This window comes from Loxodonta africana, chromosome 6, assembly GCF_030014295.1.
Source record: "Loxodonta africana isolate mLoxAfr1 chromosome 6, mLoxAfr1.hap2, whole genome shotgun sequence".
NCBI lineage: Eukaryota > Metazoa > Chordata > Mammalia > Proboscidea > Elephantidae > Loxodonta > Loxodonta africana.
In genome coordinates, this window is record NC_087347.1 from 42,329,716 (window position 1) to 42,401,804 (window position 72,089).

The window sequence follows — 72,089 nt, forward strand, 5'->3', positions numbered from 1 at the left end:
TATTCTTGTAAGTTTTCAAAAGTAAAAAATAACGGGAAGAAAAAAATGAGAAGGAGCTCTATGGAACTCACATAAAGTATTAAGATTTCCAGAAATTAGAAGTAATGTCAGCACATTCTAATGGGAAATGAAAGACAGATGAGGAACTTGCTCTTTAAATATATTAAGAAAGGGTTCTTGGTAATGAAGGTTCTATTTATGGACTTTGATGAAATGTCCTCTGGAACTTTTGGGTGTCGAGCAGGAATTATTTTTAGGTAAAGTACATTTTGCAATTTCACTGCCTGGACTGCATTTTCGGTCAATATTCAGACCATCAAATGGATTACATAGCCTATGGATAACACAGCCTAGGGAGTCCACACACAGGAAGGAAGGAGACTTAACCATTATTTGAGAATGCGATGCTATGGCTTGTGCTAACACCAATGTTAGGGAGAGCACCCAACCATATCGAAAGTGTAACACACCTGAGCAGCAATATCCTGTTTTTTAAAAATTACATTAACAGAGGTCGGTTAATTACCACTCTTCAGATATCAGATCTGGTTACACCCTTCTGAGGCTGACAGCATTCTTCTAACCAAAGAATGTACCTGGAAACCCTCCAAAGAGGGTCATGTGACCCCCATCCTACCTGACAACTCATCTTCTCACCTCCTGCCAGACCAAAAAAAGTGAGATGTGGTTCTCATTCTCAAGGCCACAGAAGTGTCACCTTGTTTGCCTGACCTCCGTCAGAACTGTGGCAAGGCATAGAAAGATTGGAAGTAAAATATCTGAAATTGGGTTGCAAATTAAGAGACCCAAGTAAAAATGCTCAGTGTTTGCTTACAGTCCAGGCCATTGCAAGAAACTGAATTATTACCACCTCAGCAGGGTTAGCTTCTCAAGATCCTTCAATGCAGAGTGCCTTCTTACCACCACCATAACACCAAGGCTCACAAGGAGTGATGCAGACCCTAGGAAAGGGAAGAGAGGATGGTAAGGGGATCAGGAACCTTGACTGATGGTTTTCCAAGCCAGATTATTACATTAAAATATATATAATATATATTTTAACCAAAGAGAAGAAGTGTTTTATTTTTGTTTATTTGTTTTTTGTTGTTGTTTTACAAAAAATAAATGCTGTGGGATTTGGAGACATGATAGTATAAACAGTTTAGCGACAAAATAAAGTATCCTCTGAGTCCTGACTACTTAAAACACTTAAACTGAAGAGGCCAAAGACATTATTATATTTAGGCCTCACAACAACATTGGTTGGTAGATGTAATCAATTCCTCTATCTTTTATAAAAGAGAAGAAAGTGGGACTTAAACAAATAAAACAACCTGCCTAGCGGTAATTAAGAAGCCTGCCTGGGATTTAAGCCTGACCTTCTGATTTCAGAGGGTTTATCCTTTCTAGTTTATAATGAAACATTTCTTCTAAACTGAGAAAGGTGAGGGGAAAGGAAGAAAAAATATATATAGGAAAAATTTTAAAGGCGTTTGTTTCTTTTAACCTTTTTTTCTTTCCATTTTTTGTACAATATCTTTTTAAATCTAGCTGTATACTTGGAAACAGCTAATATGCATATATATAGCACTCAACTACTAACCAAAATATTGGTGATTTGCACCCACCCAGAGGCACCTCAGAAGACAGGCCTGGTGATCTGCTTCCAAAAGGCCACATCCTTGAAAATGCTATGGAGCTTTTCTACTCTACACACGTGGGGTCACTATGAGTCAAAATCAATTCAACAGCAACTGGTTTGGTTAGGTTTGGTTTGAATAATATGCATATACAGTCATGCATTGCTTAACGTCCCCAACACATTTTGTGAAGTAGAACGTCATGTGATTTGGACGTTATGTGAACATGCCTAAATCACAAGCAACAGCATTCACTGATTTTCCACCTGCACGTTGTTTAATAAACTTTGCTTTCACTTCCGAATTGATCCTTTTCCTTTGCCTCTTGTTGCTTCTATCACTAACACTGGTTTTGCTGTGTTTAGAAGCCATGATGTACTTCACAGTAATATTTTCAAAAGAAAATTAATGAGAAATAATGCTACAACACTCGAGAGACATGCAATACGTGAGATTGGATGTTATTGCCTACAAGTTGAAACATACACTGTTATACAGTAAACTTTTTATTTGTAAGTACAGAAAGTTCATAATGAAATGATAGAAAGTACAGTACATTCATAAGCCAGTAACATAGGTGTTTATTAAGACTATCAAGACATATATTATAGGTAATATATGCACTGTATACATGAAGCTGAAGAAAATTAAAACAAGTTCATGAGAGCCAAAGTACAACCCTGAGTATATTCCACCTGATTTTAGAGACTATCTCAAGAACAAATTTGACGTATTGAACACCAGTGACCAAAGACCACACGAGTTGTTGGATGACATAAAAGACATCATACATGAAGAAAGCAAAAGGCCATTGAAAAGTCAAGAAAGAAAGAAAAGACCAAAATGGATGCTAGAAGAGACTCAAACTTGCTCTTGAACGTACGGTAGTTAAAGTGAATTAAAGAAATGATGAAATAAAACAGCTGAGCAGAAAATTTCAAAGGGAAGCTCGAGAAGGCAAAGTAAAGTATTATAACAAAATGTGCAAAGACCTGGAGTTAGAGAACCAAAAGGGAAGAACACATTCAGATTTCTCAAACTGAAAGAAGTGAAGAAAAAATTCAAGCCTAGAGTTGCAATTTTGAAGGATTCTATAGACTCGACAGCACACAACAGCAACAGCAAATGGACAAAATATTGAACGACAGAGGAAGCACCAAAAGAAGATGGAATACACAGAGTCACTGTACCAAAAAAAAAAAATGGTTGATGTTCAACCATTTCAGGAGGTAGCATATGATCAGGAACCAATGATATTGAAGGAAGAAGTCCAAGTTGCACTGAAGACATTGGAGAAAAAAAAGTCTCCAGGAATTGATGGAATACCAATTAAGACATTTCAACAAATGGATGCAGCACTGGAGGTGCTCATTCGTCTATGCCAAGAAACTTGGAAGAGAGCTACCTGGACAACCAACTTAAAGAGAGCCATATTTGTGCCCATTCCAAAGAAAGGTGATCCAACGGAATGTGAAAATTATCAAACAGTATCATTAATATCACACACAAGTAAAATTTTGCAGAAGGTCATTCAAAAGCAGCTTCAGCAATACATCGGCAGGGAACCGGCAGAAATTCAAGCTGGGTTCTGAAGATGACATGGTACAAAGGATATCATTGCTGATGTCAAATGGATCTTGGTTGAAAGCAGAAAATATCAGAGAACATAGTTGTGTTTTATTAGCTATGTGTGTTTTATTGACTATGCAAAGGCATTCAACTGTATGGATCATAACAAATTGTGGGTAACATTGGAAAAAAATGGGAATTCTGCAACACTTAATTGCACTCATGCAGAACCTGTACATACACCAAGAGGCAGTAGTTAGAAAAGAGCAAGGGGATACTGCGTAGTTTAAAATCAGGAAAGATGTATGTCAGGGTTGTATCCTTTCACTATACTTATTCAGTCTGTATGCTGAGCAAATAATTCGAGAAGCTGAACTATGTGAAGAAGAACGCAGCATCAAGGTTGGAGGAAGACTCATTAACAACCTGCATTATGCAGACGACACAACCTTGCATGCTGAAAGTGAAGAAGACTTGAAGCACTTACTGATGAAGATCAGAGACTACAGCCTTCAGTATGGATTGCATCTCAACATAAAGAAAACAAAATTCCTCACAACTGGACCAATAAGCAACATCATGATAAATGGAGAAAATATTGAGGTTGTCAAGAGTTGCAATTAACTTGGATCCACAATCAACACCCATGGAAGCAGCAGACAAGAAACCTAATGACATATTGCATTGGGCAAATCTGCTGCAAAAGATCTCTTAACTTTAAAGTGTTGAAAAGCAAAGATGTCACTTTGAGGACCAAGGTGCACCTGACCCAAGCCACGATATTTTCAATTGGATAATATGCGTGTGAAAGTTAGGCAATGAATAAGGAAAACCGAAGAAGGATTGATGACTTTGAATTACAGTGTTGGTGAAGAAAATTGAATATACCATGGACCGCCAAAAGAACAAACAAATCTGTCTTGGAAGAAGTACAGCCAGAATTCTCCTTGTAAGTGAGGATGGTGAGACTTCATCTTATGTACTTTGAACATGTTATCAGGAGGGATCAGGACAGCATGCGTAATAAAGTAGAGGGTCCGTGAAAAAGAGGAAGGCCCTCAATGAGATGAATTGACACTGCGGCTGCAACAATGGACTCAAACAGCAAAAAATGTGAGGATGGCACAGGACCAAGCAATGTTTCCTTCTGTTGTACACTGGGTTGCTGAGTCAGAACCAACTCCATGGCATCTAACAACAAATATAGTGTACCACTATATGCCTGGCAGCACAATCGATTTGTATACAAGAGACATAAGATATACCTGTCGTGTGCGGGAAGCTGTTGTGTTCTCTAGGACCAGTTACATCCACTATGTCCCGTTCTCCGATCGGGGTTTCCGTTATATATACTCTATTATAAACTTATGGGACCACTAACGCTTATGGGATGGGAAGTTGCCTGAATGGACGTTATGTGGTGTATGACCGTATGTATAAGCAGTTAAAAAAAAAAATTGCCTTGGAGTCAATTCCGACTCATAGCGACCCTATGGGACAGAGTAGAATTTCCCCACAGGGTCTCCAAGGAATATCTGGTGGATTTGAACTGCCAGCCTCTGGTTAGCAGCCAAACTCTTTACCACTATGCCACCAGGGTTTCCATAGAAGTAGTTACAGAGTAGTAATGATGTAACTTTCTATAAATAACCCCTAAAATAGCTGCTTGTCTATCAAGTTTTCTTTTTTCTCTCTTTTCAGGGTAAAAATTACAGAGGAAATAAAAATGTAGCTTTACTTTTGCTTTACTAAATAAATGAGCTCTATCAAAGTTGACTTTATAGGAAATTTCTCTTAAATAAATCTAAATCCCATTGGTTTTTACAACAGCTGGGAGGAATATTACCATTAGAAAAGACATGTATGTGGTAGAGGTTGAGTTAATAACCCTTAGCAGAGAAAGATTCTTGGGGTACCTCTGCTTTGGACAGACTCAGTCTAGGGTGTTCTGTGCCTGGAGCCACTTCCAGCTCTAAAAGGGTCAAGATAAGGTGTCTGATTCTTGACCAGTAAGTTTCAGTTGATGGACAAGGGGGATGGGATCCTCTGCCATCAGGACAAACTAATGCTAGTTGAAAAGCATGGCCAACTAGGCACTTAGAGTTAACTGGGTACTTGGAGGATCAGACTAAGGCTGCTCAGGAAAAGGAAACTAAACGAGGTATCTGTTCGTGATTATGTGAGATGAGGGGATGGCATTTCACAGTCAACATCCCCATGTTTCAGAACGCGAAGGATTTCAGGTAGGTCAATTACAGTGACGGATTCACTCTCTCTTTCTCTCTCTCTCTACATATATATGTTGTTGTCAAGTGCCATCAAGTCGGTTCCAACTCAAAGTGACCCTATGTATAACAAAACAAAACCCTGCCCAGTCCTGTGCCATTCTCACAATCATTGCTTTGCTCTAGACCATTGTTGCAGCCACTTTGTCAATTCATCTCATTGAGGATCTTCCTCTTTTTCACTGACCCTCTACTTTACAGAGCACGATGTCCTTCTCCAGGGACTAGTCTCTCCTGATAACACGCCCAAAGTACATGAGACAAAGTCTCGCCATCCTTGTTTCTAAGGAGCATTGTGGATGTACTTCTTCCAAGATAGATTTGTTCATTCTTCTGGCAGTCTGTGGTGTATTCAATATTCTTTGCCAACACCGTAATTCAAAGGCACCAATTCTTCTTCAGTCTTCCTTATTCATTGTCCAGCTTTTGCATGCATATGAGGCGATTGAAAATATCACGGCTTGCGTCAGGCGCATCTTGATCCTCAAAGTGACATCATTGCTTTTCACTTTAAAAAGATCTTGTGCAGAAGATTTGCCCAATGGCAATGCGTTGTTTGATTCCTTGACCGCTGCTTCCATGGGTGTCGATTACAGATCCAAGTAAGATGAAATCCTTGACAACTTCAATTTTTTCTCTGTTTTTCAAGATGTTACTTATTGGTCAGGGTGTAAGGATTTTGTTTTCTTTATGTTGAGGTGTAAGCCATACTGAAGCCTGTGGTCTCTGATCTTCATCAATAAGCACTTTGGGTCCTCTTCTCTTTCTGCAAGCAAGGTTATGTCATCGGCGTATTGCTGATTGTTAATGAGCCTTCCTCCAATCCTGAAGCCGCCTTCTTCTTCATATAGTCCAGGTTCTTGGATTATTTGCTCAGCATACAAATTGAATAAGTATGGAGAAAGGATACAACCCTGATGCACACCTTTGCTGACTTTAAACCATGCAGTATCTCCTAGGTCTGTTCCAACAACTGATTCTTGATCTGCGTACCGGTTCCTCGTAAGCACAATTTAGTATTCTGGAATCCCCATTTTTTGAAATGTTATCCATAATTTGTTATGATCCACACAATCCAATGCCTTTACATAGCCAATAAAACATAGGTAAACATCTTTCTGGTATTTTCCACTTTCAGCCAGGATTCATTTGACATTAGCAATGATATTCCTCCTTGCATGTCCTCTTCTGAACCCAACTTGAGTTTCTGCCCATTCCTTGTTGATATACTGCTGTAGCCACTTTTGAATGATCTTCAGCAAAATTTTACTTGCGTGTGATATTAATGATACTTCTCAATAATTTCCACATTTGATTTGATCACCTTTCTTGGGAATAGGCATAAATATGGATCTCTTCCAGTCAGATGGCCAGGTAGCGGTCTTCCAAATTTCTTGACACAGACAAGTGAGCACTTCCAGTGCTGCATCTGTTTGCTGAAATATCTCAATCGGTATTATGTCAATTCCTGGAGCCTTGTTTTTCACCAAAGCCCTCATTGCAGCTTGGAGCTCTTCTTCAGTATCATCAGTTCTTGATCTTATGCTACCTCCTGAAATGGATGAATGTCAGCCAGTTCTTTTTGGTACAGTGACTCTGTGTATTCCTTTCATCTTCTTTTGATGCTTCCTGTGTCATTTAATATTTTTCCTGTAGAATCCTTCAGAATTGGAATTCGGGCCTTGATTTTTTTCTTCAGTTTTTTTCAGCTTGAGAAATGCCGAGCATATTCTTCCCTTTCAGTTTTCTAAGTCTTTGCACATTTTGTTATAATACTTTACTTTGTCTTCTCAGGTCACCCTTTGAAATCTTCCATTCAGCTCTTTTACTTCATCATTTCTTCCTTTTGCTTTAGCTATTCGATGTTCAAAAGCAAGTTTCAGAGTCTCTTCTGATATCTATTTTGGTCTTTCCTTTCTTTTCAATGACCTCTTGCTTTCTTCATGTGTGATATCCTTGATGTCATTCCACATCTTGTCTGGTCTTTGGTCATTAGTGTTCACCATGTCAAATCTATCTTTGAGATGGTCTCTAAATTCAGGTGTGATATACTCAAGGTCATACTTTGGCTCTTATGGACTCGTTCTAATTTTCTTCAGGTTCATTTTGAAATTGCATATGAGGAATTGATGGTCTGTTCTGCAGTCAGCCCCTGGTCTTGTTCTGACTGATGATATTGAGCTTTTTCACTCTTTCAACAGATATAGTTGATTTGATTCCTTTGTATTCCATCCAGCAAAGTGCATGTGTATAATTGCCATTTGTGTTGTTGAAAAAAGGTATTACAATGAAGAAGTTGTTGGTCTTGTAAAATTCTGTCATGTGATCTCTAACATAGTTTCTATCACCAAGGCCATATTTTCCAACTACCAATCTTTCTTCTTTGATTCCAACTTCTGCATTCCAATCACCAGTAATTATCAATGCATCCTGATTGCATGTTTGATCAATTTCAGACTGCAGAAATTGGTAAAAATCTTCAATTTCTTCACCTTTGGCCTTAGCGGTTGGTGTGGAAATTTGAATAATAATCATATTGACTGGTCTTCCTTGTAGGCATATGGATATTATCCTATCACTGACAGCGTTGTACTTCAAGATAGTTCTTGAAGTGCTCTTTTTGTTGATGAATGCAATGCCATTCCTCTTCAATTTGTCATTCTTGAACAGTAGATCATATGATTGTTTGATTCAAAATGGTCGATACCAGTCCATTTCAGCTCACTAATCCTAGGATATTGACGTTTATGCGTTCCATTTCATTTTTGACGATTTCGAATTTTCCTAGATTCATACTTCCCATATTCCACATTCTGATTATTAATGTATATTTGCAGCTGTTTCTTCTCAATTTGAGTCATGCCACATCAGTAAATGAAGGACCCAAAAGCTTGGCTCCATCCACATCATTAAGGTCAGCGCTACTTTGAGGAGGCAGCACTTCCCCAGTCATCTTTTGACTGCCTTCCACCCTGAAGGGCTCATCTTCCAGCACTATAGCAGACAATGTTTCAGTGCTATGCATAAGGTTTTCACTGGTTAATTCCTTTCAGAAGTGGACCACCATGTCCTTTTTCCTAGTCTGTCTTAGTCTGCAAGCTCAGCTGAAACCAGTCAGCTGTGGGCAACCCTGCTGGTATTTAAATAGTGGTGGTATGGCTTCCAGCATCACAGCAACACGCAAGCCCCCAAAATCAAACTGACAGACACGTGGGGGATATATATATATGAATCCTGGTGGCGCAGTGGTTAAGTGTTTGATTGCTAACCAAAAGGTCAGCAGTTGGAACCCACCAGCTACTCCAAGGGAGAAAGATGTGGAACCTTGCTTCACTAAAGATTACAGCCTTGGAAACCCTATGGGGCAGTTCTACTCTGTCCTATAGGGTCACTATGAGTTAGAATACACTCAAAGGCAATGGATTTTTTTTTGTTATATATATATATATATATATATATATATATATATATACACATAAATAATGTTTACAATTCATAATATATAAATATATATATATACCATATTTTTATGCCAATAACATGCACCTTCTACATTTATTTGCCAACCATGCCCTCATCAGTGAGGTATTTTCGTAAGCACCACTATGCCAATTTTTTTTTTTTACATGTTACTATAAAAAGTTAGCCTAGCACACTTACAAAAATACTTTACAGAGGGAGGGCAAGGTTGGCAAACAAATGTAGAAGGCATGCATTAATTGCATAAAATTATGGTAATTTAGGAGGGTCTGGTTTCCCTTCTTGGCAGACCATTCCCCGTCTTAAGGAACTTAAGGAACTTTGTTTATACCACAAAGATGTAGGCTTTCTGATCACATTCCTCAGAAATGGTATCAGAGAAGACAGCCACATCCTCAGCTAAAAAAAGCTGGAGCCCTATTCATGGAAGATGTGGACCCTGAGGTGAAGAGACAAGAATCCAGTATGAGTGACGACATCCTCAGTGACCCAGAACAAAGACAGAAGACTTATCAAGGTCCAAAGAAACAGCATGCACGTGGAAACTGTTGCTTCAAGCTCCTGAGTCTTCCTTCCTGATTCAGTTATCAGTCTTTCCCTAAACAATAAATTTTCTCTTTTGCCTGAATTTCCCTTGAGTTTGAGTTCCAGTGCCTATTCCTTAGTTCTCTGCATCCCTCTTTTGACCAGTCTCATTTATAAAGCCTAATAAACTGGGGTTATAATGCCCCACTTCAACGTATCACTTCGTAATGGCAATCTAGAGAATTTCTTGTGTTCAGAGATTCTGGTGCTATATGAATTCGTTATCAACTCTCTAAGTTTAAATTCTAAAATGAATTACTTTCAGAGGAATTCTTGAAACATGGGGTGGGTATATGCGGGAAGCAGAAGTATTTCCCGGTCCTAGTTTTATTCCACAGTTTGCAATGATAAGAAATATTCGATTGTCCATAGCAACGTGTTCTGATCTAGCACTTTACCTGTGGTTCTCAACCCTGCCGATGCTTTAGAATCACCTGGGAAGCTTTTAAAAAATAATGTGTGCCCCACTTCTAGTGATTCTAATTAAATTGGTCTGAGTTGGGACCCAAACAACAGTGTTTTCTAAAAGACCCTCAGAGAGTTGTAATAAATAGCTCAAGTTGGGAACCACTGCTAACTTCATAAACAGTACCTTATTCATTTTTACTAGTAAGAATTCTATCTTCATCTCTGAGGAGAGTGGCTAGGAGGAGATGTTTCCTGGAGTCATGGGCTGCTGTCGCCTGTCATTTAACCTTCTATCTAGTTGACTTAGAATGGGGCTATGACTCATTTCAAAAGTCAAAAAAGCCCAAATTCCATTTTAGGTAGATCTGAACAATTACAATTTTTGTCTCCTTGCATTTGAAGAGTACATTATATTTAATTATTTTCTGATGCAATATCTAATATGATCCTCACCAACCCTGAGGTAAATAAGTCATATAGTATCCTTTCTTTTTAAAAATGAGGAGATTCATGCCTGAAGAAAGGAAGTGATTTGCCAGGGTCACACAGAGGGGAAGTGGCAGAGGTTGGTCTAGAACCCACGTCTTCTATCTCAGAATCTTGTCCTGTTCGCATTACCCAATGTTGCCCACAGCCAAGTTTTCTACCCAGTCCTATTGACTCAGTACTATGGCCTAACATTTTTTGTTCTTTACCATGCTCTCAATCTTAATGTGAATTACCTGGGACCTTGTTAAAATGCAGATTCGGAGTCACTGAGCTGGGTAGAATCTGAGATTCTGCATTTCTAACCTGCTCCAAATGATGCTGCTGACCGATGAACCATACTTTGAATACCAAAATCATGACAAAACCACAAGATGCATCATTTCAAATAATACCGAAGGAAAAAATTAAGCTGGGCTTCACTTGTCTTCTGGATACGCATGAGACAACACATATTTATTGAAGCAAATCCTTGGCAGTTCTCTCTCTGGCTAGAGCACGTGTCATTCTTTCAGCAGCCAGATCATCACTGTGCTCACGTCTGGAATCAGATCAACAGCTGGAGTTGCAGCAGCCACTGGCTGTAATTCCTCTTTCTCTCTGCTTCTAGTTTTCTCAGGCCAGCAGCAGTGGCCTTCTGGGGCCACTCGGCCATCTGGCCATGCATCTGGTCTGGGCTTCCAAGTGTGGGAACACAATGGTGATTAACTGCATGCAATCCAAGTCTTTAGATGACATCTTCAGTTCCTGGAAATAAACTGCCAGGGACTAGTCATATTAACCAAGAATTTTGTCTTGGAAGCCCCTTAAAATAGTTTTGTATTGGTATTGAGGAAGAAGTCCTTTTTCAGTTTGTTCTTATCCTTAAAAAAAAAAAAAAAACCAAACCCGTTGCTGTCAAGTCGATTCCAACTCAGAACAACACCATAGGACAGAGTAGAACTGCCCCATAGAATTTCCAAGGAGCACCTGGTAGATTCGAACTGTCAACCTTTTGGTTAACAGCAGTAGCACTTAACCACTACACCACCAAGGTATAAAAAAAAAAAATTTTTTTTTTTTTTTTTTACAACCAGTGTTAAATACCTGTGCAGCATATAGAAAACTTCCTGGAGAGCACAGGGACAGGGACCCGAAACACTTGAGTTCAGTTCTATTCCTGCATAAACTAGAAAATTTGAAGCAAATCTTTTAATCTTTTCACACTTTGAAAAATAATACTTAATGCTCCCCAGCAAAGCACTAATATTCTTTAAGTCAGTTGTTCTACCTTTACAAAACAGGAAAAAAAAAAAAAAAAAACCAAACCCCTTGTCATCGAGTTGATTCCAACTCATTGTGACCCTATAGGACAGAGCAGAACTGCCCCCATAGGGTTTCCATGGCTGTAAATCTTTACGGAAGAAGACTGCCACATCTTTCTCCCATGGAGTCCTGCTGGGTTCGAACTGCTAACTCAGTTAGCAGTGGAGCGCTTAATGTACGCCACCAGGGCTCCTCACAAAGCAATAGGAAAAATAACTTTAGAGAATTTTTATTTCTCTGCCTTCCACTCACCTCTTACCCCAAAAAAGAATCCCACATTCCAATCTCCCCAGGTCATTTGGTTATTGTCCACTGTGCTATAAGGTCATCCAATCCTAAGCAGTAATTTTTAAAAGCTGCTCATTTGTATCCAGTTTTAAAGAGGCACCATTGAGAATGCACAGCCAAGTCTCAACCACATATTAGTTGGATTCTCCTTTCTTCCTAGTCTCCTTCATCCCCTTCCTTTGCTGGCATTTTGATGAGCATAAACATTTAGATCCATAGAGATATTAAGGGATAATATTTTGAAAGAATTACTTATTTTTCATTCTCAGTATTATCTCCTTTTGTTTCTTCTCCCCACTCTCCTCCCCATGTTCCCATAACCTGCCACTGCTTTTCATTGTGTTAGAGGAGGAAAGTGCCAGAGAAAAAGGCAGAACTACCCTCACTACTCTTTCTGCCATTTGTTAGCAAAGGTCCTTAGGGTAAATGAGGCTTTCAAAGAAAACTGAGGGAAAAAAAGATTCCCCTCAACTTCTAAAGAGACTCCCTCAGATGTCAAGGGAGAGAGAGGTAGGTCATGGGAGCAGAGCGGACCTATGCTCCACTCCTTGGTGCTACCACCTGGAAGAGAGCACGACCTCAGAGAAGGAAGGGAGTGTCTATAGTGTGCGCACAGGCTGATGGGACCAGAGACAGCCTCACCCAAGATATCCCTGCCCAAGTGGAGCATGAAAGTCATAAAAGAGTCACCATTCCTAGAGGGTGAAAAAGACAGAAACAATGGAAGTAGACAGATGTGGAAAGACCCGATAGCACCCTACCATAGAGCCTCAGCATTGCCAAAAATCCAGAATTTACACACAGCCCTGGGGAGAGATGGGGAAACCCCAAAAGAACTGAGGTTAAGGTATCTTTCCACTAGCTTAGCAGAATGAAGTTTGGTGTCAGAAATTAAAATCTGAAGTTGAGTTACTAAAATAAAGAAAATTGTTAGATATATTATTCCCTCCTAAGATTCATACTCATAGTAACCCTATAAGACAGAGTAAAAATGCCATATAGGGTTTCTAAGGCTGTAAATCTTTAAGGAAGCAGACTGTCATATTTTTCTCCCACGGAGTGGCTGGTGGGCTTGAACCACTGACCTTTCTGTTAGCAGCCAAGCAGGGCTCTTTGAGCCAGAATTGACTCCACAACAATGGGTTTGATTTTTTTTTTTGGTAAGATTTATACCTGCTATATATCTATTGGAAACCCTGGTGGCGTAGTGGTTAAGTGCTACGGCTGCTAATCCAAGGGTCGGCAGTTCGAATCCCCCAGGCACTCTTTGGAAACTCTATGGGGCAGTTCTACCCTGTCCTATAGGGTCACTATGAGTCGGAATTGACTCGGCAGCACTGAGTTTGGTTTTTTTTGGATACATCTATTCGGTTTTATGTTGGCATTGCCCCGCTTGAGCAACCCCAGTTGGAATCTACTCTTCAAAATAAGGGAAATCCAATGATCGATTTTTTTTTTTTTTTTTGAGTATTTCTTGTAAACTCAGAGCTATGTGTCTTTGAATCACCTAGAGTCATGCATGGCACACAGTAGCCTCTATAAATATGGCTGGCTGGCCGATTGTCTAAATGACCAGCATACTTAGTGATGCACTAAAACAACTCCATTCCTTTATTTTATTGTGATAGTTTGAATACGGAAAGACTGAAAACTATCCCCATCAGTAAAATGTGAGATAAGAGCAGCCCCTTAATAATAGTTTTTTTCAGATCTATTTCATCAGATTAGTCCAAAGGCCTATACTGAAATAGTTCAATCATTTTCACCACAGAGCTGACCCTGGAAGGCAGACAGCTGCTATATGTGGTTTTATAAGGACTGTAAAGGTTTTATAAGGACTGTAAAGGTTTTAACAGCTTGAAGCCCTAGGACCACTGTGAAATCTAGGATACTGTGTTCTGAAATAAGAAGTTCGCCCTTGGCGGCTGAGCTGAATGTAACCAGGCATACCAAGAACAGAACTGAAATTGAGAACAGCTCTGCAGCAGCTTGGTCCTCGTTATTTTGCACATCACAGGTCACGTTGCTAAAAATATTTCTAAACCTCTCTCTTTTCATACTTTGGAAGGATTACGGTTTTATATTGAGAAATAGCTGAATAATAATCACATTCCTACTAAAAGTTCAGAGTAAACCCTAGCAAGGGCACGACGCCTCTGAGTGGCAGCCATATTGGATTCCGTCTGTTGCAGTGGAAGTCTCCCTCCTCCCTGTTAAAACACACTTGAAACAACAGCTTCTACATCTCTTCTTGCTGGAAAGTGATATGGTTTCATATTCTAAATCTTTAGCTGTCACTGTTTGAAGGTATTAACTCATCGCTCACCCACAAATAAGGCTTTGTCACTTTCCTTCTCTTAAAAAATATTTTTGAAATGAACTTGAAAATTGGAGTATAAAGCAAGAATGCAGGAAAGAAACTCTATTTAAACTCTCACTCACAAGGAGCAGAGTTGTGATACTGGGGCTTATTTCAATATCAGTCCTGATGCCTGATGGGAATACTTCACTTACTGATGCTTCAAGCCCTAGCTATATTTAGCTGAGAAGATGATTTTACTGTTTGCTGTAGCTGTTGAACCCAAAGCAAAAAGAATGAAGCAGTAAAATCAATTTTCACTACCCACTCCTAGTAGAATGCCAAGGGCTATGCAGACATGAAGTGACTAACAAGAGCCTTGTGCCTCTACATTTTAAAAACAGCAACTAGAAAAGGCGAAGCAGCAGATTCAAGATTTTCTAGCAAGTATGAAACCTACAGATAAGTTATAGGGTAAGGATAGACATGCTCTCAGCCTAGCCTAGATACTCTTCCACAAGCTTAGCTGAACCCGTGAAATTAAACTGTCCAGTCTCTGAAATACCCCATTTTCTCTGACCACCCACACAATCACTCAGGTCTTAACCGTGTGATAGCCCCCAATTCTGGACTTCTACTGCAAAGTAAAAATCCTCCCACACTTTTTTCCCTTGCCTGATCTCTTTAACCAGTCTCCACAATCACCTCTAGTATGGAGCCATCTTATCCAGCCCCTCTACTTATTAGCTAGTTGATAGTGGACACAGTACTTGACTACTCTGTGCCTCAGTTTTCTCATTTTACAAGTGAAGGTAATGTTCTTATAAAGGAAAACCTGAATAATTCGATTTTAAGGGTTTAAAATCATTTTTGGTGCATAGCAAGTGCTGTTTGTAATCATTAGACTTGAGGACTCTGAAGAGTTTTTTTCCTAAAACACACACATACCCTCTGCTTGCTAATATTACAGAAATGCGGTTATTCATGGATGTGTCGTGATTATCCTAGAAGCAGTAAGTTAATTGCATGTTTTTTGCTTGAGTTTTCTCATAGTGTGGTGTGTTCACCAACACTTCCTTGAACAAGGTTCCTTGAACAAGGTGACCTTTGTGAGTCACATCACTTATAACTTCTTCATCAAGCAGTCAATAAGAAACTTGCAGGCATCACATGTGAATCTAAGATTAGCCCCATTGACCCAGAAGCCATCCTTACTTTTTCAGTCTGAGAAAGTTCTCTCTGCCAACCTACCAGCAACAGAAGAAAATGCTGACTCTGCAGCTGGGCAGAAACTGCTGGGGACTGTTACACTGGATGCATAACGAACGAGGAGATGGCTGAAGATTTTTCAGTGTATCTTGGCTAGTAGAACCTGTCCCAGAGAAGCTCAAAACATCTTCTCTCCTCTCCCTTTGCCCTTTCCTCTTAGACTAGGATTTTAGACAAGACCGACTGCAAAGGGTTATAACCAGCAGTGCATTTCTATACCAATGAGGCTATAATTCTCAGTTAAATGTGTTTGTTCGTATAAACAGAAAATTTATAAAGCTGAGGCAGATATCACAGCTGAAGGGCAACTACAGAATCAAGCTTTTTCTAACTTAAAAATGACTGGTAGGACATTGAAGGGATCCCCGATAGTTCCCAGTCCATGCTTTTCAGATCCTGAAATCAAAGCACCTTGTGGCTCTGGAATTAGGCTAAATTGTAGTATTTCTGGATCGTAGATATATACTTCATTTGGACTTCTTCTTAAGCAGCCATGAACTACCAAATGATCTCCCCTTGCTTACTCTTTTCAATATTCCTTACACCACCAGCCCCATCTCAGTTCTTTTCTTCCTCCTTGCAAATTCTGACGTCTCTGCTTCTCATCTATCCTACCCAGTCCGAAATCTGTCATTACTTAATGGCTATGTGGTGGTAGGTGGTCAGATCCTGTGCAAGCTTCTTAAAGGAGAGATGTTACCAACAATATGTTGGTGCAACAAGTTCTTATTAATGCTTGTAATACCTAGCTAGCACTGTGCTAGATACTACAGGAGATACCACAGAAATATAAGGCATAGACCTTGAATTTATGAAACTTATAGTTATTATTTAATCTTATCTAATGCACAACAACTCCTGCTCTACCAGGTTCTAAGAAAATGATTAATAAATTCCAACTGAGGTGACCAATGTTATGGTGACAATAAGTGAATGCCAAATTCCCTTTTCCACAACACCCCCCCTCCAAAAAAAGCATTAAGTCTCTCCAAAATTAAGTGGGTCTCTGAATGAGAAAAGCCATCAAATCACATGACAGGGTCATCAAATGCATGGCCATAATTAATGTTTTTTTCTCTGAGTCATACATCTGAAGTTCTTTTGTGAATAAGTGCCTCAGAGCTTGACAAATGGGTCAAGCTTGGTCTGTGTCTTTAAAAAAACAAAAAACAAAAAACCCTCACATCTGTTTCTTGTAATTCATTAAGTGGCAAAATACCACTCTACTAGTTCTATGCATCTATTGTTTAACTTGGCTCTGTTTTCAGCAGTCTGGATGGTGTTCTCTCAGCCGGACAATGTGTTTATTCAAATAGTTGTAGCTGTTCTGTTACTGGAAGTGTGTGTCTGAAATGGATTTATAATGTCTGGAAGGAAGAAAAAATACCTAGAAGAAAAAAAGATGAGCATATATAGATTTTTGTTTTAATGCTTTTTGCCCCTTACACAAATATCAAACTCATTGTACTCCTCAGAACATCTTTATAGAAGCTATAGTTACCAAAAAAGTAAAAGACTAGCTCTAGATTGAGGCTAAGTGAACAAGTTCCAATTTCTCAATGCTCAAACATGGATAGGTTTCTGCAAAATGCCCTTGTCCTTATAGAAGACAGATAAGCTTCTGATTATATTATAATGCTCAAAATGGCAAAACAAATCCCCCCACTTGAAAAAAAAAATGAAGTTTTTTGGTATCCTAATTTTGTGTTATCATATCACGTCAACAGCATCTGATTTAAGACAACATTTTGTAGGGCAGAAACCCTAAGATGATGGATGACAGTATGGAAAGCAATCAGAGAGATCTCCCTAATGGGCGAACAAGGAAAAGTTAGTTGGCTACTCTTGGGAGAAGGAACTTTTTAACTAAATGGCCTCTAGAGTCCCACCAAGCTCTATCGTTCAATGATTCTGTAACTGTATTTTTTTTTTTTTTGTAAAAAAAGAAGATTTTAGTGACCAGATTTGCTAAGGAGATAACAGGAAGGAAAATCTGAGTAATGAGAAAAGCTGCCTGTCAATCATGAAGTAATTCAATGGGTGAAACAGAAAGAGATCTCTTAAAAAATGGTTGGCCGCAGGGTGCAACACCTCATCAAATTTCTTGCTGGCGAAACCCTCTTTCTTTGCTGAGAAGTGCTCATTTGCTGAGCTTTCACAGATGAAGAAATATGGACTCAGCAGATTGCAAAGCCAATTGGTGGTTTCAATCATGTCACTTACAAGAAGAATTTGATAACCAATTCAGAAATGAATTGTGCACCTTTCCTCTCTTGATTAGCATGCCTCACCAAACCGATTCTGACTGTACCAAATGTGCTGTCTTGAGTCTTATTTGTTGTGCAGCTTATGTATTGAGTCTTTTCAGATAACAAGGTGCTTCGGTTTAGGCAGAGAAAGGGAGAGAAAAGAGTCTATTAAAAAATCAAATGACTTGTACTTTGTTGAATAATGAAGTTAATGTTCTAGCAAGCAGGACCTAGGAAACAACCTGTGTTGGATCAGTATTACTTGTTCATTTCAAAACTTATAGTACAATAATTATATCAATACTTGTGGTCCTTATCAAATAAACCACAGAGATATTACCACAATAAAATGAAGTTGAAAATAGGCTGAGCAAGTGAAAATATCCTATAAGAAAGTTTGGACCTACTATGAGTCTATATCTTACTAAGCAGTTGACATCCCTAAACCTTGAGCTTCTGGACTATAAATCATGACTGATAGATAATACCTGTCTGACATTATCCACTTCTTCGGCCAGTTATGATGATCAAAGGAACTACAGCGATATGCACTAAAATACTTCTAAAACTGAAACGTGTTCCTCAAGTGGAAGGTACTGAGAAAATTTGGGCCTAAAGAAGCTGAATGGCTTCATGAAACTGGCAGCTAATGAGTGATAGGATTGGGACTCAGAGCTGGCTGTCTTTGTCGGTTTTCCAGCAGTCTTTCCTCTCTAGGCCCTATTACCTTCCCAGTTTCTCTCTGTGAACCAATTATGAAACCAAGATAGCAACTTTCAAAGACATGTTTTAGAAATACTAAGCAACGCCTCAGGCCTTTACCACCCAAAAGGAATTGAAAGAGTGTAACATCAAAATGTGGGATAGACTTAACTGAGTGGTTGTCACTGACTAAAATTACAATATTCTGCTTTGGGTCCAATGTTTTGGAAAAATGTAGACAAAACTCTAGGTTGTCCTTCCGTGAGTGACACCTTCTCCTCACCAAATCAAAGAGGCATGTGAATTTCTACCCACTCTCCTCTTGACCCAACCCTCTCCTCTGTCACGGACCACAAACCAGATCTGCTTTCAGGCACTTCAAAGACTTCTTTAGTGACTTTTGTGCTTGAGATTTGTTCTTAAAAAATGATGAATTCCAGACCACAGTTTTGCCTTGTATCATTTCCTGGGAAGAAAGTTGCAGATCCATACCTAATAAGTAAATGTCCTACAATCTTTTGGGGGTTTTTCTTTCTCCAGAGGATTGTCTTGCACTTCCTACAGATCATGCTGTTCATACCCCCAAATTTTGCTCAATTCTTTTAACAACGTCTTGCACTGCTTACTTGTTTCTGGGTCTTTTAATGATGTACTCATACACAGCCAGGCTTTTGTCACCTGGTATCTCTGTAATTTTTTTTTTTTCCTCCCCAAGTACACTACTCCACACTTGGTCTCAATTGAAATTTGTTTTGTTTATATCTGAAAACTTCTGTACTTGATCAAGGTCACTATGAATTCTAATGATAGCTTTGTAGGTTTTCAGACCTAGAAGGGGCCTGAAAGTATATGCTATAGGGGCAAAAATGAAAATTCAGAGACATTATAGGGTATCTGAGGATATGTGATGTAGCCATCAGGATTCCAGCAGAAAACAGAATTCATCTCAGAGAGTTCAACTGGATAAATAAACTTGAATAAAGGGACTTACAGAGGAGTGAACAGGGTTAAGGGAAAGCAGTGGATGCTGATACACCCAGATATCAACAACACAAGAAGTCCATTACTTTCCTTAGGGCTAAAGGAGAAGGGGAGAAAATAGTGTGACCAGAACCCAGGGAGAGTGGGAAACCAGGGAAGGAGCCATCCAACCAGAGCTTTAGTCAAGGAAGGACACGACACTTGCCCTGGATGCTGTGTGGAAGCAGAACCAAACCAAAACTTACTGCCATTGAGTCAATTTCAATTCATAGTGACCCTGTAAGACAGAGTAGAACTGCCTCATAGGGTTTCCAAGGCCATAAATCTTTATGGAAGCAGGCTGCCGCATCTTTCTCCCATGGGCCAGTTGGTGGGTTCAAACCTTCAACCTTTCTGTTAGCAGCTGAGCATTTAACCACTGTACCATCAGGGATCCTTGGAAACAGAACAGATGGAATATCCAGTCCCTCTGTCTTCTCACTCGTCCAGCTCCTGCTAGTTCCGCCCATTGCTGAACCCAGGCGGCTGCCAGAGTGTAGGAAAGGTCAATGACATGGTCCTTTCAGGTCATCTTCCTCAGGCACAGAACAGAGCAGGGAGAGAATAGATTTGGAGGAGCGAAGGAAGAATAACTGGAGTATACAGTGAATTCTATCCCCAGCCTTACTGTGCACCTTCATTTTAGCCAGTATCAATCTAGCTACAAAGGCTGTTATTCGTCTAACAAATATCACAGAAGGGGAAATGAAGCAAAGGCAAGCAGGGAAAAGGAAAAACTACACCAAGTGCTATAAAGGACCACCAAGAAATGATGAAAGTATACTATAGTAATGTTCTTGGTGCCCAGATGGCACAGGGGTAAAAAGCTTGGCTGCTAACCAAAAGGTCAACAGTTTGAATCCACTAGCTTCTCCTTGGAAACCCTATGGAGTAGTTCCACTCTATCCTATAGGGTCACTGTGAGTCGGAATCTACTCAACATCAACGGGTATAGTAATATACTTACCATGCATATTACTGCATAATATAGTGTTTACCCCACAGCAGGCCCATTCTTAGCACTTTATACTAACTCATTTGATGCTCAACCTCATTTTACAAATGAGGACACAGGCACAAGTCTTGCGCAGGAGAAGCATGGATACTCTTACTGCAGAGGTCATGCTTTAACTCCATACAGCCTCTGTAAAGTAAAAGAAATCCTACTTGCCATCAGGGAATTCATTATTTATTTGGGGAGATAGTAATAACAATGCAAGAAAACTTAATTAGGAGAGTTGAACAACAAATTATGTCATTACAAGGCTGCACATAATGAGTCCAGACATGGGGAGTTCAGCTGGGCTGGAGCAATCAGAAAAGAGACCAGAGTGATTATTAAACAATATGTGACCCAGAAATGGGGTCCCTGGGTGGTGCTAATGGTTAATACGCTAGGCTGCTAACCAAAAGTTTGAGTCCACCCAGAGCTGCCTTGGAAGAAATGCCTGGTGATTTACTTTTAAAAAATTAGCCATTGAAAGCCTTAGGGAGCACGGTCCTACTCTAACAGACATGGGGTTGCCATGAACCAGAGTCAACTCAAGGCAACTGTTTTTTGTTTTAACCCAGAAATGGCTTCAGGCAACTGTAAACTTCTTAGGGCAGAGCCAAAGGTGGAACCCTGACTCCTAACTCTTTGAATAAGGGTGACTAGTTCCCTTGTCCTTGACAATTCACTTTATGGGACTCCACGGAAGTACCTTCGGAGACAAGGTTCCAAATTAGGTTTGGTACCTCAATTCAGAGCATGTCATGGAGATCACCTTGGCCAGTCTCCTACTCTCAGGCCAGGAAATACTTCTGTGCTCTTTTATCGAATGAACCAATTCTTCTGTGCTCATTTTCGAGATTCTGTGGGAAAGCAAAACTGTGTCCAGTTTTATTAGACCTGAACACAGACTTGTAAATCTATGTACAGGAGATTCAAGCATGGAAGTAGTGAACACAGCAGAACCATAGCAAAGACAATTGTTTGAGCACAAATTGAAGGGTATAGGCACAATTAAAGAGGACGCTGACAAATTGTGATAAATGTAACTCATGTCAATAAACAATTTATGTGAAAATTTGTAAAAAAAATTAATTGGGGGATATACAATTTTACAATGACAGCAATAACAACCGAAAAATACATGTTTGGCTAGATAGATATATAAGTATGCATAAATATGTACAGGGAGGCATAGATGAATAACTATTAGGCATAGGTATATACAAGTTTATGTGTGCTGCATATATTTTTAAGTATAAAATAAAGCACATGGGGGCACGGTTATAGATACTTCCTAGACACAACCAAATACCTTATGGGATTGGGCTTCTGAATTTGAGGGTTTAGGACCATAGTCTCATGGGGCAACTCAGCCAATTGGCATAATATAGTCCATAAAGACAACATTCTACATCTTAGTTTGGTGAGTAGTTTCTGGTGTCTTGAAAGCTTGGGAGTGACCATCTAAGAAACAACTATTGGTTGTTGCAAAAGAAGCTAAAAAAAAACCTTAAAAAAGAAGAAAACACAGACTTGAAGAAGAAGCTGGTGTACAGAACCAATAGTCTACACAAACAATGGCATCATCTACCTTGAGACCAGAAGAGCTAGAACTAAACTCTAAACTAAAACTCTCAACTACCACTGACAAGGTTCTAATCAGGGGCTCGATAGATGGTCCCAGATAAAATGGGAGAAAAATGTAGAACAAAATTCAAATTCCTAAAAAAGAGGTCAGACTTACTGGACCAGTGGAGACTAGATGAATTCCCAAGACTATGGCCCTGAAATGCTCTTTAACTTTGAACTCAAACCACTCCCAGAGGTCACCTTTCAGCCAGACAACATACTGTTCCATAAAATAAATAATATCACCCATGCCCCCACCCCACACATATGTCAGTTTGTCGTACTGTGGTGGCTTGCATGTTGCTATGATGCTGAAAGCTATACCACCAATATTTCAAATACCAGCAGGGTCACACATGGTGGACAAGTTTCAGCTGAGCTTCCAGACTAAGGCTAGGAAGAAGGAACTGGTGGTCTACTTCTGAAAAGAATTGGCCAGTGAAAACCTTATGAATAGCAACAGAACATTGTCTGATATAGTGCCAGAAGATGAGCCCCTCAGGTAGGAAGGTACTTAAAAGACGACTGGGGAAGAGCAGCCTCCTCAAAGTAGAGTCAACCTTAATGAATGTGGATGGAGTCAAGCTTTCAGGACCTTTATTTGCTGATGTGGCATGACTCAAAATGAGAAGAAACAGCTGCAAACATCCATTAATAACAGGAACATGGAATGTATGAAGTATGAATCTAGGAAACTGGAAATTATCAAAAATGAAATGGAATGCATAAACATCAATATCCTAGGTATTAGTGAGCTGAAATGGACTAGTATTGGCCATTTTGAATCATACAATCACATGGTATACTATGCTAGGAATGAAAAATTGAAGAAGAATGAGGTTGTATTCATTGTCAAAAACAACATTTCAAGATCTATCCTAAAGTACAATGCTGTCAGTGATAGGATAATACCCATACACTTACAAGGAAGACTAGTTAATAAGACTATTATTCAAATTTATTCACCAACCACTAAGGCCAAAGAAGAAGAAATTGAAGTTTTTACCAACTTCTGCAGTCCAAAATCGTTCAAACAGGCAATCAACATGCTTTGGTAATTACTGGCAATAAAATGCAAAAGTTAGAAACCAAGAAGGAACAGTAGTTGGAAAATATGGCATTGGTGATAGAAATGACACCAGAGATCACATGATAGAATTTTGCAAGACAAACAATTTCTTCATTGCAAATACCTTTTTTCAACAACATAAATGGCCAACTATACACATGGATCTTGCCAGATGGAATACCCAGGAATCAAATTGACTATATGCAAGTTCAAGTTGAAGCTGAAGAAAATTACAAGTCCACGAGAGCCAAAGTATAACCTTGAGTATATTTAGAATTTAGAGATCATCTCAAGAATAGATTTGACTAATTAAACATTATTAACTGAAGACCAGACAAGTTGCGGAATGGCATCAAGGACATCATACACAAAGAAAGCAAGAGATCGTTAAGGAGACAGGAAAGAGGGAGCCAACACGGCACTGTAGACAGAAGCACCACACCATCCCTCCACAGCAAAGACCTGAAAAACTAAGTAAAACAAAGACAAACATCAATCCTGGAACCCTAAGCATGAAATGAGGAGCTAAAGAACTCAGCCAAGCCCTGAATGGAATAAGAAACTGACAGAGAAGAGAGTGAGGGAAGATACAAGCAGAGTCCACTATCAGCTAATGCAACAGGGATTCACCACCTTGAACTCCTGTCAGAGATCGGCAGACAGGGAGTACAGGAAAGCCATTTCATGGATATCTCAGCTGGAGGCAGAGACACACTTTCCCACCCACCACCTTTCCTCCCTTCCCAGTGGGGCCAATCTGCCACTTCCTGGCAGGCCAAGCAACCAAGCCCCAAAGGTGCTGCCTCCATGCATGCAGATTCGCCCTGCCCACATCTGCTGCTTCCTTCGGTCCCATTCCTTTGTTACTGATGTTGCTTTTTTTGGCTTTTTGTTTTTTGTTTTTTTCCCTGCCTCTCACCTCGTCCCACTCCTTTCTCTCAAGCACCTGTCTCCATGTGCCATCTTTGCTTCTTCTTAACAGGCTGTGAAGCACAGCTCACCTGGGAAACTGCTTCCCCAATCAGCACCGCCACACTGGTGGAATCCCTGGGGGCTTTTTGATTTTTTTTTTCTTTTTTGTTTTCTCTTTCTTTTTTCCTTTTTATTTTTCTTCATTTCTCAGTTTCTCATCTCTTTCTACTTACCTTCCTTTCCTGTCTCCTGAATACTTGATGTTGTACACCATCTCCACCCCTTCTAGCTGGGCTGTACTGCACAGCTTGGGAGCCACTTCCCTGGTCTGCACGGTTAAGCCAGTGGGATCTCTGGGGGCTTATTTATTTTTTAATTTTATTTTTCCCTTTTCATTTTCCTTCATTTCTTGGTTTCTTGTCTCTCCATTCCAATGGTAGGCTCGCTCAACACTTTTTTGTTTGTTTAAATTTTGGGCTCCTGTTTCTCTCTCCTCTCTTTCTTCTTTCCCATACCCAACCTAGCTCCACACATCAAAACCTCCCTCCTGCCTATCTGCATTGTGTGCTGAACATCACACCCCTGAGCAGCACAGGCATAGCCTACTGGAACCTACCCTGCTGCACCATAGCTGAGAGACTGCCCCCCCATCGAACAAGGAGGCAAAAATATCATGCCTACAGATGAGCAAACAACAAAGAAGGCACACCTTGCCTACTCAGACATAACCAAGTAAAACAAAAAAGCAGGATGAAACAAACAAATCTGCAATCAATAAATGAAGAAAATAACTAGTGAATGTCCTGAAGGCAGCAGACAATACTAAAAGATATTAAAAAAAAAAAAAATAGGACAGTGTGGTTCCAGTAGGCACCCAAAATAAAAAAACCACATGGCTTTACTGTAGAAGAAAAGGAACTGGAACTACAGGGAATTCAAATCTCATATTCAGAGCTGTCCAAGAATTGAAACAAAAAGCAGGCAAAAGTGAGAAAAAAATAGACAAATTCTTGGAAAATACAGACAAAAAAATGGAAGAATTCAGAAAAATAATACAGGAACAAAACGTCAAAATAAATTCACAACTAGAAATCATACAAAAACAACAATTAGAAATCCAAAAAATAACAAGATTTCAGAAATGGACAATGACATAGAAGGTCTGAGGAGCAGGTTTGAAACAATGGAAGACAGTGTTGGCAAAATTGAAGACAAATACTCAGATACCACTTTGTTGGAGGAAAAATCAGAAAAAAAGAATGAAGAAAGGCTGAGAATGATATGGGATACAATCAAAAGCAAAAATTTGTGAGTAATTGGAGTTCCAGAACAGGGGAGAAAACAGGAGTCACAGACAGGATCATTGAAGAATTGCTGACAGAAAACGTCCCTAATATTGTGAAGATGAAAAGTGACCATCCAAGAAGCTCAATGAACCCCATATAGGCTAGACCCCCAAACAAAATCACCATGGCATATCACAATCACACTCACTAAAATCAAAGACAAAGAAAGAATCCTGAAAGCAGTTCGAGAAAAACAAAAAGTCACATACAGAGGGGAAACAGAAAGACTAAGCTCCGATTACTTGAAAGAAAATAACAATATACCCTGTAAAACTCTCATTTGAATATGGTGGTGAAATTAGGACATTTCCAGATGAGCAGAAGTTAAGGGAATATGTAAACAGCAAACCAAACTTAAAAGAATTATTAAAAGGAGTCCTTCAATTTGAGAACAAACAACATCAGATGACAGCCTGAATCTAGGATGCAAGATCACATCAGTCAGGTACCAACCTAGGAAATCAACTCACAAGGACTATTCAAAACCAAAAGATTTACAACAGGGAAACAGAGAGGATAATCTGAAAATGACAACAATGTCAGAACAATAAAAAAAGGAATAAACAGTATAGGTATAGAACTTTCTAATGGAGCGGAAGGCAAGGCAATGCCAAGTGATGATACACTGGTTCAAAACTAGGAAGATAAAGGTAAATTTCAAGGTAACAATAAAGAAAGTTAACAAAACTATTCATGAAAATAAAGAAGTAAAGCATAAAGTCTTAGTAAAAAAAAAAAACAAAAGAAATGAAAAAAAAATCCACAAACAAAAGGAATTCAGTGCAAGAGAGTAAAAGGAACAAAGAAAACATCAGGACCATCAAAAAAAAAAAAAAAGCACTACAAAATTGCAGCAACAAACTCACACCTATGAATAATTACACTGGATGTAAATGGCCTAAATGCACCCATAAAGAGACAGACAGTGACAGAATGGATTAAAAAAAAAGTTCCTTCAATATGCTGTATACAAGAGACACACCTTAAAAACAAAGACATAAATTTATTACAAATCAAAGGATGGAAAAATAATATATCAAGCAAACAGCCACCAAAAAAGAGCAGAAGTGGCAATACTAATCTCAAATAAAATAAACTTTAAACTAAATCCACCATAAAAGACAAAGAAGGGCAATATATAATGATTAAACTGACAATCCATCATGAAGACATAACCAAAATGCATAAAACAAACTCTAACAGCATTGAAAAGAGAAACTGACAGTTCCACAATAATACTAGGAGACTGCAACACACCACTCTCGGTAAAGGACAGAACATCTAGAAAGAAACTCAGCAAAAATACAGAAGATCTAAAGGCCACAATTAGCCAACTTGAACCCATAAACATATATAGAACACCCAACAGCTGCAAAGTACACATTCTTTTCCAAAGCACATGGAACATTCTCCTCAGAATAGACCACATCTTAAGCCACAAACCTCCCCTCAACAAAATCCAAAACAATGAGATAATACAAAGTATCTTCTCTGACCACAAGCCATCAAAGTAGAAGTTAACAACAGGAAGACCAAGGAGAAAAATCAATTACATGGAAACAAAATAACACCCTGCTTAAAAACCACTAGGTAAAAGAAGAAATCAAAGATGGAATAAAAAAATTCCTAGAATCAAACTACAATGAAAATGCATCATACCAAAACCTTTGGGACACAGCAAAGGCGGTGCTCAGAGGTCAAGTTATAGCAGTAGACGCACGCATCAAAAAAGAAGGGACAAAATCAAAACATTAGCTACACAACTTGAACAAATAGAAACAGGACAGCAAAGGAAGCCCACAGCCACCGGAAGGAAGTAAATAGTAAAGATCAGAACAGAAATAAATGAAATAGAAAATAGAAAAGCAATAGAAACAATCAAAAAAACCAAAAGTTGGTTCTTTGAAAAGATCAACAAAATTGATAAATCACTGGACAAGTTGACAAAAGAAAAACAGGAGAGGATGCAAATAACCGAAATAAGGAACGAAATGGGGAACATTACAACAGGCCAAACTGAAATAAAAAAGATCATAACAGAGTATTATGAAAAACTACACTTCAACAAATTGGAAAACCAAGAGCAAATGGACAAATTTCTAGAAACACATTGCCTAGCCAAACTAACACCAAATGATGTTGAAAATCTAAACAGACTCATAACAAGAGAAGAGATTGGAAAAAAAAAAAAAAAGCCCTTGCCCAGATGGCTTCACTGGAGAATTCTACCAAACATTCAGAGAAGAGCTTACACCAGTACTACTCAAACTATTTCAGAATATAGAAAAGGAAGGGGTGCTTCTGAATTCATTATATGAAACCAGCATAACCCTGATACCAAAACAAGGCAAAGATACAAAAAAAAAAAGAAAATTGCAGACCAATATCTCTCATGAATAGAGATGCAAAAATTCTCAACAAAATCCTAGCCAATAGAATTCAGCATCATATCAAAAAAAAAAAAAAAAATGCATCATGACCAAGTAGGATTCATACCAGGCATACAAGGATGGTTCAACAATAGAAAATCAATCAACATAACCCACTACATGAATAAAAGAAAAAAATCGTATGATCATGTCAATCAACACAGAAGAGGCTTTCAACAAAGTCCAACACCAATTCCTGATAAAAACTCTGAATAAAATAGGTACAGAAAGGAAATTTCTCAACACAGTAAAGGTCATCTAGGCAAAACCAACAGCCAACATCATTCTTAACAGAGTGAGGCTGAAAATATTCCCCTTGAGAACAGAAACAAGACAAGGATGCCCTTTTTCACCACTCCTGTGTAACGTTGTGCTGGAAGTCCTAGCTAGAGCAATAAGGCAAGAAAAAGAAATAAAGGGCATCCAAATTTGTAATGAAGAAGTAAAAATGTCCTTTTTTGAGAATGGTATGATATTATACATAGAAAACCCCAAAGACTCCACAAGAAAACTACTGGAAATAATAGAAAGATTCAGCACATTAGCAGGATACAAGATAAACATACAAAAATCAGTTAGATTCCTATACACCAATGAAGAGAATGACAAGAAGGAAATCAGGAAAACAATGCCATTTATAATAGCCTCTAAAAAAAAAATATACATAGGAATAAATCTAACCAGGGATGTAGAAGGCCTATACAAAGAAGACTACAAAACACTACTCCAAGAAACCAAGAGACCTACATAAATGGAAAAACATACCATGCCCATGGATAGGTAGACTCAACATTGTGAAAATGACAATCCTACACAAAATAATCTACAAATGCATAGCAATCCTGATCAAAATACCACCAACATTCTTTAAAGAGGTAGAAAAACTAATCATTAACTTAAATGGAAAGAGAAGAAACACAGAATAAGTAAAGCACTATTGAAGAATAAAGTAGGAGGACTCTCACTACCTGACCTCAGAACCTACTATGCAGCTATGGTAATCAAACAGCCTGGTACTGGTACAAGGACAGATATGTTGACCAATGGAACAGAATTGAGAACCCAGATGTAAAACCATTTATCTATGGTCACTTGATCTTCGATAAGGGTCCAAAATCCATCAAGTGGGGAAAAGACAGTCTGGATGTCCATCTGCAAAAAAAAATGAAACAGGATCCATATCTCACACCATACACAAAAACTAACTTGAAATGGATCAAGGACCTAAATATAAAACCAAAACTATAAAGATCATAGAAGACAAAATAGACGGATGCTAGAGGCCCTAATACACGGCATTAGCAGGATACAAACAATAACTAACAACACACAAACTTCAGAAGATAAGCTAGTAACTGGGATCTTCTAAAAATTAAACACTTATGCTCATCAAAAAAAGAGACTTCACCAAAAGAGTAAAAAGAGAGCTACAGACTGGGGAAAAAATCTTTGGCTATTACAAATCGGACAAAGGCTTAGTCTCTAAAATGTACAGGAAAATGCAACACCTCTACAACAAAAAGACAAAAAAATCCAGTTAAAAAATGGGCAAAGGAAATGAACAGACATTCCAGCAGCTGACACATGAAGAAAGGCTCGTGATCACTAACCATTAGAGAAATGCAAATCAAAACCACAATGAGATACCATCTCACTCCAGCATTACTGACACACACACACACACACACACACACACAAAATAACAAATGTTGGAGAGGCTGCGGGGAGATTGGAACTCTTATGCACTGCTGGTGGGAGTGCAAAATGGCACAACAACTTTGGAAAATTATATGGTGCTTCCTTAAAAAACAAGAAATAGGAATACCATGTGATCCAACAATTCCACTCCTAGGAATATAGTCTAGAGAAATAAGAGCAGTCAAACAAATAGACATATGCACACCCATGTTCATTGCAGCATTGTTCACAATAACAAAAAGATGAAAACAACCTGGAAGCCCACCAACAGATGAATGGAAAAACAAACTATGGTATATACACACAATGGAGTACTATGCAACAATAAAGAACAACGATGAATCTGGGAAGCATCTCACAACATGGATGAATCTGAAGGACATTATGCTGAGTGAAATAAGTCAATCACAAAAGGACAAATATTATATGTGGCCACTACTATAAAAACTCATGAAGAGGTTTACACACAAAAAGAAACAATCTTTATGGTTACCAGGGAGGGGAGGGGTGGGGACGGAAAAACACTAAATAAACAATAGATAAGTGGTAACTTTGGTGAAGGGTAAGACAGTACATAATGCCGGCAAAGCCAGCACAACTTGTACAAGACAAGGTCAGGGAAACTCCTTAGACACATCCAAACTTCCTCAGGGACTGAATTGCTGGGCTGAGGGCTGTGGGGACCGTGGTCTCAAGGAACATCTAGCTAAACTGACATAACATAGTTTATAAAGAAAATGTTCTACATTCCACTTTGGCGAGTAGCATCTGAGGTCTTAAAAGCTTGTGAGGGGTCTATCTAAGATACCCCACTGGCCTCACCCCTTCAGGAGCAAGGAAGAATGAAGAAAACCAAAGACACAGGGGGGAGATTAGTCCAAAGGACTAATGGACCACAACTACCACAGCCTCCACCAGACTGAGTCCAGCACAACTAGATGGTGCCAGGCTACCAACACTGACTGCTCTGACAGAGATCAAAATAGAGGGTCCTGAACAGAGATGGAGAAGAATGTAGAACAAATTTTTAAGTCACAAAAAAAAAAGACTAGACTTACTGGCCTGACAGAGACTGGAGAAATCCCGAGAGTATGGCCCCTTTGAGCTCAGTAATGAAGTCACTCCTGAGGTTCACGCTTCAGCCAAAAATTGGACAGGCCCATAAAACAAAACGAGACTAAACGGGCACACCAGCCCAGGGGCAAGGACTAGAAGGCAGGAGGGAATAGGAAAGCTGATAATGAGAAACCCAAGGTCGAGAAGGGAGAGTGTTAACATGTCATGGAGTTGTTAACCGATGTCGTAAAACAATAAGTGTTTTATGATATCTGTTTAAGAGGAGCTAGCTTGTTCTGTAAACTTTCATCTAAAGTACAATAAAAAAAAAGTCAAGTCAGGCATTTTTCACCCATCTAGAATTTCAGTTCCAATAAAGCTTGACCTGGGTTAGAATGAAAAAAAAAGACAGGAAAGGGAGAAAAGACTAAAATGAATATCAGAAGAGACTCTGAAAGTTTCTTTTGAACAGAGTAGCTAAAGTGAAAGGAAGAAATGATGAAGTAAAAGAGTTGAACAGAATCATAGGCAGCTCAAGAAAACAAAGTAAAGTATTATAATGAAATATGGAAAGATCTAGAGTTAGAAAAACAGAAGGGAAGAACAGGCTTGGCAGTTCTCAAGCTGAAAGAACTGAAGAAAAAATTCAAGCTTCCAGTTGCAATTTTGAAGGAGCCTATGGGCAAAATATTGAATGACGCAGGAGGAATCAAAAGCAAATGAAAGGAATATACAGGGTCACTGTACCAAAAAGAATTGGTTGGTGTTCAACCATTTCAGGAGGTAGCATATGATAAGAACCAATGGCACTGACAGTCGAAGACCAAGCTGCACTGAAGGGCATTGTCAAAGAAACAAGGCTCCATGAATTGACGGAATACCAATTGAGATGTTTCAACAAACAGATGCAGTGCTGGAAGCACCCACTTGTCTATGTCAAGAAATTTAGAAAGCGGCTACCTGGCCAATTGACTGAAAGAGATCTATATTTGTGCCCATTCCAAAGAAAGGTGATCCAATGGAATGCAGAAATTATCAAACAATATCATTAATGTCACACACAAGTAAAATTTTGCTGAAGATCATTTAAAATCAGTTGCAGCATTACCTTGACGGGGAACTGCCAGAAATTCAAACTGCATTCAAAAGGGAACAGGGAACAAGTGATACCATTGCTGATGTTGGGTGGCTCTTGGTTGAAAGCAGAGAATACCAGAAAGTGTTTACCTTTGTTTTATTACCTATGCAAAGGCATTCAACTGTGAGGATCATAAAAAATTATGGATGACATTACGAAGAATGGGGATTCCAGAGCACGTCATTGTGTTCATGCAGAACCTGTACATACACCAACAGGCAGTCATTAGAACAAGACTTGAGGATACTGCATGGTTTAAAATCAGGTAAGTTGTGTGTCAGGGTTGTATTTTTCAGCGTACTTATTCAATCTGTATGCTGAGCAAATAATCCAAGAAGCTGGACTATATGAAGAAGAACGTGGCATCAGGATTGGTGGAAGACTCATTAACAACCTGCAATATGCAGATGACACAACCTTGCTTGGTGAAAGTGAAGAGGACTTGAAGCATTTACTGATGAAGATCAAAGACCACAGTCTTTAGTATGGACTACGCTTCAACATAAAGAAAACAAAAATCCTCACAACTGTACCAATAAGCAAAATCATGATAAAAACAGAAAAGATTGAAGTTGTCAAGGATTTCGTTTTACTTGAATCAACAATCAACACCCATGGAAGCACCCGTCAAGAAATCAAACCACTTACTGCATTGGGCAAATCTGCTGCAAAAGACCTCTTTAAGTATTAAAAAGCAGAGATGTCACTTCGAGGACTAAGGTGTGCCTGACCCAAGCCATGGTGTTTTCAATCACCTCCCATGCATGTGAAAGCTGGACAATGAATAAAGAAGACCAAAGAAGAATTGATGCCTTCAAATTCGAGTGCTGACAAAGATTATTGAATATACCATGGACTGCCAGAAGAATGAGCAAATCTGTTTTGGAAGAAGTACGGCCAGAATGCTCCTTAAAAGCAAGGACGGCAAGACATCATCTCACATACTTTGAATGTGTAATCAGGAGGGACCAATGCCTGGAGAAGGACTTCATGTCTGGTAAAGTAGAAGGTCAGCAAAAAAGAGAAAGACCGTCAACAAGATGGATTGACACAGTGGCTGCAACAACGGGCTTAAGCATAACAAGCATTTTAAGTGTGGCACAGGACCAGGCAGTGTTTCCTACTGTTGCACATTAAGGTCGCTGTGAGCTGGAACCGACTGAACGGCACCTAACAACAACAACAACATCACCCATGAGTATTGTGGTCCTCAAAATAATCATCTAAATGAAACCAAATGGTTAACATTTACCCTAGACCAAAGATAAGACAGCAAGGGGAGACATGGAAGTTAGATTAATGGAAACAAAACAACCGAAATGGAAATAACAAGAATGCTGATATGTTGTGAAGAATGTAACCAGTGTCACTGAACATTGTGTGTAGAAATTGTTAAATGAGTACCTAATTTCTTGTGTAAACTTTCACAAAAAACACAATAAAATATTTTTAAAAATCTATGTACAGGAAAACAAACAATAGACTATATGTAAAGTAAAACTAACCTTGTGTATTACACATATGTCCTTATTATAATCACTACTGAATGTAATTTAGACTCTTAGGGCAGATAATTATATTTACTTTCTTAACTATCTGCCCCTTAGAAACATGCAGCATTTAAGAAAAATATTTATAGAGGTGTTTTTATTCAATGACCACAGCAAGTCATTTTCATTATCTTGTGTATGCGTTTTGACCTTGAAGGGCATAGACAACAGATTTGGTTTTATGATGTTGCTGTGCGGTTTTCATTTAGGTTTCTGTTATGTTCTGCAAACAGAAAAACCAGTCTGTATCTAATTTAATACTTTTAAATTTCCACAGATGGTCGCAGAACACTGTATAGTCTAGTGGATAAAAATTTTGCAATATGTTTTTCAATTTGTGACTTAAAATCCTGTTTCTACCGCATTCTTTTTTATTAAAAATTTCCATTGACTTTTTTTTTTCCAGAGAGTATGATTATAAAAATTATTCTCTCAGTTTCACTAGGCAAAAAGACATCTGATTTGAAACAGTTTGTAGGTTAGGCAGCCAAGTTAGACAGAAATAGCTCAGCCACAACTGAATAAAAGCAGTAGTGTTGGAACTTTTGTCAAAAGTCAGATTCATCAAGGCCGGTTTGATCCCAACGCGTATAATGCACACAGAAGATGAAGTTTCTGAGGGTGGAGCCGTGGAACTCCATTTCCAGAGCAACCATGAAGTTTCTTCTATGTCTGTCTCTGCCCACAAATGAAGACTTATTCTCCTCCTACCTAAGCTTGTGCCAAAATGCTGAGGGGCTCACTGAGCAGTACAGGGTTTAAGGAAAGGAATACAGGGTTTGAAATCAGACTGACCTAACTTCAACTCCACTGCTGCCACTTACTAGTGGTGAGGTCTTGGGCAAGTTTTCTAATAAGTACAAAGCTGTCTTCTTATTTAAAGTCTGGGTAGACAAATGTGAGAAGGCGTCTACCCTCGTGTCACTCTACACAGTGAGCTCAATCTAGAGGGGAAACAAGGCCATATGCAAATCCAAGTGCGGTGATAGTGACCACATGCAAAGGCTTTGGAAGACTTTACAGAGGAAGGAACATTTGAGATGGGTCTTGGAAAAAGTAGGAAATGGTTAAAATCCTGGGGTTATCAATGACACTTGAATGCCAACTATGATGGCTATCAACAGTTCCCTAGAGAATTGTGTTGAAAAGGATTCTGAGGCTGTCCCTGGGATCAGTGGTCAAGTGGTTAATCCCGAACCCAGTGGTTTGTGATGTGACAGACTCTAAAGCACCAGCAAGTCTCCACTCATCCTGACCCTGAATCCAAGCCTGCACATAGGGGAAGAAGAAAAAAAGTTGTTACTCCTGCCTTCCAGCATGCACTGCTGCAGATCACCAAGGATGAGTGCTCCGCAAAGCCTACAAAATAAATCCAATCCATTTTTCATACGGCAGCCCTTCATATCTTGAACAGAGCTGTGATGGTTAAGATTATGTGTCAGCTTGGCTGGACCATGATCTCAGTGTTTATATGTGATCACTCCCATGATAGGATCTGCTGTGAGCAACCGAACAGTTGAAAGGGAGTTTCCTTGAGCATGTGGCCTGCATCCAAATAAAAGCAGATGTTCTGGCTTTTGCCTGCTTTGGATCCTGCAGCTGGTTCCTGTTCATCTGACCTCCAGCTCTTGGGACTTGACCTGGCAGCATACCTGCCTGTCTTGGGAATCATCGATCTTCATAGCCTGTGAGAAACAGCCCTACTCTCCGACCTGATGACCTTGAGTTCACCAGCCCCTGTAGCTACGTGAATCAGGAGAAGCCATTTCCTTGACATAACTCTTTCTATATACATATTTATATGCTTTACTGATTTTAGAGAACACAACCTAAGACTAGAGATATCATGCCATCCTTGAATCTTCTTTTCTCAGGCACAGATCACAAACACTATAAACACTCAAATTGGCACAAGTATAGTTCGAGCTACTCAGCTGTACACAGGCTTACAGCACTCAACAGTTCCTTTGTGATGCTTCCTGACACTGTTCTGCATAATCACCAGACTCTTCCCTCCCGCCACTCTACTACGCTTGCATACCTGTGCAGTGCCTACCCACCCACCCCGCCCACACACACACACCTGCTTCCACCATCACCAGGCCAGAAGGAACCATTGTCTTTAATGCCCATTCCAGTCTTTTTCTGTTTTTGTCCTGGATATCCTCACATTTCAACTTCCAGCAGAAACTACCTCTTTATAACTACCTCTACCACCATTTTAACCAACTATTCCCCTGGTTCTGACTCAGGCTTCTCTCAGTCTTCATATGGCCTATAGCATTGGACCCCGCTCTAGGAATTTTGTTCATAGACCAATCTACCTTATTTACCATTTGGAGGTATCTTCAGACCTCTATCTTTTGCTTTTTTTCTCTATTTCTTTTTTCTTTCTCTCTCTTTAAAAGGATTCATTTCTATTTCCCAGCATCCCTCAACCTCAGCTCAGAGCTTCTCTCTTCTCTTCACCACTCACCTCACCTTCCTCTTCAGGCTAATGATTATCCCTTTATAAAATACCCCTCTGCTGAGATATATAGGCAAGGTGACTCCCATTGCTTCTATAAGCTGTTACATTACCCCCAACCTGCTTTAAATAGGGAATAACCCTGGGTTTGCAGGGACAATGCTACAGGTTAGATGAGAATCAAAGCTTCCCACTGGCTATACAAAAGATTTCCATTTCTCCCATCTCTGAGTCCTGCTATCAGTGCAAGAAGCTGTAATACCCAAGGGCCAGAAAGGTGTGCCAGCCAGCAGTGTTGCTGTGCTGATTTGGGGGCCATTGGATGGGAAAACAGCTACTGCTAAAACTGTGGATTGAAACCAGTGACCCATTTTTAAATTTCTTCAACTTCCTGTGTTCCTCTCCCTGTGGTAACAACTCCCAGCTGCTGGGACTCAGAGAAGCTTCAAAGGGATTTGTCCAAAAGAGAGGCTTATATGTGCTTATCCCTGCATGCATTTGTAACTACTATGACACATGCGTTATTTCTGTAGCACTCAAATCTCCTTTCACTTCCCAGTTTGCTCTTTTCCTTCTGCATGTAGCCCCCTGAATTCAGAAATGGTCATTTGAAGAGAACATGGGCTTTGGAATTAAGCATCAGTGCTAAGCCTGACTCTGCCACTTATTACCTGTGTGATTTGGGCAACTGAACCTGTTTCCTCATCTGTAAAATGGGAATGATGATAGTACCTGTTTGTGCGGATGTTGTGAGAATTGCTCTAGCTAATGTGCACGCCCATGCGGTGCCTGAGGCTCCACAAGTCGGTTTCCTTTCCCTCTTCCTTCAGAATAAGGAGCTTACAAACTGTATCCAGCATAACAGTTTCCTCAATAGAAAAGGAATACAATAGGATATTAGTACTAATTTAAAAAAAAGCAAACTTCCTGCCCTTAAAGTCCAGCTGTAGTCACATGCAACTTTGAAATGCCAAGGGCTAAAGGACCCTGAAAGGAGACTAGAGACTATGTTTGAGTTGCTACTTAACTGCAAAGAAGGAAAGAAAAACTCATTTTCAACAAGTTGAAAAAAATAAGCCAACAGTCGGGTGAAAGTAGCAGGAACTAAAACGCTGTCAAGATGAAGCAAGAAGAAAAGGAAATGTCCTTCAGAAATGTGTTGTACGTGAGAAACCATTTTTGTTGCCTTCTAAAATTGAAATCAGCTCCTGAAATGTATTTCCTACAATTCCTTCCAGGGAGAGCGTCTTCTTTTTGTTTTAATAAATAATATCACTTTGTGTAACTAGTATCGTGTTTTTAAAACTCTGTTGATTGCTATGGTAACCTGATTGTATGTGATTAAAAAAAGAGCATGTTTCATTTCCCTGGGCTGTTGCATGACTTCCATCAGAATTTAGCAGTTTTCTCAACATATTGCAGACTCTGCCAACCAGCTCTCATCAGTGTTTTGTTCTGTGCTTTTTCCCTGTGGCATTCTTATGCAGGCTGTTAATGACAGGATGGGTCAACCGAGACTCTTTTGCTAGTGCCTTAGAAGGGTTTTTTAGAACGTTAAGGGAGAGAGAAAAGATGGCACCAACATCAGACCATAAATGATGATAACGATCACACCGAGGCTTTACAGGGACAGCTAGGATGGAGGTGAGGATGAAAGCAAGTTTTCTGGGGTAGCCTAGAGTGGTTGCAGGGAAGCTCCAGGAGCAGCCTTGTAAAGGAGACCCAGGGCAGAAAGATTCACAGTGTCACCTACTGCAGAGCCCTGAGGTGACACCTGGAAAACCTGCTTTTCATCCTGCTCTCTGACCTTGGACAAGTTTCCTAATGCCTCTGAGCCTCATTTTCTTCTAAATCGTGAAGATAATTTCCAAGGTGCCTTCTCTAGCCTTCATCGTCTATGATGGTAAGACCCTGAGTTAGACCAGGGCTTGCAAAAGGACCCACTGAATCAGAATCAGAATCCCCAAGCCCTGTCTCATATCTTACAGATGAGAAGCTCTGGGTCTATGGCCCCTCAATCTGCATTGTTTCCAAATGCTCCAGATAATTGTTGTGCACAATAAATGTAAGAACAACCAAAACAGAGTATATCTATAAAAGCAAAGGTTTCCAAGAAGGGTCAAGTGTCAGACTCCTCGCAATACAGACCGAAGGGGCTTGACTTCTAAGACAAATAGCTTAGAAGATAACTAGCTGCCTCTTTTACTGGAGCGCTTGGCCCCAGAAACACTGAGCATCAATACCATATGTGCCCAGGAATGGGAACAAGCAATTACGTCAGAATTGGAACAACAGCTGTAGTCGCAGGTTGTTCTTGCACAGAAACTTCTGAGGATGAGGTCCAGCACCTTTATGTTTGCACCGCAGTAGAGTTACAAACTTCACTGTCGTAGGGTTGGCAGATCAAATCAGGGCATCCTGTATTTTCGTTATTTTTAATTTACCTAAACCTACCAAGCCTATCTACTAACCTCTATCCCAGCCTATAGCCAAAGAAACATGAAAAGAAGGAAAGAATCTTTCTTCACTCTGCATCAATAGGGTATGTCATCTTTCTGGACTAAACAGGGAGAATTGAACTGAGATGAGGAAAAAAAAATTATAAAAATGTATAAAACAAAATTAGACCTCTAAGGAGCCTGAGATATGAAGGTACATGGCTCTAACTAAGTGCAAAGAAGTCAGGCAAGAGGAACAGTTTCTGAAGGAAGCCATTTTCTCTTTTGCTTTGAGAACTCCCAAAACAACAATGCAAATTTATAAATTCTCAATTGCTCCAATTAATAGCGCACTGACATCAATATTTTGCAAGTTTGGTTCCAAGTAAATCAATGTATGTCAGTTCTGAATATGGAAAAGGTATAAAAATATAGACAGTTTCAACAACAATCATAGTACAAAAAATTAAAATGCAAAAGACAATGCAAATTGAGATGTTACCTCCCAAGAAAGATTGGAATTAAGGCTGGATTGAGATATGAGCAGAATACGCAGGGCAGAGCAGGCAGCTAGAAGTCACCTTTCAGAGTCTGAAAGATTCGATCCGAGTGGTAGCTTGACCTCCACACAGTTTTGCTGATCAGAGGGGAAAGAGATTAAGCTGAAGCCACCTCTAAGAAAACAGCCACAGTACCAATGGACTAGCTCCTCAACTCTTTGATACATTTATTTAGGCATCTACTATATGCCTAAAGCAGTGATAACTGCAGTCTTGGAGAAATTTCCAGTCAAACTAGGGAGAAAAGACATACTTATTTGAAACTGTTAGAGATGAAACCAAGTATAGCTCTAAGACAGAAGGGAAGAAGTTCATGTGGGCTGGGAGTGTCAGAGAATCTGACAGAGGAGGCAGAATTTGAGATGCATCTTAATGGATGTGAAAATAAGGAATAAAGATATTTGGAGGTAAGAGATAGGAACATGGAAAATAGTAGAAACCAGGGCTCCATACTAGGGGAAAGGAGATGAGCAGAGGTATGTGCTGGAGGCTGCTGGAAGAACACATGGCCCAGGCAGCCTCCGTAATCTCTATCCTTCTCCCCCTTACCATCCCCTCTCCTGCCTGGAATGAGTAGCCCCAGGGAGGAAGGTTACATGCCCAGGTTCCGCCTCCATGGTGGCCAAGCTCCATTTAGATCACTGGAACTTTTGGGCTTCCCCAGGAACCTGATCACAAAGATGGAAATGGTGATCCATGAGATTATTCGTCCTCTGATTTAGGGGCAATGCACCTCTCTGAGTATTGCAGGCAAAGGGTCTGCCCTCACAAACAAACTAAGGAATTAGAAGAGGCTTCCATTTGGCACTCAGAGGCCCCCGTTGTATTTGCTTTCTCCCTTTTCAGCAGAAAGCCAGGTGCACATTTCTTGCCCATTTCTTCTGCCATAGGCAAAAGTGATCTGATAAAGTTTTAGAGCTGAGCCGTATTTTATTTTTTAAAGATTATTGAGTGAAGAGGGCAATATTTAACTCAATTACTAATAGTAGAATTTCAAATAATAGCAGGGGAAATATTTACCAGTACAGTGATTGTCGAGTTGATTCCAACTCATAGCAATTCCATGTGTGTCAATACAGAATTGTGCTCCATAGAATTTTCTATGGCTGATTTTTCAGAAGTAAATCACCAAGGCTTTGTACCAAGGCAATTCTAAGTGGACTCCAACCTCCAACCTTTCAGTTATTGGTAGAGCTAATCAAACATTTACATCACCCAGGGACTCCTAGAGGAGATATTAAGCTTATATCAAGTCCATTATTGAATGGTGTCTGAAAGTTACCTGGAAAGTTCCTTGATTAAGGTCCTGTAATTTAAATCTGCCATCAGTTATGGAATAGAGTAATCTCTCTAAAGACATTTGGAGCAGTAAAACTAGTACCACACTATCCATTGGGGCTCCTTCTGTGTGTTTCTTCATGGCTTCCAACCCAAGACCAAGGAAGCAAGAGGCATAGTCTGCCACATAGTAGGAGCCCATTCTAGGTAATACCTATTACCGTATTTTGAAAAATCTATTCATTTTATTTAATAAACCTTTATGGAATACTTACCATGCACTCTCTCATCTGTTGGTGAGCACTTGTTGGGGGAAAAAAGAGAGAGAGACTGGGATAGAGAGGGAGAGAAAAATACCTCAGGAGCTCTGCCTAAGCAGCAGTTCTCAAACTTGATGGACGTAAGAAGCACTGGGGAGCTTGATGGAAGTGCAAACTCCTGGCCCTACCACCTAAAGATTCTAAATCAGCACATCTAGGGCTGAGCACCTAGAATCAGCATTTTAAATAAGTGATCCAGTTAATTCCGCTACTGGTGGTCCCTCATTGCAGAAGACAATAACAGGATGTGGAAGTCAAACTAAGAAACCTTGAGGGGAAACCAAGGAGGCTGAGGCTACACATTGGTTACCCAAGAATCACAGAGGGTTCAGTGGGCCAGGCCCAAGTCTGCCAACTAATAACTACATAGGGCCATAGGTGTGTTTTCCACACATTTGCAAAAAGTCCATGTGGAAGCCGCAAGAGAAAGTTCCATTTGTCTCAAAGGCAGAACAAAATGGCTGAAAGGAGCATGGCTGACAACACTGGAGTTGCTGTGACAACTGTAATCAGTGCCGAGAACTGAGCTGAGAAATCCATGGGTAAGAAAGCGGAGGTGAAGAAACTGTGCTAAAGAGCATGCTGCGTGTTTATAAAGGATTGCTATGTCTGTGTTAACCCACTTTATATCCCACAGTAGTTGTGAAGGAATCAAAGGGAAGGAAAGACAAGATGGATTCCTTCCAAGAATAGTTTGCAGATAATGGACTGGTAGACAGGTGACTCGTGAAGCATTGTTTGCCCTTTTGTGTTCTTCCACTTTGTTCCCAGTATTTCTGATATTGGAGACTCTGTCAAGTGCCGAAAGAATGAATCAAAAACAAATGCAAATACAATCCTCAAATAAAAGGAAGATAAAGACAACACCATAGAACGACCACCACAGACTTTTATTTAATTAAAAATATTATACATGTTGTTGCATTTTCATGGAAAATAGTGAGTTAAAAAACACCAACAGTGTTAGTTTTCAGAAACATTCTTGCACCCCATTCTGCCACCTGCTGCTTTCTTTTGTCAGTGCTATTAACCATGGTAAGGAATTGGGGCTCCCTGGAACTTCCTTGAAGCTCACGTCTTCAAAACTCCTGGAGTAAACCATTTCCTCCATGCTCTTCTGTCAAGTTAGCTCAGATACCACCAGCTTCAGCTTCCTTGCAAGCCACTGAAAGGAGCTGACATAAAAGCCCAAAGCACCTTCGTGACCACACCAATTCAGTCCAACCGGTCTGCAAGAATCTGGAGCACCACTACGGCCTCACCCAGTTTCTGAGCCACTCAGCAAGTGACCTTGTTATGCCTGCATATTAGTGTCCTGAGCCCCTCCACCAAACCTCCCTGGAACCCATGATGGGAAGACACTGCCATATAGTGTTTATATTCAAATCATCAGCAAATACACAAAAGTACATGTGGCCCCATGCACAATACTATCAAATAAAAGAATACATATTGGTACAATACAACCTTTGCTATCACTGGCTAAAATATAGCCATATGAGTATTTTCAAAGTCTTCATGTCATTATACATTTGTTAAGAAAAATAGTACAGTATACAAATATAACTGGAAAAGATCGTTTCAGTTATAAACTTCTTATATGTAAATGCAAGGTGTGTACAATATATTTCCTCTTCTTCACGACCTCCTTTCCTTTCTTTGGGCTTGACCATCCCCTAACTTAATTACTTGATCCACATTGTAATGCTGCGTCCCCATATTGCTCTCAAGTGATGCTTTTACTAAAATTGGATCTGATGGGACAGAAAAGTCCCAGCTCTGTTTTCTGGTTCTTTTGCTTTAAATTGTAGTATACTTAATTTGGGTCGCACATCCAGCTTTATATTAAAGAGAGAAGGATTTCCCCCAAAATATACAAACAAACAAAAATAGCTGGATATCAAAATTTAGAATTGCCCCAGTTCTTAGATATTGGAAAATGGTCTTTCTTCTTCATAATGATCTCTCAATTGATGGGAATAAAATAAGGCTGAAATTGCTTTTCACATTCTGGCTCTGTTGGGGGCATTTTCACATAGACCCCGGTAGTAAGAAGGCTTCTTTTCTTTAGCTGCCAAACACAAAAAGAAACAGTAATTATTATTGAAGAATACAGAAGCCACTTCTAACCATAATAGAAACTCAATACCGATTGGGTCCCTGCCTGCTCAAAAATGAATGTTCACAACATACAGGATTATAAGCCCCAGGATATTTTCTTGATTCAGCTATTAAAATTCATTTTGGGTAAACAACTGTGCTATTGATGTAAAATAGCAATTGTTTTCCCTGACTGGAAGATAGGAGACAGAGACTTGGAGAAATCTTCAGAAATAACACAAAATGTCTATGATAATTGACTGGAGTTTGTGACAGAATGAGCATGATAAGGTAATAACACACTTTACCCTGTTTGAGAACTGTGTTTCTCAGCTCCACTCTTCATATTCCTTTTATTATTTTTTCTCCGTCTATATTAGTCCCCAGTTTTTACTACCTCAGTAAATTGAGGTCTAGTCTACTAGTCTGTGTGGCAGTTTGCAGTAAATAAAGTAGAAAGAACCTAGAGCAAGTAAACGTCGCTGTCAAGCTGAGGAGATGATCTTGGAACAGATTATGTCTTTGCATGTAAGTTCAGAGCAAGACAGAAAGAGAGAGATTGAAAAAGAGAGATCAAGCTAGAGAGTCCTCGTGTTGGCAAAGGCGGCTTTAGGTAGAGGGAGCGGAGAGGGACAGTCAGAAAGAAATCTTGACAGGAAGCACGATTCCATACCTCTGCCTCTTTCACCATCAACAGATGTAGTAAAAAAAATCTAACAAACAGGGCTGGAAAATTGGGCAAGATATCCCAGGTAAGCAGACTGGGTAATAGGGAGCCCTGGTCAGATTCTGTGTTCATGACAGGTGACAGTTTGGATAAGGAAGGCACAAGCAGGGAGGCACTAAGAGATGTCTACCAGATAAAATGAAGGAACATTAAGGGGAAAATAAAATCCATCCAGGTGATCATTTCAATTAGCATTTTGTCCAACCTAATTTATGTTTCAGGGTTACTAACTGAAGCACATTTGTCATGAAGATATAGAGGAAAACAGCTGCCCCATGTTGTTCAAACAGTTACTCAAACTGAAACCCTGTTCAGAAGCACACAAACATTCAATGTCAAACACACTCATCTAAAATATTAGTCATCCTGAAACCTCAAAGGCCAATGCCAAGGGGTCTAGTGTATTCTCTGCCATGTCCTTCCTCTTTGGCATGTATTGCTTCATTTGAAGAAAACTAAACTCAGTACCATCATTTGGTCAGTTGATATCACTAAAAGTATCCCCACCAAACATGGTGGGTTGCCAGCATCACACTTACCATTTTGCTCAAAGAAACAGCTGTGATGAGGAAGCTGTAAAAAAACAATCCTGAACTGACTGCTGCAAGAATCCAGAGGAGGAATTCAGAATCCGGACATGGTTCTGGATCTGCAACAGAAAACAGCACAGTTTCTGTGAGATAGTCTTTAAATGTTAAGGCCCTCCTCCCCTACTGGTGAAAAAAGGAAGAAATTGGAGCTCCCAGACCTTGATGTCCACCCCTAAATAGTATTGCTAGCCCACAGGTAAATCTGGGGCCACTTCCCAGGAATGTCATATCAAAGACACAAGGTTAAACTTCATGATGGTTAACATTCCGGAGGGAATGCCCCAACTTGCCAGTAGAAAAAACACTTTGCTCAACCCATCTTATTTTATGTTCAGAATTCTGTTTAGGTCACCATCCATAACAAGTAAGACTACTATGTGGAACGACAGTGCACCCTTAAAGAGACCAAGAGACTCTCCACGGAACTAAACAATGAACCACCTAAAATTAAGGAGCAAAACTGTTCTCATCCAAAGGAGACAGTAATGTGAAAGGTGTCAGCCTAGTAAAATGGCTTTGCTCACCAATGACAAAAATCTGGGTTCCGTTGCCCATGCCCACGTAGTAGGGTGGTGGGTACATGAGCTCCACCTTGCAGATGTAGAGCCCCATGTCTATAGCCGTCAGCCCTTGGATGGTGAGGTTCACTTTGTTTCCACTGGAGGTGCCAGTGCAGGTGGGATGATCTAGGAAGGTCAGCTCATTCTCCACCTCAAACGTGGAGGCACAGACTTCAGTCATCTGGCTGTTGGCCTGCCGCAGCACTGTCACCCGGACCTCTTTGACTTTGTGTAAGGATTCATACTCACACACAAAGCTGGCGACACCCCGGTTGCTGGCCAGCACCACTGCAGGCTGGGACACGTCCAGCGCTAACAGAGAAAAGCCAAAGGGAATTCCATGAACTCACTGTCATCCATGGCCCAGTCCAGGCAAAACCTCGAGCCAGGGAAGGTTTATCTTTGATGGGTATCCTCCATCTTCACCTCCCAGCCCTTCTCTCCCTCTTCAACAACTCCATCACCCTTCCTTATCACATCCCCTCTCCATCCGCCCTCTCCATCTCTTCTCCCCAAGGCGTTCTATTAGTTGTCTTCCAGAAACTCTGGAAAAAAGTGTTTCCTTATTGGGAAATAATTTCTTGAAGGCAGATGGTTGTGGCAGGAAGGATACTGATGTGACAAATGGAAGACCTGGCTCTGCCATGAAACATATGATTTAGGAAAGTCACACCTCTCCTCTGGCCTTCCTTGTTCTCCTGTGTAGTGAGTGGGGATTCATATCAAAGTGTCTTCCACTCTGGTATTGTAAAAATATAATAGAGCATTTTCAGGGGGAGTTCTGGATGTTGAAGTACAGAATCTTGCCTTAACCCTCAAAGCATACTTCCTGTACCTCTGCGTATTTCTTCAACGGGTCCTGTACCTCTATCACCCATGAGTAACAGCTGAGCCCTGGCTCACTGTGCTGGTCACCCCTTCTCTAGCATTACTGTCATAGAATGGGGATGCTGTTAGATGAAGGAAGCCACAGAGCGGAGGGCACCGGGTCGTTTCCTCTCCAGGTTGAGGCAACCCTGCTGTTAACTTCTGTGGGCTTCCCCTGCCACCACCATTACCTCTTCCGCCCTCCTTCTCTGCTTCACTCAAACACCCTCGTATTCCTTTATTCTTTTTCCTCTGGCTTCTACAGGATAAGGGAGACAGCTCTCCATACAAAGAGACTCATATCATTTAAAAAAATGGTGGCTTTATATCAAATCATCTTCAAACTGGTCTTCCTGTAACTAACCTGGCCCCTCTTCAGTCAATCAAGCGGCAACCAATCATCACCCCAAAACTTGGACTGAATGCTATAATTTGTCTGCTCAAACAGTTTTATGTCTTACTTACCATTGCTTGCAAAAACAAAATAAATACCATTCAAGGTCCTCCATGATCCAATTCCAGCCTACCAAATCCAGTCTTAGTTTCCAGGATACCCCTTCCTGCCTATAAATCACCCTATACTAAAGTCACCAGTACCTTCCCCCTAGCACCTGTACTTGACTACATCTGTCCTCAGAGAAGAGAACAATGTGGCAGCAGCCACAGCCATGGGTAATTCAGCAGCTCAGTTTGGTGAGACAAACATCTTCTTCCCCAACGCTCATCTTTTCCTATCAGAATCTTACCTATCCCTTAAAGAGTGGTTCCAATGCCACCTTCTCCTTGAAGCTTGATTACTTGGTGGAATCATTTTCACTGCCTTCTGCACATCCTTTGCACTGTTATAGGTCTGTTGCAGGACTAAATGAAATTCTGCCCTGTATTGTAGTTTTTTTGTGTGTGCTAATCATACCTCTCCCATCTTCTGCCTCGTGGAGCAATAGTCACATCCTTTCCAAATGGGCATTCGATAATTTTTATTGTATTGACTCTAGGCTTAAGTAAGACCAAGTTTCCTGCCCTCCTCCCAGTTAAGCTCCCAATTATCACCGTCAAATCTGATTACCCTCAATTTCCCAGTATCCACTATGGAAGAATCCTAGTTACTAGTTGAGATCAGTTTCCTAAAAAGGAAATTTAATTACTTCTAAGAGTATTTAATCTTTACATGTTTAAACATGTAAAATCAGGAAACATATATGGATCTTTCTTATCCAGTAAAAGTTAAATTATCAAGTATCTTTTGAACACCTACTTCACATAAACCACCTGACTTCTTAACCAAGAAGGTCTAGAGAGAGAGAAAGTTGAGATTCAACGGGAATACTTATTGTTTTTAGGCATGTAACAAACCTGATGTCCATCGCTAAAGAGGTTTATTTAATCTGAAAACTGAGGATTCTGCATCTGAAGTCCACATGTAAGTCAAGCAACGAAGTATTTTCTGCCAAAGAGACTGATGGTTGGCTTTCTTTCTTCTTCCTTTCTTTCGTTCTTTCTTTCTTTCTTTTTGTCTTTCTGTCTTCTCTTTTTTTCTTTTGTTACTTTGCAATTTCAAATTTCTTTCATTCATAAAGTAATTGGTTAACTAGTTTATAGACTTGATAAACAGAACCTTAAAACTTTGAATCAAGCAAAGAGGAGCTCTTCCCCAGGATATCCCTTCTTTACTTCTCTTTACTCAGTTCAAGATGATTTGCTTAAGTTTTAAACAAGTTGGATAGTTAGTTTGTAAAACTGAATTAGACGATCTTAAACCTTGAATTGGATAGGAAAGAAACACTTACATGGTTTTATTAAGTGAATATCTTTTTTAAAAAGGGAAATCTTGGCTTCTCCCTGATACCCAGCTCAAATGCATTCAGGACTGTGGATATCTTTTCCCTCCAAAATCCTTTTACTTTAAGATATTTACTTTCAACTTCACAGAAGATTGGGAGGAAATACCTTAAAGATTGCCAGTGTCTCCCAAACCAACTCCCATGTATTCATTAAGCACATATTATACACCTGGCACTCTCTGCTATGAGCTGTATCTCTGCTTATTTGCTGCTGCTGGCTGTTCCCTGCTTCCAGAGCCATCCAAGCCGGGAGATGGAAGTTTTACCTTTAGCTTCTGGCTTTGCTGTAAATCACTGCCCTTGACTGTCGAAAGAAATGAAACCCAGATGGGAGAAACACCTCCTCCACCTTCGTGTTCCAAAATCCTCACTCACCTTTGGAGCAGATGGGAATGAAGAGAAGAGAAAGCATTGCAGTGCAGGGCCAGGTCCTGGGCTGGTGCAGCTGAGCCCCACACCTGCGGAATACAATGTAAGCCATGGCTTTATGGGAGCAGGCTCAGGGCTTCAGGAAGCAGAGCGAAACCTTTCGGGATCCTGAAGCTTTGAATGTGTTTGAACCCACACAGAATCGAGGACTTTATATAGGCGGCTTTGATCCCAGGTATGTACTACACATGTGCACACACAGAAGGCATCTGAATAGAAAGCCTTTTTTGTTTTGGTTTTACGAGAAAGGAAGTCGTGGGTTTGGCTGTTACGTCGAAAAGTTAACCTCAAACACTCAAAATAAAACTGAACAAAACAAGCCAATCCATGGATGGAAAATGCATTCAATTTGAAACTGAAGCTTCTTGTCCACTTTGAGGATCTGGATAACTAAGTGGAGACTTGGAGAGTTTCCTGGAGTGCAGGGATCCCCACTAAATCTCAATTTTATCCAATCGTCTAAGCACGTTTTACCACCCAATTTGCTTCATTGGCATTCCTAAAACAGTTAAGCTGCCGGCTCCCTGAGCCCTTGAGTTAATGACAGAATTAATCCCTGGGCATCATTAATAAAGCTCTGCATTCTATCTGTATGGCACATCCTTTTAAGGGTCCTTCAGCATGCTGTACAGATAGTTTATTCCTCCTTGTTCTGTTTTATATTTTGTTGAGAGAAAATGCTCAAGGCACAAAAAATAAACTGATCTGTCCCTGGTTTTGCAGATCAGGAAAGAATTCAGATGTTCTTAAAAGCCTTACCTCAACAAGGACAGAACAGATTTGGAGAAGGTCCAAAAGCCCACCCATTGCCATCAAGTCAATTCCAACTCGAAACGACCCTACAGTACAGAGTAGAACTTCCCCAAAGGGTTTTCAGCTAGTGGTTGGCAGATTCAAACTGTCGACCTTTTGGTCAGCAGCCAATCTCTTAACCACTGCACCATCAGGGCTCTGGTCCAAAGACAGTCAACCACAAAATGATCCAGCAGATTAAAAACTTCCATAAGAAGATAAATTGGTTTGTAAAATGGGAATTTTTCAAGCAGTAGATCCCAAAGCTAAGGTTACATATGCCTGAAATTCTTAAATTTATGAAAGTTGTGACCAGGACAAAAATTCACCTAGTAACAGAATGCGAGATGTTGAGGTACCCCTTTAAACTGAGGAAAGATAACAGTAAGAAAATAAAGCTGTGCATCATACATTTCAATGGTTAATGAAACATTTATTAAGAACCTACTCTATGCCAGGAAGTGTATGTCCTATAGACTTAATGATGACAAGACAAAAGCATGGTTAATGTCTTGGGGGGCTTCTAGAAGACTGACATGCATACACACAGTTATAACATTGAATTTGGTGATTGCCTACTTCATTCTTCCATGTTTCCCACTGTCCATGCACCTCAGCATGGCAGAGGAAGCTGTGCAGAATATGGGCCTAATGCCTCCCTTTTTTCCTATGTTCCAGCCTTTCCTCACATGCCTCCATTTGGTCATTTCTCCAACATGCCTCTTTCAGGTCTCTTAGCCTTTACCCAAGCTATTCCCTCTGCCAAGAATGCCTTCCCCACCCCCCCCCTTTTTTTTTTAATCTTATTTAACCCTCCTTGTCTTCTCCAGGACTTAGTTGTTATCTCCTTCAGGAAGCCTCCCCTGACCTGCCCCTTCTCTGCACTTCCATAGCACCCTATATAAGTCTTGAAACTCCAGCTCAAATGCCAACAAGCAATAACAACTGAATGAGCCCTTACTAAGAGTCAGTTTTTATACCGGCACTGGAGATACAAAAACAAAAAAGGTGTGTTCCTGCCCTTAAAAGGAACTGACAGCAATGGGAGGAACAGGTAGCTAAACCTGTGATCACCATAGAGTGGAATAAACGCTGGAATTGAAGTACACACAAGCTGCAGAAGGGCAGAAACCGTTGATTCTACCTGCGGGAGTCAGAAAGGGCTTCTGATAGGAAGGAAAAATTGAAGTGATTATTGAGGACAAGGGCAAGAGGCGAGTATGCAGACAGAAAGAACAGCGTGCACCAAGGCACACGGGTTGGAAAGGGCATGAAATGCTCATGGCGAGAGACAGGCTAGTGTGGGGATTTGCAGTAAGTGGAAGCTAGTGCTGTTAGTAGTGGATGAAACATTTTAGGAGCAGAATGGCATGCCAAAGTTCACATTTTAGAGAAGTTTTCCCTTGCATGGAGGGTGAGGGAGAGGATGGATTCAAGGAAGAATAAAATATAACCGGGGAAGCCCGTAAAGAGGCTGGGGTAGTACTCTAGGTAACCAGGGGTCAGCAAACTTTTTCTGTAAAAGTCCAGACAGTAAATACGTTTGGCTTTGCAGGTCATGTGGTCTCCGTTGCCACTACTCAACTCTGCCATCGTTGGGTGAAAGCAACCATGTTGTTGTTGTTGTTAGCTGCCTTCAAATTGGCCCCTGATTCATGGCAACCCCATGCAAAATGTAGCAAAACACTGCCCAATCCTGTGCCATCCCCATGATCAGTTGTGAATCGGACCATTGTGACCCACAGGATTTTCACTGATTGATTTTCAGAAGTAATCACCAGGCCTTTCTTCCTAGTTTGTCTTAGCCTAGAAGCTCTGCTGAAACCCATTATAGCTACACACCACTGACAGATGGGTAATGGCTGAAAGCAGCCATAGACACTGTGTAAACAAATGGATGTGGCTGTGCTCTGATAAGACTTTATTTACAAAACCAGACTGCAGGCTAGATTTGGCCTGTGGGCTATGGTTTGCCAACCTCTGGTCTATACCAAGGCAATGACACTGGTGGAGACAAGGGTCCTAAGGGGACTAATCTGCCAGCAATGAGTAGATAAAGCTTATGATGGCACCAGATTTATGGCTTGGCAGGTACTGTGATGCTGCTAGAAATTGTTCAAATATTTGCCAAGTTCTATCTCATTCAAGTCTCATAACAATCTTACAAGGCAGGGGCTATTATTTTCTCCATTTTATAAAGGAGAAAGCTGAAGCACTGAGGTTACTTATCTAATCCCATAGTAGGTAGTGGAACCAGGATTTGAAGCAAAGGCTTTGAAGTCAAAGAGCACTGGATTTGAATCCTAGCAGGAAGACTTACTGGCTGTTAACCTGGGGCTGAAAGCCCTATGTCCTCAGGATAATGGGTCTATTTGTCAAGGCCGTTTAAGAGATTAAACGAGATAATGCATGTAATGTGTACAAAGGGCCTAGTACGGTGGTTGGCACTCAATAAATAAGATTTATTTTAGTATAGGGTCCCAGAGAAGATGGGGATATGATTTACTGGAATAAAGGACATAGGAAGAGCAGGTGGAGAAGAAAACACTATGAGTTCCATTTGGACGTGTTGAGTTTAAGATATCTGTGGACTTGAAAATGGAGAGACCTGAAAACCATTGTCAATATAGATCTGGAGCACAGTACAAAGATCTAAATTAAAGTCATTAGTTTAAGCAACCACAAAGTCACTGATGAAAATTTGAGAGGGCCAAGGCACATAATCCCATTTCTGCTGAGTCAATTCCAACTCATAGCGACCCTATAGGACAGAGTAGAACTGCCCCATAGGGTTCCCAAGGCTGCATCTTTACAGAAACAGACTGCCATATCTTTCTCCCACAGAGTGTCTGGTGGGTTTGAACTGCTGACCTTCTGGTTAGCAACTGAGCACTTAGTCACTGTGCCACTAGGGCTCCTCAGGCGCATAATAAGCACTCAATAAACATTTGTTAAATGAATAAATTAATTAATTAAAACATTTTAACAAAAGAAGAGATGAGGGTTGTAACTAGAAATTTCAAAGAAGTAGTACCAGATCCCCTAATTGTACTTTAATGAAACTATTTATCTGTAGAAAGAAAACTCAGTGGTTGTGAAGACAAATGCAGTTACAAAGGAGAAAAGATACGGGGTAATCCAGCACACACTGCCTAACCAACGCTCAACCTGAACATCACCTGCGACTGGACGTTCTCGCATCACGTGCCTCCGTAGACAATGCACGAGGACTCCCTACGACCTCTGTCGTATCCCTGCCAAGATTGTTTAAACTGAATCTAATGATGAAACAATAAGTCCACATTGGGATCATTCTGCAAAGCAAAATGACATGAGCTCTTCAAAAATGTTAATGTCATGGGAGGTTTTTTTTTAAGCCTGGAAAACTATTCTAGATTAAAGGAGATTAAGAAGACATGAGAATTAAATGCAATGTGCGATCCTTGATTGAAAAAAAATAAACAACGATAAAGCACATTATTGAGATACTTGGAGAAATTTTAATATAGCCTATGTATGTATGTTCCATAATAGCATTGTATTAATATCACATTTCCTGAGTGTGATGATTGCATTAGGACATGCGGAGGAAAGTCCTTGTGTTTAGGTGACTTCTCTCAAGTATTTAGAGATAAAGTGCTAGGACATGGGCAAATAACTCTCAAATGGTTTAGTGAAAATTTGTGTATATATTTCCGTGAGGAGAGAGAGAGAGAAAGAATAAAGCAACTGTGACAAAATGTTAACAACTGGTGAATCTAGGTGAACGGTAGATATGTGTATTCATGGTACTATTCTCATAAATTCTTTTTAAGTTTGAAGTTTTTCAAAACAAAAAGTTGGAAGTTAGATTTATAAGGCTAATTATTAATATATGGTAGGCACTATATCACAGATAAGCAAACTAAAATTCTAAGAGGAGAAGTGACTTTTTCAAGGTTATTCTCCATCTGCCGAGCCCAGATTCACTCTCCACTTGGGGGACAGATCCCCATGACATCCTTGGGTTCCCCTTCAGGCTGGCTTCTGGAAGGGATCAGCCAATGGGAAGCACCAGCAAAAGATCAGAGGGCAAAAGGACAGAGATCAGGTTATTTTGTCCCTGCTCTTTTCCAGAGTCAGAGCCTTGACTGTCGTAGTAACAGTATACCTCCACAACTACCGTTCTTGTTGGGTAGCCCCTGCCAGGAAGCCGCTTCTCAGTGGTCTCTTGTAACACTATTTCCTTGCCTGGTCTCTTCAATCCCAGAAGTCGTATCAGCTACTCTTGCTAGTTTCTAGGTGCCTTAACATCTTCTGTCTCTTAACCTACCTTAACATCTCTGAAAGTAGTCCTTTCATGAGTCTCTTATTTGAACCACCTATTTCTTGTTGAGACCCCAATTTATATAGTCCTACATCCAGTAAGCAGCAAAAACTGGATTTAAATCTGGGTCTTCTCATTCCCTGTTCCTGTTTCATGAGCAGTGATAGCATCTTGTTGTACAGGTTTGTATTACAGTCAGTCATGTGCAATTTCATCTCCCCCATTCTAAATTCTATTTTGACAACACACGAAACTTGCACATAGCACTGACCAGGGCCTCCTTTGCACATAGTAGGTGATGAAGAATTACTGCATTTCAATTTAAGGCTCAGCCCTTTTTTACTTCTCTTGTATCTCATTGCTAATAAGTAAGGAGGCAAAAGGCTGATAGGCACTCTTCCCTAATAAGCTCAGCATAGCATGTCTAGAGTCAGACGTGAGCTCAAATCCTGACTGCCGCTTACTAAAAAAACTAGATGTGTGATTTTGCACGAGTTTTTGTCCTCTGAGCCCCAGATTTCTCATCTGTAAAACGTGGCTAATTATCGTAATTGCTTTATAGGGTTATTGTAATGATTCAATGAGATGATGTCCACAATATATTGAAGACTGTGCCTAGAATGTGCTCAATAAATGCTAGCCTATGTAATAACGGAAACCCTGATGGCATAGTGGTCAAGTGCTATGGCTGCTAACCAAAGGGTCGGCAGTTCGAATGCACCAGGTGCTCCTCGGAAACTCTATGGGGCAGTTTTACTCTGTCCTATAGGGTCGCTATGAGTCAGAATCGACTCGACTGCACTGGGTTTGGTTTGGTTCATGTAATAACACAGAGGAAACTATGCATTTCAAACTTACGTCAGCTGTATAAACCCTTCTTTCATCATCGTCTCTAGTGAATAGATGATACATTAGACTAAGATCAGATACTAACTATTCTAATACTCACACACATTTAAGTTCTGCCCCTATGTTTCCATTGGTATCTGAAGCCAAATATCGTATTATTTGCCACCTGGTTAAGTCTGAAAGCTCTCAACTCTAGACATAATCTAAGAATTACATGTCTTGGGCCGTCAATTATTCTGTGGTTAAATATTCAAATGTGTGAGGGTACCACATCCTTGGATATTTTCATTTCAGGATTGGAAGGGGAAAGTCAATTTTGTTATTTGGTTTTGCTGCTCCAAAAAATGTAATAAATGGTAGAGTAAAACCATCAGGTAAATGAAATTAAAAACAATTGGTTAAAATTAGGGCTTGCGGATTCCCTGTTATTTCATGTATTCACTATTTCCCTATATCCTACTAGTTTGAATAATCCCCAGATTGGCTTTGTAGTACTTTTAGTGGTTACTGGATACTAAAGATCTCTCAAGACTTGCATAATTCACAGTGGTGCCCACAGAGAAATGTCTTCTTATTCCAGATGAGGTGTGGTTTGTGCATGGGAACTGAGTTGCTTTATGTAACTGTAAAATGCCTGTAAGTTCGTAAAGCTTTGTTGTCAGGTGCCATTGAGTCTTCCAGCTCAAAGCAGCCCCGCCTAGTCTTGCACCGTCCTCACAATTGTTACTATGTTTAAGCTCATTGTTGCAGCCACTGTGTCAATACATCTCATTGAGTGTCTTCCTCTTTTTCACTGACCCTCTACTTTACCAAGCATGATGTCATTCTCTACGGACTGGTCTCTGCTGATAACATGTCCGTAGTACTTGAGACAAAGTCTCCCTATCCTCACTTCTAAGGAGTACTTTGGTTGAACTTCTTCCAGAACAGATTTGTTTGTTCTTCTGGCAGTCCATGGTATATTCAATATTCTTTGCCAACACCATAATTCAAAGGCTACAATTCTTATTCATTGTCCAGCTTTCGCATACATATGAGGCAATTAAAATACCATGGCTTGAGCTAGGGGCACCTCAGTCCTCAAGGTGACATCTTTGCATTTTAACACTTTAAAGAGGTCTTTTCCAGCAGATTTGTCCAATGCAATGTGCCATTTGATTGGCTACTTCTTCCCATGGGCATTGATTGTGGATCCAAGTAAAATGAAATCCTTGACAACATCAATATTTTCTCCATTTATCATGATGTTGCTTAATAGTGAGGACTTTTGTTTTCTTTACGTTGAAGTGTAATCCATACTGAAGGCTGTAGTCTTTGAGATCTTCATCAGTAAGTGCTTTAAGTCTTCTTTGCTTTCAGCAAGCGAGATTGTACCATCTGCACATCACAGGTTGTCAATAAGTCTTTCTCCAAACCTGATACCCTATTTGTCTTCATATACTCCAGCTTCTCAGATCATTATCTTAGCATACAGACTGAAAAATATGGTGAAAGATTACAACCCTGATGCACGCATTTCCTGATTTTGTTTCCTTGTTTTTTTCCCTTGTTCTTGTTCAAACAACTGCCTCTTGATCTATGTACAGGTTCCTCATGAGCACGATTAAGTGTTCTGGAATTCCCATTCTTCACAATGTTATCCATAATTTGTTATGATCCACACAGTCGAATGCCTTTGCATAGTCAGTAAAACACAGGTAAACATCTTTCTGGTATTCTCTGCTTTCAGCCAAAATCCATCTGACGTCAGCAATGATATCCCTCATTCCACATCATCTTCTGAATCCGACTTGAATTTCTGGCAGTTCCCTGTTGATGTACTGCTGCAACCACTTTTGAATGATCTTCAACAAAATTTTACTTGCGTATGATATTGTTAGATAATTTCTTTATTCAGTTGGATCGCCTTTCTTCTGAATGGGCACAAATATGGATCTCCTCCAGTTAGTTGGCCAAGTAGCTGTCTTCCAAACTTCTTGGCATAGATGAGTGAGTGATTCCAGAGTTGTATCCATTTGTTGAAACATCTCAGTGGGTATTCCATCAATTCCTGGAGCCTTGTTTTTCATTATTCCCTTCAGTGTAGCTTGGACTTCTTCCTTCAGTACCATCAGTTCTTTGTCATATGCTACCTCCTGAAATGGTTGAACATCAACAAATTCTTTTTGGTATAGTGATTCTGTGTTTTCCTTCCATCTGCTTTTGATACTTCCTGTGTCATCCAATATTTTGCCCATGGAACCCTTCAATATTACAACTCGAGGCTTGACTTTTTTCTTCAGTTCTTTTGGCTTGAGAAATGCTGAGCATATTCTCTCTATTTGGTGTTTGCACATTTCATTATAATACTTTACTTTGTCTTCTCAAGCCACCCTTTGAAATCTTCTGTTTGGCTCTTTAACTTCATCATTTTTTCCTTTCACTTTAGCTACTCTACATTCAAGAGCAAGTTTCAGGGTCTCGTCTGACATCCATTTTGGTCTTTTCTTTCTTTCAGAAGTAGACAGCCGTGTCCTTCTTCCTAGTCCATTTAGTCTGGAGGCTCCACCGAAACCTGTCCACCATGGGTGACTCTGCTGGTATTTGAAATACCAGTGGCATAGCTTCCAGTATCACAGCAATATGTGAGCCGCCACAGTATGACAAAATGACAGACAAGTGGTGGTTAGAAAGCTTATTCTGGGCTTAATTCAACTTTTCAGGTTTTTCAACCTTTTTTTTTCTAAGCCCCTTCCTATTACTTGCCTTAACTAGTATAGTACACCTTCCCCCCCGTCAAAAAAAAAAAAAAATTTTTTTTTTTGGTTAAAAAACTTGCACCTGGCATTGACTGTGGTATATACTGCAAAACATCCTTTGCTTGATGGTTTCACATGTAATGGGAAGAATGAAAAGTCTAATATTTGCATAGCATGCAGTTTCAGGACATCCCATTACGTTGAGCCTATAATCATGTCTAATTAAGGTTATAGACCCTGTGTTTTTGTACAATTAGCTCATCACAGTACAGCTTCTTTCAAAATCAGCTTCAAAGGAAAAAGAAAATCATCTACCAAAGTAAGTGATGGCTGAAGAAGAATCTATCAATCATCTCACTTTGAAACAGGGTTAAAGAGAAAGGAAATGATATGCAAAGTAACTGGAAAGAAATTATAACTTCATTACCTTTAAAAGGCAAAAATAGGGGCTGGGCAAGAACCCACTTAAATGACTGTGGTAGATTAATTTTCAGTCCCTAGGCAACTGTAATCTATATCATAAAGTCATGTAGAAATGGATGTTTCTGAGCTGTGGGCTTTCTGTCAATCCCTCAGTGGAGAAAAGAAGGGATTCCTACTGGGTGTTTGGTTTGTCCTTAGGCTGGAAGAAATTGGGAATGATTATCAGAGAAGCAAATTTTACTTGCTGGGCTGGGTAACAAAATGAAATACCAAGGCTGCTTTAGTTAAAGGGTAATTTTCATCTACCAAAGCTTTACTTCTACAGAGATGAAAACATGTATTTTTGAATGAATAAACAATAAAGTCAATTGTGGTCTTAAAACAATCTGTAGGGGGAATCCATGTTTTCTTTGCCTAAGCATCTTACTTTATACAGCTAGGTCCATTTGGATATCTTATCTCCATTTACGAATAATGGTCTCACTATATTTCTGGTTGTTGTCATTATCTCTATCAATATCCTTAGATTTTCACGGCTAAAATGGAAATAAAAGTTGGATTTTTTTTTTTTTTAATTCTTAACCCTGCAGCCCAGTTGCAACATAGCCACCCATGAGTAAACGTAGATAAGTGACTTTATCAAAAGCCAAGAAAAAATGTTTTCAAGACAGATAGTTATGGCAGGTTGGGTGCTAAGATGTCATATAGGAGATCTGGTTATTTTACAGAAGGAAGCTGAGAAGTTAATTGACTTGCCCAGGGTCACACATTTAGGTTTCATTCCTTCATCATCAAGGAGAAATGGACAAAACGAAAAAGGTACATAGGACAATACTAGACATCTGGCACAGCCCAGCTCACTCCACTTGAACACTACACTCAGGGTGCGCCTGATTCCCATTTAGAACAGTACCATTTCCATTTTGTAAGAGAGGGAACTTTATAAGTTACTAATGTCTTCTTTCTTTGGTGCAAGGAGGAGAATATCCTGGAATGTGACTAAAAATTTTCATGAATGCTGAATAACCCACACACCTACTCCTCAAAAGTTGCTAGATGTCTATAAAGAGTGGCAGCATAAGAGCCAGATATTTGATGGAACCCATTTCTCAGCATGATATTTGTGGCTGGTGTAACCTCAGCCTCAGGCGCTTATTTCAGTTTCTTGGGTACAGAGACAATCACAGTTTTCATATTTTGAGCTGTGTTACCTCAGGCCCCAGTGCTACTGCAGTGTTTGAATGATTTAAGCCATAACCCTCTTCACACCTCCAGTTCATAGGAAACTGTTTTGTTCACACGTTGAGCAAAGAAAAGGGGCAACTTGTGGTTAAGCAAAGTGTGTCAGCATAGATGGGTGCATAGCCTGTTGCAGGCATTGAATTCTAGAGCTAGAAGAAGCATTAGTGAGTACTGATCTCCCATTTTACAGATGAGGAAACAAAGGCCCATGAAGGTGAAATGATCTACCCAAGATCACATGCACTGCCTATTAGTAGCAAAACTGAGATGAGAAGCCAAGTGCCCTTGACTCTAATTTAATTCTCTTCTTGCTTTGTCTTCACCATCATTCAATATCTTCCCAAGACCTATTGAACAAACATGGCTTCTGGATCTAATTTCTGCCAGGTTGCAACTTGAAATACAGTTCCACCAAACACCCTGCTAGGTCCTAGGTTCCCACAAACACAGACAAGCAAATTAGATTTTATTTAAGTTAAAAAAAAAATTATGATCTCATAACAGCACTATTCACAATAGCCAAAATGTAGAAACAACCTAAATGTCCATCAGCTAATGAATGGATAAACAAAACATGGAACCGGACAAGAAAATATTATTCAACCATAAAAAGGAGTAAAGTACTGAAACATGCTACAATATGGATGAACTTGGAAACATTATGCTAAGTGAAGGAAGCCAGACACAAAAGGCCACATAGAGTATGATTCCATTTATACGAAATATCCAGAATAAGCAAGTGCATAGAAGACAGAAAGAAGATTACAGTTGCCAGAGGCTGGGGAGAGGCGGGAATGGGAAGTAACTTCTTCATAGTTACAGGTTTTTCTTTTGCGATAATGAAAATGTTCTGGAATAACATTGTGAACACTGAATGCCACTGAACTGCACATTTTAAAATGGATAAAGTGTTAAATTTTGTTATGTGTATTTTACCACAAAAAAAGAAACAAATTAGTCATGTTGATGAGCTCAATAGGCATTCACTAAAAAAGGTTACTGTAGGTTTTACAGTATGCATTGGCCATAGTCTGGGCTCTTCTCTAATGTAATCTGGACAAAATCTGTAGCCAAGTTCCACTCCTTTCCAAGTGTAAAAAGAACGAACCAGCAAACATATCCTTAATGGGCTGAGGCAAGGGAGAGAGGTTCTGCTTACTCTTCATCATCTAACATTCTGACTATACACCACACTGAACTCTGATTGGCCAGAATCTGAGATACAGATCATTTGGCTCTGCCTTCTCCTGGGCAGAATTTTCCAAGAGGCTACTTGGTGGTGGAGTAACTAAATGAGATGGAGGGAGGCCACGTTAGAAAACTTTGGCTCAGAGCACTGTGTTATTCAAGTGTGCTTTAGGAGAACATCATTTAAATGCATCTGGTTATATCTAGCTATATTCCTTAGCAGATCCTGTTTCATAGATTATGGCCTAAGTGGAAATCTTTGGCCCAGAGCTTCATCCAAGTGCAAGAAACTAAATAACTGTAGTTACATGCTCACATCAGGACCTGCGGAAGACAGTAAGGGTAACGCACTGTAACTAAAACTCGAGGTCCTTAGTTATTGTCTGAAACAATTACAGAGCCTGGCTTCTGTACTCACCTAAGAAAATCATGTTACTGGGATGACATTGTCTACAAAACCCTGAAGAATCCATTGCTTATATTTTTGCTTTCTCAACATTATTTAAATTTAATCTGATCACATAAATTTCTTGCCACATGTAAAGTTTGAACTTTACAGTTCTGGCCATTTCTGTTACCTTCGTTAAGAAATGGTGGCAAGGAGAAAATCCTAGAAACTTTTGCTTCCTGTCCTCTTAAAATACAAGCAGGCCAAGAAGCTTCAGTCAACTGCAACCCCTACATTTGAATAAGACGGACAAATGTCAGCTTAAGAACAAATGGAGTTGTCAGGAATTTTTAATTCATAATATAAAAAATGCTTGCGGCAGTTACAGTTTTTAAAATGAAATGTTTGTTACTGAAATTTATTGTCCTGATTTATAGGATAAATTCAGCAACCGATTTTGTGGTAATAAATGTTTTTGAATAAATGCCAAATGTCCTTGCTCATCGTTTGGAATCCGTGTTTATATCTGAGAAAATAAATCATTTCCAAGTTCTCTGGCTCTCTCCCTTGATATCCAGGCCTTCTTTTAATGGCATCATAAAGTATCTTTATAAATGAATGCCATTTGCATAATCCAAATATACTTGTTGACTTTAATATCCCTGTAACAAAGAAAAGCTGGGGGGAAAAAAAACCCAAGATTTTTATATTAAGAGAACAGGAATCGGGAAGAAAATTCGAAGAGAAATTAGAAACAAATGAAAAAGAGGGATAAAGACAAAAGAGAAACTTTAAATGGAGGGTAATTTGCATATATTCAAAGAAGTATCAGTTCTAACCCATTTGACAGAACTAATCAACGATACAAGAACATCGCTTTTGATCGTGGGTGGAACTTTTGTGAAATTCCAAAAACCTCTTTCTATCACAAAACCCAAAAAAAGCTACTCTGCTAGCTGTTTTGATATAAAGTAGGTACAGATAATGTCAATCAAGTACTAAATTTAGCAGATAAAAATGAGTGTGAATGGTAAACCTCATAGAACCTTTTTTAAAGTCTTTAATTCACAGTACTACAGCATAATTTTTTTTTTTTTTTTAAGTGACTAACTTAGAAGTCAGGAAATTTTTACTTAGATTTAATCATGTTTCTACTGGTTTAGATTGTAATTTTTTTTTACAGATTGACAGCGATTTGAGGTGTCACCCCAATTCAATGCCTCACACCCTGCTGAGACCTCAATTTGAAGCTTTAAACTTTGAAAATCATTCAGTAAAATTCACAGATTATTTTCTATAAAATATTTTCAATTGATTTCGAGTTAGTTGGTCTTTACCACTGTGCTTCCCAGCAAACAACATTTAGCCTGGGTGGTACAAAGGGCTAACACGCTTGGTTGCTAGCCCAAAGGTTGGTGGTTCAAATCCACACAGAGATGCCTCTGAAGAAAGGACTGGCAGTCTACTTTCATGAAAAAAAATCAGCCACTGAAAACCTTATGAAACACAGTTCTCTCTGAGGCACACTGAGTTGTCATACAACCAACTGGTGTGCAGGTATAAAACACATAAAGGGAAGAAGAGATTTCCTCGTGCTCTCTAACCTGATAAACCGTGTCCGCTTTAGTAAGAGCACATAAGGAGTAAAGACAGTCATCTGTGTAGTTGTTGTTGTTATTAGGTGCCCTCGAGTCAATTCTGACTCATAGCGACCCTTTGTACAACAGAACAAAACACTGTGCACTCCTGAGCCATCTTCACAACCCTTGTTATGCTTGAGCCCATTGTTGCAGCCACTGTGTCGATCCATCTCATCAAGGGTCTTCCTCTTTTTCGCTGACCTTCTGCTTTAGCAAGCATGGTGTCCTTCTCCAGGGACTGATCCCTCCTGATAACATGTCCAAGGTACGTGAGATGTAGAGTCTCATCATCCTTGCTTCTAAGGAGCATTCTGGTTGTGCTTCTTTCAAGACAGATTTGATCGTTCTTTTGGCAGTCCATGGCATATTCAATATTCTTCACCAACACCACAATTCACAGGTATCAATTCTTCTTCAGTCTTCATAGTCCAGCTTTCACATGCATATAAGGCAACTGAAAATACCATGGCTTGAGTCAGGGGCATCTTAGTCTTCAAGGTGACTTCTTTGCTTTTAACACTTTAAAGAGGTCTTTTGCAGCAGATGTGCCCAATGCGATGCATCTTTCAATTTCTTGACTGCTGCTTCCATGGGTGTTGATTGTGGATCCAAGTAAAAGGAAATTCTTCACAACTTCAATATTTTCTCAGCTTATCATGACGTTGCTTATTGGTCGAGTTGTGAGGATTTTTGTTTTCTAGTTTTTTTTTTTTTTATATTGAGGTGTAATCTGTACTGAAGGCTGAAATCTTTGATCTTCATCAGTAAGTGCTTCAAGTCCTCTTCACTTTCAGCAAGCAAGGTTGTGTCATCTGCATAATGCTGGTTGTTAATGAGTCTTCCTCCAATCCTGATGCCTCGTTCATCTTCATATAGTCCAGCTTCTATGATTATTTGCTCAGCATACAGGTTGAATAAATATGGTGAAAAGATACAACCGTGATGCACATGTTTCGTGGCTTTAAACCACACAGTATCCCATTGTTCTGTTCAAACAACTGCCTCTTGATCTATGTACCGGTTCTGCATGAGCACACTTAAGTGTTTATTAAGTGTTCTGGAATTCTTATTCTTCACAATGTTAATCATAATTTGTTGTGATCCACACAGTCGAATGTCTTACTGTAGCCAATAAAACACAGGTAAACATCTTCCTGGTATTCTCTGCTTTCAGCCAAGATCCTTCTGACATCAGCAATGATATTCCTGGTCCCACGTCCTCTTCTGAATCCAGCTTGAATTTCTGGCAATTCCCTGTAGGCCATCTGTCAGCCTTCAAAAAGTATGACCGGGATTTAAGGGGTCTGAGTTATAGGCCTGGTTCCAATACTACCTAAATCTGAAGCATTTTAATCATATTCTGTCCCTAAACTTTAATTTTCTCACCTGTGAAAGGAGGCAGCTCAATGAGGAAGAATCTCTAACCTTCAGAGCTAAGTAATTATTAATTAAAAGTATGTTTTCCCTTCATGATATGTAAATGAAAAAAGCAGTTTAGAAAACTATACATAGAGTATGATCCATTTCATAAAAATAAAATAAAAAACGCATGGAATCGCATGCAGCAAACGTTAATCGTGATTGCACAATGTGTTCATAAAATTTTTTCTATTATTAATTTATCTGTATTTTCCTTTTCCTTCATAGATGCCTACTGTTCTGTGGCCAGAAAAAACATAAGATATTATAAACAGTAAAAGTAAAATCTTTTTAATGTTCATAGAATAGTAAGTGTATTCCAATTCATCGGAACTCTGGCATTCTTATTTTGTTAAACAGTTTAAATAGAGGTAAGATTGATTTAGCTTCTTCTGTTATGTGATGATATTTGAAACCCAAGATTGGCCTCTACAAGACTCGTATTTCGAATATTGACCTCAGGAAAAATTTCTCCAGTGCAATAATATATCGTACCCACAGCTTCACTACAGTTGCCACCCCATTGCCAGCAAGATAATATGAAACACTTCTTGTGTTAATTTTCCTAGAATATTATGAGAGATATTGTTCACATTAAAAAACACTTTTCCTTCCCCAAAGATAATAACATTTATGGGGAAGGTCAACTGGACACACAAATAAATGGATTATGTGACTGATGTAAGAAAGAGAGGTTAGTCGTAAATTTTAGAAGAGGGAGGTAAGTTTATTTAATGTAGTCTGAGCTATTCAGGCCCTAATTCATTTGAGACTTTGATAATGGGAATGAGATTTTAAAGTCCATCTTGTAATGGTTGTGGCAAGGAAAAACTACCCTCACAGGCAGGTAATCTTGGTTTCACATCAGCTGCAGACTTGGCATTTTCTCAGTGCATACTCTTGGTTTCTAATTTTATAGAAATCAGACAAGATACACCAAGCAAGTCAGGCAAACAGATTACCTTCATGCTAAGGTGAGATTCAGGTGTCCGGAGAAGGAACTGTCAGAATCAGGTATCAGAGAATCCTGGGAATTCCCATATTCCCATAACATAAATGGGACATGATCTTGAGCATGCCCTGGACAAAAACTTAAGGAACCAAATGAAAACAATTTTACAATAATCCTCTGGCTAATTCTTCCATGTTAGAATAATTCTCTTACTTAAAGGCAACTTTTTCCTATGCTATGAAAGTGTAGTCTAAGGCAAACAGCCATTCCAGCCTCTTCGGTGACAAAAGGAGGTACGAGAGAAGAGGCTCAGTCTTCTTTAGCACGTGAAGTCCTTTCAGTTACCCAAGCTTATGTATGTTACACAGTAAAATTCCAGGAGACATTTCTTTGTGTCACAAGGAGAATCCTAGGGAAATATAAGGATGGCTGGCTTCCCATAGCTCATTAAAGTTAAAAAAAAAGAAGAAGAAGTAAACTAAACCAAAAACAAAACAAAAAGTTCTCAGGGACAAAGGTTCAATTGCTTCATTTTCATATGGATGTTAGCAAAGGATTGAGACTTTTAAAAGCACAGATATAAAAGATTTTAGCCCCTCAAATATGTCATTTTGGGAGACTATAGTTATTCCAGTGATGCTGGCACTGTTCAAAACATCTCTGGGATACCTCTTTTGGAATTATCCCCACTGTCATGGTGGAGAAAAAATGCAATGGCTTATTACTTTATGATCATGTCTTGGTTTTGATAGAAAATGACAAACACCTGGTTTGGTCACCAACTTTCCTCAGTTAATGGCCTTTAATTGTTGAAAAAAAATCCAATTCACACTCAACAAATAAGCGCTGCCTTTGAAGATGCTGCAAGGATTGTGCTATACACCTTTGAATACCAAGAACGTGTTCAGTAATGGCAGCATCACTAGAACACAGGTTAAGCTACTATATCTTGAGATTCAAGCCGGAGGTATAATCCTGCCTCACAGCTGTACAAGGCAAGTGGAGATGGAGAGGAGGGCAGATTCTCTCACTGCCCAGTGCACATACAGGACTGCAGCTGAGCACCAGGCTTTGAGGGATCAGCTGGGGGATGCATTATGGCAAACCTTCAAGGGGCATGATCCAACTAACAACACAGGAGCCAAAAGGGGAACAGAATGGCATCTGGGAAGGTGAATAAATCACAGAAACTAGGAACCCGGGCAGGTGGTACCTGGATACTTCTTTATTCAGAAAGTCTGCCCACAGATTGCTGAGCTCCAGACCCCAGCATAGAAGGCTCAAGTTCAGGTCAGGCATACTGGCCTCAGGGAGAGGGACTGGTGAGAGCAAGACAGTCAAAAGGGCCAGAGCAGAATCTCAGTTCTCTAAGATCCAGGCAAAGGGGATGGGGGAAAACTCAGTCTTAACTGAATAGCAAGAAATACATAGGTAAAGAGCTCAAGAACCATTTCCCAAGGTGAAGGAGCCATGTGACAGCCCAATGGTCAGAGCTACACTGGATCCAGGTCTTGAACTCTGACTGATGCTAAGCTACATTCGATGAAGGACTGAGACTTTTAAAACCCTTACAATTTCAACTAGGACCAAGGAGAAACAGAGTCTGCAGGTAGGTTGATACCGGATGGGGAGCTGAGATATTTGGGAACGCAGATGAACGAAACTGATCAAGCAGAGGTGCGAGGCATAAATAAAGGTTGATTGGCTGCCCAAAGTTACCTCTCTGAAGAGACCAACTCCTATTAATTCTAATACATTTATTTTAAAATGTCCATCACTATATTGGCAAACACCACATGGAAAATGCCATGCTTCCTTTCCCCTCTGAGTTTATTGTCCTGTTGTTGTTGAGAGATGCCATCAAGTCAGCTCTAACTCATGGCAACTCTATGTATAACAGAAGAAAACTGTGCTCATTCCTGTGCCATAATTAGAGTGTCTTCCAACCTGGGGGGCTTATCTTCCAGTACTATCTCTGTCAATACTCTGTCACGATCCATAAGATTTTCATTGGCTAATTTTCAGAAGAAGACCACCAGGCCTTTCTTCCTAGTCTGTCCTAGTCTAGAAGCTCCATGGAAGCCTATTCTATGTATTCCTTGGATTTGCTGCTTGCTATTTTTAAAATTTGCTGCTTGCTATTTTTAAAATTCAACTATCTAAGTTTAAATGGGTTGAAACCAGACCGTGGTTTACAAAGAGCAGACAAATTGAGACCAAAGTATATTCTAAACTCCTCCACATTCTGGTTTCATTACGCTCTTGAAACCTTGATAGATTTTATGAAAAGAGTTGATAAAACTGGTCTTGATTTTTAGCAAACCTGACCCAGTTAGAACTTGAGGTTGGGATGAAGTCAGCTTCAATTTGGGGTGCAGTGTTAACACCAAAAGTGAAACTAAATGCATGCAAATGTGCAAGAACTGAAGAGGAGGAAAAAATTATTAAGTGATAAATTTATTAACCCAAACCTCTGAACAATGAGTGGACAATAACTAGTAAAAAAAAAAAAAAATTTCCAGATCTAAAACCCAGTAATTTTTCTAATATTGCAATTCTAAAATAACTTTTCTGGTTAAATTCAAACTTTCCAAGAACATTCACCCTTTATCTGAAACTGAACCATGAGAAATTTCAAATAAAAGTCTTGTAAACTGCTTGCATGAGAATTATATTTTCATGATGGAACTGTAGAGTAATCATTGTCATTTACTAACTATGATCTTGAGACAAGAGAGAAAAGTTCATTGGGATCAGAAAAAGAAAGTGAGAGACAGACAAACATACACAGTGACAGGGAGAGAGAGAGGGAAAGACAGCAAGTAGGAAGGAAGGAAAGGAGGGAGAGAGGAAAGAAGAGAGGAAGGAAAGAAAAAAGGAAAGAAGGAAATGGATTAAGTCCATCCATTCTCAGAGCAAGTCAGTTCTGACCAAACCCTTTAGGAACAGGATACTGCTAGTCTTATTTTAAATGTTTCTCAGAAACATCATTTTCCTTGGTACAGCATCTGTCATTTGGACTAATCCCAGAAATCTCCATCTCCAGGAAATCACAAAGTAATTGGATGACTATGGATACTCAACTACCACTGTTATTTTCTCTCTACTACAGCGTTTCTCAATCTCAGAACTATTGACATTTAGGGCCAATTCTTTGTTGTGAAGTTGTTCTCTGCATTGTGTGATGTTTGGCAATATCCCTGGTCTCTACTAACTAGATAACAGGGGTGCCATTTCCAATTTTGACAACAAAAACTGTCTCCAGTTATTGTCAATTGTTCCCTAGGTAGGAAAATTGTCCCAGTTGAGAACCACTGCTATAAGCCCCTTTCTTAAATTTACACATTCCATCCCAAATTTTGTAATGCTTACAAAGTTATGTTGTTTTTCTTAGGTGCTGTCGAGTCGATTTCAGCTCATAGCAGCCCCATGTAATAGAATAGAATTGCCCAATAAAGTTTCGTAGGTTTAATTTATAGGAGCAGATCTTCAGGTCTTTCTCCCAGGGCCACTGGGTGGGTTCAAACCAGCAACCATTCAGTTAGCAGCTGAGCGCTTAACTGTTGTGCCACCATGGGTTCTTTATAAACTGATAGCTCTCCATATTCAACCTACCTTTGAACTTCTAAATTATAAGAATTGCAAATGGAGGGAGGGGCAAGTAGGGAACACAGGGGTGATTCCTTTCTGAAAGCTCCGGAGTCCAAATTATTTCCTTGATTTGGTCAAATTGATAGAAATCTGAGAAACTAGATCAAATTGGGAATTTCAGCAAATATAATCGGAATAAAAAAATCCATGTGAGTTTAGCTAGAAAAAAAAAAGACTAACCAAGAAAAAAGAGAGAAAACTCAAATTACTAGTCAGGAACTAAGGAGGGAACATTAAGACCAAATTTATAGAAAGAAAAAGGATTATAAGAGAATACTAAGAACATCTGTATGTTCACAGATTAGTTAGAAGAAATGAACAAATTCCTAGAAAGGCACAAACTTCTGAAACTAACTCAAGAAGAAAAAGAACATCTGAATAGACCTGTAGCAAGTAAAGACATTGAGTTAGAAATCCAAAAGCTTCCCACACACACAAAAGCCAAGATCCAGATAACTTCACTGGTAAATTCTACCAAACATTTAAAGAAGAATGAATATCAATTTTTCACAAACTCTTCCAAAAGATAGAAGAGAAGGGAACAGTTGAGGACTAATTTTATGAGCTAGTATTATCATGATACCAAAGCCAGAAAAAGACATCACAGGAAAGAAAACCACAAGCCAATATCTCTCAGGAATATATATGCAAAAATCCTCAACAAAATACTATCAGACCAAAATATTAGCAACATATAAAAAGGATTATACACCATGACAAAATAGAATTTATCCCAGCAGTGTACGATTGATTTAACATCTGAAAATCAATTAATGCAATCACCATTATCAACATCGATAGAATAAAAGACAACAACTACATGATCCTCTCAAGAGATGCAGAAAAAGCATTTGACAAAATCCAAAACACCTTCATGATACACAAAACAAAATAGAAGGAAAATGTCTCAACCTGATAAAGGCCCTGAATCTTTGTACCCACTACAGCTCAGTGGCTCACCCACCAAAGTCTAGGGTAGTAGTTGCTTCTTACTCATCCTGTCCGATCACCATGACGTCACCAATGTAATAAATCAGTGTGATGTTCTGTGGGATGTCTAGGTAGTCTAGATCTTTTCAGACTATACTATGACAGAGGACGGAAGACAACATAGACCTTAGGCAAAATTCTAAATGAACATTGTTATCCATCCCATGTGAATGCAAACTGTTCCAGATCCTCTTTTCTAATTGGAATGAAAAAGAATGTATTCACCAAATCAATGGGTATACACCATGATCCTGAGGGCTTATTAATTGCTCTAGGAATGACACCACATCTGGTAGGATAGCTACACTCGGGATTGCTGCATTGTTAAGTCTCGGGTAGTCTATAGGACTATCAGTACCCATCTAGTATTGGCAGGAGCCAGACTGGTGAATAAAATGCAGATAAGGTAGGAACCGCCACCTCTGCAACCTTTGGGTCTTTTATGACGGTACTAATCTCCACCATTCCCTGACCTCAGGATATGATTTTTTCTTTTTTTTAATTTATTCTCTTAGCTAGGGTGGGAAGAGGGCATGGAAAATTACAAAGCTTTTTACTTGGCCTTCTCTACTGTCGTAGTTCTTAGTCCACAGACCAGGAAACCTACGTGGGAATTCCTCCTATTTCTAAGTATATCAACTCCTACTGGATATCTGGGGACTAGAGACATGACCAGTGGGTAAGTCCACCAGCATTCCACTTATTACCCGGCCCCTATGAACTCCCACTCTAACAGGGGTCCACTGGTGTCAAAGTCATCTCAGACCCTTTGACCATTATGACTATTGGCCCTCAAAATGTCTGTTCATTTCTCTTTTCCTCAACCAAGTAAATGGTCATAAGTCCCTTGGGGAAGGACTGAGGAAATTCTTCAAGTATATTCTTGTCATGGTGTTGCAGAGTCCTTCCTCCTAAGCACCTGGCCATCTCTTCAATCAATGGGTCACAGATCTGAAAATTGGTGCAGGTTCAGGAATTGAGCAAGAGATCATGACTATTTATTGGGGCGATTTCCCTCAGCCTCCTTGTCTCAATTCTTGCCTTTATTTTTTCTTGCAGCCTCCTGGCTTCCTGTAGCTCTATCACCCCCACGGATGTTAACAAACCCAGTTTTATGACTGCCTCTCATAATCTCAGGCCTGAAAAGGAGGCAACCACTGAGATTCTGATGCCCCTCCCATCGGCATATCCCTTATGGCCTTGGTGAATGGTCTGTCCTCTGGGCCCTCTCGTGAAACATAATCCTGTCAGGGGTCTTCTGGCCTCGCATAATTTATCCATTCCTGCATGCTCCATCTTCAGCCTCTTTACTCCTTCCTCTGCCATCTGCCTGGGCAATTCAGGCATTTCTACTTCATGAATGTTGGCCATTGTTTTATTCAGCTTTCTAAGAGCCACCCCAAGAGCAGTGAGTTTGTTCTATCCCCTAACAATCCTGCTAGGGTGTTAAATCACATGTCTCAAGAAAGTGTCCTTAGGTCAATGAATTCTTGCTTATTCAGTCTTACAGTCCAGCCCCCTTAATCAAGCACCCTCAAAATCCAACCCAATTCCCCCTGGCTCCTGCCAATACAGGCTGACTAATTCTTGCAATTATTTAGGCATAGAGTCTCTATCTTACCTTATCAGGCCCAGCAGGACCCTAGCCACGGCACAGTGGGGTTTAATCCTAGTTATTGGTTTAGCAGACAGGAGAGGAGATGGGGCAGATACTGAAAACAGAATCCATTGTTTTATGGTGAAGAGAGTTCTGCAGCATCGTCCAGCACTGCAGAACTGCTAGCCCTTGCTATGAAAGGTGGGCCACCTCTGCAAGCTCAGAGGGCTTGGGGAGGCTGCAGAGTCAACATTCTTAGGGGCACCATCTAGATGTCCCCGTCCTATGCTTCAATAGTCCATATCTTCCGACTAGGACCCTGGCCTTTACATAGTAGATCTGTCTTGGCTGAGCATTTAAATGTCCCTAGAGAACCCTGGTGGTGTAGTGTTTAAGTGCTACAGTTGCTAACCAAAGTGTCGGCAGTTCAAATCCACCAGGCGCTCCTTGTAAACTCTATGGGGCAGTTCTAATCTGCCCTATAGGGTCGCTATGAGTCGGAATCGACTCGACGGCACTGGGTTTGGTTTTTGTTTTTTTTTTTTTTTAAGAGCTCTGTGACTCTAATAATTAGGTCTTCAGTCTGCCACTCAACTATGTCTGCTTTTCTAGTGAAAGGGATATGGGCCTTTTGGAGAGCTACTAGAGAAATAAATAATTTTCTCACAAATAGCCATAAACTGCCTGCTAACAGTCCTTCAGCAGAGCATAGTAAAACTGAGGAGTAGCCAGCCAATTTCACTGTCTTTTTATGTATTATACTCTCATATTTTCCAATTACCATTATCATCACACCTTACTCAGCATGTCCCTCCACCTGGACATTTTCCCAGGTCACCACTTGTGAAATCCTGAGCAACTGAGACTCCACATTTTGCCAGGGACTATCTGTACTCCACATACTAGCCAGGACTGTGTCGTTTCCACCTGCTGGTTTGTTGGTGTTAAAACTAGCCCTAAATTCTTTTTTTTTTTTTTGGCCTGTTTCCTATGAGAAACAAATGCCACTGGGATTAAAATGCAAGAAGGATATTATTAGAGGAAATGCCCGTGGGACAAAATTAGGAGGGAGCTGGAGAAGGCTGAGAACACCATCAGATCATTATGCCAGTCTAAGTGGTAGAATTCTCACCGTCCATGCTGGGTTCGATTCCCAGCCAATGCACCTCACGGGCAGTCACCAGTCATCTGTCAGTGGAGGCTTGCATGTTGCTATGATGCTGAACAGATTTCAGCAGAACTTCCAGACTAGGACACACTAGGAAGAAGGGCCTAGAGATCTACTTCCAAAAAAATGAGCCAATGAAAACCCTATGGATGACAATGTTCCGATCTCATTGTGCATGGGGCCTCCATGAGTAGGGAGCTGACTCAAGGGCAACCACCAAAAACAACTCTGAGAGAACGTAAGTTTGGATGGAAGCCTCCTAGACTACTACGCATTCTAAAGAAGGTTCAGCAAAACCTCTGGGGAATCGTCACACTAAAAACAGTTGTCAAAGAAATCCTGTGTCTCCCAGGAAATGTGCCTGCCTCAGTATCCCTGTCATATTCAGTCATTGGCTGGGAGCAGCCCATGGGAAACATGGCTTTAGCACGAACACAGTGATGGATTTCAGAATTGCAGCATCCGGGGGCTTTGGTCAACACAGTCTTGCGCTTGGTAGTCTGGATGCTGAATGATAGTTTGTCGTTTTTTTTTACTGTGAACTCATCTTCTCCTGAATTGTTTCCTGCTGGTATCCCTGGACATTCAGATGTGGAGAAGTTCCTACGAGGCAGTTTCTAGTTTGCTTCTTTTGCAACCCTAAGAGTTTTACCAGATAAAGACTATTTTTAACTTTATATACTTGGTTTGGATTACCTACTCCAAGTAGGTAGTTCTAATTCAAACCCCGTGCACTCCTAACAGCTTCCCCAGACACCAAGGTATAATTTTTCTCCTTCACGTCTTGGTAGAACAGGCATTCATGGTTCTAAATGTATGCGAAACACTAAGTGCCAAGTTTTACCTTAAAATTAAGGATTAATTTTATTCTGTAAAATTAATTTCCAACAGTAGGACCATGAGTTAAAGGATTTTATAGCTCTTGACATGTATGTATAAAGTACTTGGCAAAATGTGGTAATTTACTCTGCCATCAGCCATGTATAGATTCGCAGTTTTTCTGGTACACCTGTCTTTGTTTGGATATCTGCCAATTTCATAAACATAAAAGAGCTTTATCATTATTTTAGTCTTTTTTTTTTTTGGTCTTAAAACTGAGCAGGAACTGACTAAACAACAACAATCTGAGAGCTGTTGCCTGGGGGCTATTTAATAACATTCCA

The 72,089-nt window shown here is 39.8% G+C and overlaps 1 protein-coding gene across 2 annotated transcripts; it reads right to left on the reverse strand.

Moving 5' to 3' along the window:
• Positions 1-40,421: 40,421 nt before the first annotated feature.
• On the reverse strand, positions 40,422-47,801 carry CTLA4 (cytotoxic T-lymphocyte associated protein 4). 2 transcript variants are annotated; one of them, XM_003406118.4, is made up of 4 exons: positions 47,530-47,798; positions 44,411-44,758; positions 43,836-43,945; positions 40,429-42,540 (listed from the first exon to the last, which is right to left on the reverse strand). In XM_003406118.4, exons 1-4 carry the CDS (start codon positions 47,633-47,635, stop codon positions 42,436-42,438), a joined length of 669 nt encoding a protein of 222 aa, XP_003406166.2. In that variant the 5' UTR covers positions 47,636-47,798; the 3' UTR covers positions 40,429-42,435. The 2 variants fall into 2 exon arrangements, with proteins under 2 accessions (XP_003406167.2, XP_003406166.2); XM_003406119.3 differs by lacking the exon at positions 43,836-43,945 and having other exon boundaries at positions 40,422-42,540; positions 47,530-47,801.
• Between the last annotated feature and the right edge of the window lie 24,288 nt (positions 47,802-72,089).

Coding starts and splice junctions, on each gene's coding strand:
- CTLA4 (XM_003406118.4), bottom strand. CDS start 47,635: ATGGCTTACATTGTATTCCGCAGGTGTGGGGCTCAGCTGCACCAGCCC. Junction 44,759..47,529: donor CATTCCCATCTGCTCCAAAG/GTGAGTGAGGAT, acceptor TTTCTCTGTTAG/CGCTGGACGTGTCCCAGCCT. Junction 42,541..43,835: donor CTGTTTCTTTGAGCAAAATG/GTAAGTGTGATG, acceptor TGTGTTTGGCAG/CTAAAGAAAAGAAGCCTTCT.